Below are 70,855 nucleotides of genomic sequence, written 5' to 3' on the forward strand. Positions count from 1 at the left end.
GAGTCCTTAGGACTTCAATTTAACCAAGAATAGAAGGAAAAACAGAAAAGCCACATGCAAAGGAGGATTCTTGAACAGAATCATAGATTGAAGTCTAACAGAAATAGGGGTAGAAATTGATCGGTGATAACGGTTGAAACTATCGTTATTTTATACTTAATTTTCATACTAAAAACACCCTTTATGACTTAGAAACTGGCTTGAAATCATGATTTTGCTTAAGTTATGAGAATAAAAGAGTTGAAGTTGGAATTATGGATTTTTATGCTTGGTTTTCCTTGTTTTAACAAGAATTTAGATGATTTGGAAGAAGAGTTGAGGTATCAAGGAGTTGGAATTCAGAAAGAACTGGAAAAGCATCAAAAAGAGGCATCGTAGGACGCTTAAGTGCCCTCTTTAGTGGGCCTCAACGCCAAAGTCTCATACTGGTACCTGGCTGCCTTTTTTCTGATGCCCTCAGCGTAGCAGTCTTGCACTCATGTTTAGGCGCCTGGGCACCCTTCTAGGGGTGCTGAGTGTTGATGTCTCGTAGTCGCGCTTGGGCGCCCTAAGTTGGGGCGCTAAGCACCGGAGACTTGGCTTGGGTTGTGGTTTTTGCTATTTGTTCGAGCTATTTAATGATATGGATGACCTAGAGAGGGTATCTTTTGATAGAAAGAGGCATAGAAACACTCCTTTTCATTCCTTGGAGGCAAATTTGGATGCGAAAGCTCCTATTTTCAACTTTTAGGGTTTTACCTTTCATTCTTTTCCTTTATTCATCTAGTTTCACCATGTCTATGGTGAACTGAATTCTATTTGTTGTTGGGGAAACGATGTAATCCTTTGAAACTCTCGTGTTTTGAATTGATTTATATTATAAATGCTTCTTTCATTAATTGTTAGGGCTTTTCCTCTATACTCTATGCATTTCTTTGTTTAATTCATTCATGGCATGATTATTGATTTCGTTGATATGGACACATATAGGAAAATCTAGATCTGGGGAAATTCTCCCAAAAGCAGTATTGCGTAGACATAGGGATATGCGTTTTGGTTGCCTTAAACTCCTGTTCTTCAGAATTAATTATTAGGGATTTTAGGAATTGTATGAACTCGTAATTAAGGATAGGCTTTCTTCACCGAGACATCGAGTTTTAAATATTTTAGAGAGTGGCATTAACATTAATGAAGAAGACAAATTCATAAATATATGAGAGTGGATAGGAGGAATCGAAACCCCCAACAACATAATCATTCCATAATTTACCTACCATTCACCTGTGCATCTTTTCCTGTCAATTAATCAAAACTTGCATTCATGTTTACTTTCTGCATTATAAACCCAATGATTTTTTTTCAAGTCTTAATTAATGAAGAAATCACATGATTGTTTAGGTCGTGAGTCTCTAGGGAAAACGATACTTGGTCATACCATTTATATTACTTGATACGATTCGGTACACTTGTCAGAGTCTTAACATGTTTTTGGCGCCATTGTCGAGGACTCTTGGTTTAACTATTCTATTTGTGTGATTATTGATTAGCTTTGACTTGATTTTTTTTGTTTCAATTTTTATTTTCTTTTTCTTTTTCTTTTGTGCTAATAAGTGCTTTCTAGGTTTTGTTTTCTTGTGTTTGGAAGGTACAGTTCGCACTAGAAGCAAGAAAAATTTGAAACCTCTTCTTGAAAGATTGAGTGAAACTAGAAGGAAAAGGAGAAACAAAACATCTAGAGAATTATTTCCTCCTCTAGAGACACTTTTACAACCTTCACCGCAAGAATCTGACTAGAGCACTGAAGAGATGATTGGAGAGAATAATGGTAGACGCACTATGGCAGATTGCACAACAATTGTTGGCCCTCACCACTTTAATAGTATTAGTAGTCTGAGGATCAATTCTACAAATATGGAAGTCAAACCGATGTTGATACAATTAGTAAAGAGCAATCAATTCAATGGACTGTCTCATGAAAGTCCATATGAGCATCTGATCACATTCAACGAGATTTGCAACACTGTGAAGATCAATGGTGTGTCGGATGACGCTATAAAGCTTAGCTTGTTTCCTTTGGGAGGCAATGCTAAGTTATGGTTGAATTCTTTTCCGGAGGATAGTTTTAGTGAATGGGAAGCCTTGGTTGTAAAGTTCCTGAATAAGTACTTCCCACGATCAAAAATCAACAAAGGTAAGCAAGAAATTTCTTCTTTCAAGCAGGGCATGAAAGAAACTTTAGGTCAAGTGTGAGATAGATACAAGAGCTTGCTGAGGAAGACACCCACACATGGCTTTGACGAAGCAACGATAGTCATTCTTTTCCTTGGAGGACTTGGCTCACAAACCAAATTGATGTTAGATGCCTCGGGTGGAGGTAATATCAAGTGCAAGACTCTAGAGGAAGCCTATGAACTGATTGACAACATGGCTACTAATGATAATGAGATGCACAGCGAAAGAGGAGCTCCACCTTAACAGAATGGAGTCTTAGTGTTACAATCTCATGATGTCTTGCTTATGTAGAATAAAATTATCACTCAACAATTGGAGAATTTGAGAGAGAAACTCTTTCTATACCCATAAGAGATACAAAACATGTCACAGTTGCAGTGGCAGCAGCAACCCACTTCATCTGGGAAGACCACAAAGCTTGAGGAAACTTTCCAGCAATTCATGAAAAGGGCATCTGTTATTATAGAAATATGGAGGCTGCATTTAAAAGTACGGAGATGCAAGTTGGGTAATTGGTCAAAAAGATGGAGGTTTTTGGGAGGAATGCCAAAGGTAATTTTAGGGAAGAGTGTAAGACCATTGTTACTAGAATTGGCAAGGTTTTCGAAGAGAGAAAAATAGAGAGAAAGGAGAAAGAAAATTTGAGTGAAGAAGAAGATGTTTAGCTGAAAAAGAGAAGGGAAGAAGAAAGAGAAAGAATTGAGGGAGAAAAAAGAAAGAAGAGGGAGACGAGAGAAAAAAATAAAGAAATTTTGAAAAACCCCTTCCTTATCCAAAGACTTATTCAAGGAAGGAGAAAGAAAAATAGTTTGAGCGATTCATGGAAATTTTTAAGAAACTAGAGATCAACATACCTTTCTCTGAAGCATTGCAACAAATGCCTTCATATGCGAAGTTTTTGAAGGAGCTCCTCACAAAGAAAAGAAAATACATTGAAAAGGAGACCATTGAAGTGTAAGGAAATTGTAGTGCAATCGTACGAAAATTATTGCCTCCTAATTTTAAAGATCCAAGAAGGTTCACCATTACTTGTACCATAAAAGAGTTAGCAGTTGGAAGAGCATTGATTGATTTAGGAGCTAGCATTAATCTAATGCCGCTTTCTATGTACAAAAAGATTGAGGGTTTGGAACTCAAGCCTACCAGAATGACACTCCAATTGGCAGACAAGTCTCGTAAATACCTTATGGGGTGGTTGAAGATAAGCTTGTGAAAGTGGATAAATTTCTATTTTCAGTGGATTTTGTTATAATGGAGATAGAGGAGGATTGAGATGTGCCTCTCATTCTTGAGAGATCACTTATTAAGACTGCAAGAGTCTTAATTGATGTGTAAAATGGCAAGCTTAAAGTAAGAGTGCAAGATGAAGAAGTGAATTTTGACGTGTTTGAAGCCATGTCACATCCTAAGGATGATAAAGCATGTTTCCATTTTGATACACTTGGTGAAGTTTGTATGGTGCAAGAGAAAATGGTACGTTGTCCTTCAACTTTAGAGAAAATGCTCATTAATGCATGTGAAGATTTGAATGAAGAGGAAGAAGAATTAATTGATGAGTGCTTGATGGACTTGGAGTTGTTAAAGGAACTCCTATTGCATGAGGCGAGTTTTGAGAAGATTGATACCAAGGAGGAAGTCAAGGAAAAGAAACAGGAATCGAAGATTTTACCATCACATTTAAAGTATGTTTTCTTAGAAGAAGGTGGTAAGAAACCAATCATCATTAGTAATTTTTTATCTTCTGTAGAAGAAGAAAAGTTGGTAGAAGTATTGAAAGGCAACAAAGGAGCTATTGGATGGTCAATTTCAGATCTCAAATGTATAAGCCCAACTTATTGCATGCATAAAATATTTATGGAGGATGACTATAAACCAGTTGCTCAACCATAGAGAAGGTTAAATATTGTGATGAAGGAGGAGGTTAAAAAAGAAGTTTTGAAGCTCCTAGAGGTTGGCATTATATATCCTATCTCTGACAGTGCATGGGTAAGTCTAGTACAGGTAGTGCCCAAGAAAGGTGGGATGACAGTAATCTATAATGAGAAAAATGAGCTTATTCCTACTAGGACACTTATTGGGTGGCGAATGTGCATTGATTATAGAAAGTTGAATAAGGCCACCAGGAAGGATCACTTTCCCCTTCCTCTTATGGATCAGATGCTGGAAAAATTGGCAGGACAAGCTTTTTATTGCTTTCTGGATGGATATTCCGGATACAATCAAATTGTGGTAGATCCAAAATACTAGGAAAAGACATCATTTACATGTCCATTTAGTGTATTTGCTTACAGAAAAATGCCATTCAGGTTATATAATGCTCCAGCTACATTTCAGAGGTTATGCAGGAAATCTTTGCAGATCTCATAGAAAAATGCATTTAAGTCGTCATGGTTGTTTATTCAGTGTTTGGAGATTATTTTCATGTGTGCTTGGCTACCCTGGATATTGTGCTTAAGAGATGTCTCCAAACAAATCTTGTGCTTAATTGGCAAAATTCCATTTTATGGTAATGGAAGAAATTGTTTTGGGATTTCTGCCAGGGGGATTGAAGTTGATAAAGCAAAAGTGGAGGTCATTGAAAAACTTCCACCACCGAAAAATGTGAAAGGAATTAGAATTTTTTTGGGCCATGCTAGGTTTTATCGAAGATTCATTAAATACTTCTCAAAGATTGTTAAACCTTTAAGTAATCTTCTTGTTAAAGATGAGCCTTTTCTTATGAGTGATGAATGTCTAAAGGCGTTTAACATCTTGAAGGGTAAATTGGTTTCAGCTCCAGTGATTGTAGCTCCTGATTGGAATCAAAACTTTGAACTGATGTGTGATACCAGTGATTATGTTATAGGTGAAGTGCTTGGATAGAGAAGAGAGAAGGTGTTTCACACTATTTATTATGCTAACAAAGTTTTGAATGAAGCTCAATTGAATTATGCCACTACTGAGAATGAATTTCTGGCTATAGTTTATGCCTTGGAGAAATTTAGATCGTAACTTATTGAGTCTAAAGTGATCATTTACACGGATCATGTGGTTATAAAGTATCTTTTAACAAAGCCAGACTCCAAACCAAGCTTGATTCGATAAGTGTTATTGCTGCAAGAATTTGATGTGGATATTCGTGACAAAAAAGGGAGTGAAAATTTGATTGTTGATCACTTATCTTGGTTTGTTAATGGTGAGGTTACAAGTAAGGAAAAAGAAATTTGGAAGTCTTTCTCAGATGAGACACTCTTGTATATTCAACAAAGGCCATGGTTTGCTGATATGGCTAATTTTAAAATTGCAGGAGTAATCCTAGAAGATTTTAATTGGCAACAAAGGAAAAAGTTTTTACATGATGCAAAACAGTTTATTTGGGATGATCCTTAATTGTTTAAAATTGGAGTAGGTAATCTTCTGAGACGTTGTGTGATAAATGAAGAAGCGGAAGGAATTCTCTAGCATTGTCATGATTCACCTTATGGGGTCATTTTAATGGAGACGAAACAGTTGCAAAAGTTCTCCAGTCAGGATTTTATTGGCCTACCTTGCTTAAAGATGCTCATAATCATGCCAGGAATTGTGATAAATGTCAAAGGACTGGGACTATCTCAAGACGTCATGAGATGCCATTACAAGGCATTTTAGAAGTTGAGATGTTTTATTGTTGGGGCATAGATTTTGTTGGGCCTTTTCCACCATCTTTTAATAATGAATATATATTGGTGGGAGTGGATTATGTGAGTAAATGGGTAGAAGCCATGGCTTGTCCCAAGAATGATGCTAGTACTTTCATTAAGTTTTTGAAAAGGGAAATTTTCTCCCGGTTTGGAACTCCTCGGGTACTTATTAGCGATGGAGGATCGCATTTTCGCAACTCTCAACTTGCGAAGGTACTCAAGCATTATGGTGTGAGACATAAGGTGGCTGCACCTTATCATCCGCAGACAAATGAGCAAGCTGAGGTGTCTAACAAGGAAATAAAGAGGATTTTGGAGAGAACAGTTACTTCATCTAGGAAGGATTGGTCTCAAAATTTGGATGATGCTCTTTGGACATATAGGACGACAATGAAAACAATAATAGGGTTATCTCCTTTTTAGTTAGTTTATGGGAAAGCTTGTCATTTGTCAATGGAGATGGAGCATAAAACTCTATGGGCCCTAAAATTCTTGAATTTTGATCCCTTTAATACTAATAATAAACGAAGAAGGCAGATCCTGAAGCTTGAAGAGATGTAGTTGCATGCATATGATTCTTCCGGAAATTATAAAGAAAAGGTAAAATTTTATCATGACAGGAAGCTGGTGAAGAAGGTTGTCAATCCAGGACAGCAAGTGTTACTATTCAATTCACGCTTGAAGCTTTTTCCCAGGAAATTGAAGTCAAAGTGGTCAGGGCCATTCATAGTGAAGAATGTTCGTCCACATGGAGCAATTGAGTTAATGAATCCAGTCACTAGTGATCCGCAAAGAAGTTGGATGGAAAATGGTCAAAGTCTCAAGCATTATTTAGGAGGAGAAGTTGAGCGCTTTTCCACAGTTATGAAGTTGGTTGATCCATGAGTTTATTTGTTCAAGCTAGTGATGTTAAAGAAGCGCTTATTGGGAGGCAACCCAGTTTTCTGAACTTGTTCTTTTGATACTTTATTTGCTTCTCTTTTTAGAATAGATTATGATGTACTTGGTTTCAAACTTTTATCTGATGTGATGGTTTGATGATGATTTGTTGCGTGATGAGTATTACTTGATGATGCTTTGATATTGATTGATGTTGAGATGGTGCATAAGATGTTGATATACAGGTGGTTGTTCACAAGCTGTGTGAACAGATGCATGATATTATGATTTTGATTATGATACTGAGCAGGGTGTGTATCTGAAATGTTTGGAACTTCGAATTAGCCTATATGAGAGGTTTGAACTTCAGAGTTTTTGTTTGAATGATTGTTATTCCTTTGGAAACATGAATGATTTTGCTCAGGTTTCTATGATTGAATTACTTACTTGCTTGTGTCAGATGATCAAGGTCATCTATTGTTGTTATCCCGCTTTAGCCAATGCATGGCTTTAGCCCAATGAAAGAGAGCACAATGTGTTCTACCCTTTGAACCTTGAGCCTTAAACAGGATATGAAAACTCGTTTTGAAAATCTTTACCTTGAGTTAAATTGAGAATAATTGTGTGGTATTAATAAAGGTTCAAGTTTGGGGTTACTGGGAAAGTTGAAAAATAATAATGAGCATTGAGCTAAGTGTTGAGCAAATATGAAAAAGGAAAGAAAGAAAAAAAAATAAAAGCTCAATGTAAAGGGAAACTGGGAATAAGTAAGAATGGTTTTGGAAGATAGAAAGTGTTGAATGATGAAATTAGGAAAGGCTCTCTTAACTCAAGGATTTTGTAATCTGAAAAACTAATTTTCTTCTTAGCCCAGCCACGTTACAAGCCATGAAAAGACCTTGTGATGATACTTGCTTGTGAGTATGTTTGATTGTGGTCAAATGAAAGGCAATTTTGTTTTATGTGACCTTGAATAGTAGAGTGAAGGAGTTACCTCTAGTTACTTCTATATACACCTGTGTGATTGAGTGAAATACTTTGTCTGGGGAGGAGTAGTTCCATGAATACATGATTACATCTATGCTTGGTTAATTGATCATTCATAAGGATACCATCTGTTAGATATTATGTGATTATGTGAGCACCACAATGAGTTATTTGAATCAAGGCATTTATACATCTTGACTAATATTCTTTATGATGAGCTGATTTGAGTAATTACTTGTCTTGAAGGAAAGATTTATGGAATGTGTTGAACCATTGTATGGATTGTTTGAAAGCTGAGTTACATCTTGTTTGCTTGAGGACAAACAAAATTCTAAGTTTTGGGTTGTGATAGCGGTTGAAAATACCGTTATTTTATACTTAATTTTGATACTAAAAACACCCTTTATGACTTAGAAACTGGCTTGAATCATGATTTTGCTTAACTTATGAGAATAAGAGAATTGATGGTGGAATTATGGATTCTATGCTTTGTTTTCCTTGTTTTAACAAGAATTTAAATGATTTGGAAGAAGATTTGAAGTATCAAGGAGTTGGAACTCAGAAAGAGCTGGAAAAGCATCGGAAAGAGGAATTGTAGGACGCTTGAGCGCCCTCTTTGGAGGGCCTCAACGCCAAAGTCTCACACTGGCGCCTGACTGCCCTTTTTCTGAGGCCCTCAGTCCAACAGTCTCGCACTCATGCTTGTGCGCCTTTCCAGTACCGCTAAGTGCCACTTTTGTACCGTAGGTGACGCCTGGGCGCCCTTCCAGGGGCGCTGAGCACTGATGTCTCGCAGTCGCGCCTGGGCGCCCTAAGTTGGGGTGCGGAGCGCCAGCGACTTGGCTTGGGCTGTGTTTTTTGTTATTTCTTCAAGCTATTTAATGATTTGGAGGACCTAGAGAGGGTATCTTTTGACAGAAAGAGGTGTAGATCCTTTTAACCCCTTGGAGGTGGATGTGGATGCAGAAGCTCCTATCTTCAACTTTTAGGGTTTTATCTTTCATTCTTTTCCCGTATTCATCTAGTTTCACCATGTTTATGGTCAACTAAATTTTATTTGTTGTTGGGAAAACAATGTAATCATTTGAAACTCTCATGTAATGAATTGATTTATATCATAAATGCTTTTTTCATTAATTGTTAGGGTTTTTCCTCTATATTTTATGCATTGCTTTGTTTAACTCATTCATCGCATGATTATTGATTTCGTTGATATGGACACATATAGGAGAATCTAGATCTAGGAAAATTCTCCCAAAAACATTATTTCCTAGACATAGGGATATGAGTTTTGGTTGCCTTAAAATCCTGTTCTTCAAAATTAATTATTAGGGATGCTAGGAATTGAATGAACTCGTAATTAAAGATAGACTTTCTTCACTGAGACATTAGGTTTTAAGTACTTTAAAGAGTGGTATTAACATTAATGAAGAAGACGAATTCAAAAATAAATGAGAGTGAATAGGAGGAATCGAAACTCCCAACAACATAATCATTCCATAATTTACCAACCATTCACCTGTGCATTTTTTCCTGTCAATTGATCAAAACTTGCATTCATGTTTACTTTTTGCATTATAAACCCAATGATTTTGTTTTCAAGTCTTAATTAATCAAGAAATAACATGACTATTTAGGCCGTGAGTCTCTAGGGAAAACGATACTTGGTCTTACCATTTATATTACTTGATACGATTCAGTACACTTGTCGAAGTCTTAACAATCGGCTAGAAATGTAAACCTCGTCGCCATGATCTATTAGACACCTCCTAATCATCAAAGAGATAACTTAGGAGTCAGAACTCTTAGAGAGAAGATAGAAAACTCTAGAAAAGTGGTTTTAAAGAGATTGTAGGTTTTAAAATAATGAAACTCATTTATAACAAAACTATTTATAACTAAATCATTTAATACTAAAATAATCGAGTCTCAGTATTTTTAAACTATCATCACTTCTAAAATACCATTTTCTAGGGTTTTACATTCTCCCCAACAAGAAAACTTTTCGTCCTCAAGAATTCACTTATTGGATTGGAGGAACAACCTATTATCCTCTCTTTCTCTATCACAACCACCTATTTGACAAGGATACTACTCCCCAACAACTTTACTGACATGAAAAACCTTGCCTCTATGCTAAAATGCTCAAGTTCTCAATAACGTAAATTGGTCTAACCACTACTCTCAACACAAATTCTCAACCTCTAAACCTTAGCTTTTAAGGATCTTTCTTGCACATAACCAACCACCTATTTCTTTGACCTATTATTCATTGTCTCTTGTGATTTTCCTCTAAAACTTCTAATAACCTTGACTTTTGAGCAACCATTGACTTATCTTCTATGACTTTCTATTAATTCCTTTTAAAAAGCACTATATAACTAATTTGATCACTATAACTTCTGTTTTAACTACCACCTAGTATGCTCTTGATCACCTTTAACCACACCTATTCCGAGAACTTCGCATTGCTTTACTGATCTCCACTCTTGAGTAACATAGTCTCCAACTATTTTATGCCATTACCAAAGTAAAACACTCTTTCATTGCAGCAAAAAAAACCAATTTGAGCACTCTATCTTCACTTCATTAATTTACTGACCTAAACCATAAGCATTTCTTGACCCACTATTCTGTAGTCATACTTAGATTTGTATATTCTCGACTTGAGATCACTAGGTCGATCAATATCAAGCCAACTTATGATACATCGCAAACTAGGATTGTCCAAACTGCCCTTTCTCAACCATTTTGAGAAACCCACTAGTTATAGTATATCAACTATACTAATGAAACCTCTTTACAACTTCACTTTAGACCCCAATCTTTATACTCTTCAACCAACTCTTACTTAATCCTTATCAAACCAAGAATTTGAATCTCCTCTTTGTACAAACCATATGTTAACACTTCCTTACCTCAAGATTGAGACTACAACTCGAAACCATAGCTCAATTTATCTCCTTCATCCCCTGGCCCACTTTTTATGTTCCATCTCCATTAATACTTCCTCACTTTAAGGTGGACACTACAACTTGAAACCATAGGCAAACTTTTTCTTCTCTATCTCTTACTTATTTCCTTCATGCATAAACTCACTTTTGAGTTTTAAAGATCACTAAACATTCTCAACTTATTCTTAGATAATGACATCACTACCCAAATCACCAACACCTGATAAGAAAGCTCTTCATGGATACCTCTTACTGGTAAGAACATGCCCACCATCATATGTTGCGCTACTTTAATCCTCGTACTTCCTTACTCACCAGTTTACTGAAAAGAACACTTCCTTCATGATAACTGTAACCAGAACACGATCACCCTTGAAGAACCTTCTTCAAAACTTCTATGACCTTGCAAAAACCTGATAACTCTTCTCTTCCACAATAACATTGTCATTTCATTCCCTCAACATTGTTTCTACTCCACAAAAACATACATGCCCAAACCCCCTCCTGACTGCCAAAACTTATACTAGACTATTTCAACCTACCCTCTTATTCCCTTTTGAGATTCTTCAAACTTGTAGTTCTCCCTATGATTACACTAGGTCCAAACCACTATTCTTCCAATCAATCCACCATATATCTCTTGCACTCCTCGTGCTAAACAAGAAATATCCCATTATGAACTATTAACATTGGTTCTGCTTTAAACACCAATGTAATAGTGAACACCACCACTCTAATGTGAAAGTTTTAGTACCTGCTTGAGAACACGAACCAAAAACCCTTACACCAAAAGACTTATTCTTCTCTTCTACACTTATCCTCATTAAATTTTTCTGATTCTCATAATCTTTTGTCTTTACTTTTCAACTTGATCCACTTTTGATGTATAACCACTGAATATTCTTCTTGAAACACGACACTTCCCTTGAAGACCATAAACCACCCGAAAACTCTTTTAAGACTAACAAACCATTCTTGCAATCACATCCTAAACTCAAAAAAGGAACAACACCATTTATCCTTCACTTGCATCATCCTTTGTTTAACCCTTATTTGATGCACTACCACTGTTTTCTTTTCCTTAAAACGAGGAACACTTCCAAAAGACCAAAAACTACTAGAACAAAGCTGGAAAACGATCAAGCCTCTTACAAGGTTATACTTCTATCTTATTAAGAAACTATCTCATATATTCTTCAAACCTGAACCCTTTGATCACTTCAAGATGTGCCACACAACTTAACAATCTTCATGTAAACACTGTCACAGCAAACATTACCCACTTCACTCAAAACCTTCTTCAACAACTACCCTTTTCAACTCAAAATTTTCAATAACACAAACCCTTCCTTTAAACCATTGAATCTTAGAATACCTTTAGCCTGCAACATCAATTCTCTGATCATATAGATAATCACTTCAGCAACTTATATTGCAAACATCCACTTTTTTTTTTTTTTTTCGAAACCGTTCTTCTCATTTCCTCATTGATTGTGCTCTTAATTCTCTAGTCTTACCTTTCCTTTCAAAATGGACGTTCTGATGTGCTTCTTTCTTCGATACTTGAAATCTTTAACCTCAGTCCAAGGTCAAAGCTTACGTCTATGTGAACCACTAATCTTGAAACATCCCTCGAAACTTGACTCTGATGCATCCCCTTGTTGAGAATATCTAACCATCTTCTTCTAATTATTACTCAGCTTAAAACCCTTACAATACTTCAAATCTCCTCAAAGACTTCATCTTCTCTCATCTTGGAAATTTTGCCTTCTATTAACCTCTCCTTAAATCTGCTTTATGTCCTACACAACTGCTTTTGAAACTCTTCTTCTTCTACTTCCTTTCTAGATATTGATTCCCCTTGGTCCACTTTAGAATTCATATTCCTTTCTTAACTTAAGCTTCAAACCTTCCACCATTTTCCTTCTTCAGACCTCAAACATCACTGATATACAAAACTATGTTACCTTTTCAACCATTACTACTCAATTTCTCACCAACACCTCCCTTTTTCTAACCTCTAACGGTACTGATACACAAAACCAATTAATTTATCAAACCTTGCCACATCAATGCTTACTCAAACTCCTTTTGGTAACTTGTGATTTCTACTCCTCTAACTATGTTCTTGAAACGAAATTGACACTTTTAAGCCCTCGTATCTGAATCCGTTCCTTGAAACTCAAAAGTTATGATATTCTAACTCTCTCTCTCTCTCTTTTTTTGAGACAAGAATTTGTCTCAAAGACTTTAACCAATTCTAATGAAAGTATGCAAGTCAAGTTATCCTTGAATTTGCATTCATTTACCACTATAGAGCAAAATACACTACCACAAAGGCAAGAACAAGACAATAATCACTGTGGACAACAAAACTAGAATCACAACCCTTTCTTTTCCTTAAACCTTCAGACTTAAGAAAGGAAAATCATCACTGATAAAATCATGGGTGTGCATCCTCACTACTCTTATTAAGACGTTTTCTATTCTCAATACTTCTTGTTAGATACACAACTCTATTATATAGACTTGGAGAACATGGTAAACCATACCATTTAGGCTCAACTTTTCGCAGGAAAGGCGCGATAAACCCACAACTCACAAGTCATCTTAAGGATAAAATGCTCTGATACCATTAATGTAAACTTTTAATAGTAAAATACTACTAAACTGAATATTACATATGTGATAATGGAACTAGTATAAGGAAACAAACATACGAAAGACAAGATCTACACCTATAGAATCATCTGACTTCCCAATTGTTTCACCCTCACCTCTCATTAGAGCAACTCTAAAGAATGTCTCCCTAAACTCACACCATTAAAGTGATCATCACAAAAGAGAAAACACAGACAAAGACAGATAATACAAAAGTAAGGGTAAGCTAGAATACAAAACATGTCATATATCATTTATAACCTATCATCTTTAAATCAAATATGTAGCATTCACCAATCCAAACACCTTAATATGCAAAAGACCTAAATCAATTGTCTGGACTAAGAATGAATGACGAGCTATGGCGGGTTGTACACTTGTGGTGACCTCTACTACTTTGCAAAGTCATTGCCAATGTGTTTCACCCTACCACCCTCACAAGGTTAGTCTGTTACCGCGTCATGGGCCTCCAAGAAGCACCTAAACTAAGAATGAAAGATCATTCGAGTGTTAGGATAACTCCCAATATTGAGCTCCCTACATTCATTCTATATATACTTCAAACCACACCGAAGGAGTCCCTCTGTGGAACCCATTTTACTAAACGTGAAACCATTTGAATCCATATGAAACCATATACATATAACCTTTCACTTTTACATTACATACAAAAATATATAACACTGATTATACTTCAAAGGACCATAAACAACCCAACAAGTCATCAAAAATCACATAAAACCATTCCGTATACATTAATAAACAAGGACAGTCCAAGAAGAACCAAGGCATGTACAACCAGTGAGTTTTTCATCGCCTAGCTCCATAGAGTTTAAGAACTCAGCAAACTCAAGTTCAAGTTCTAATCCTAAATCAGTACAAGCATCTTCAAAATCAGCCATATTAACTTTCACATCATCAAAAACTGCATATCTATCATCATGAGCATCTAATTCATCATCAAGGAGTTCATTTAAATCTGTGCAATCATCAAAAACACTAGATGCAGGCACATGAACTCTATCAATGGAAAATGCTGAATTTATAATATTAGACTGATTAAAGCAAGGACTAAAATCAACAACTTCTAAAGACACATCAAACACAGGAAAATCAATTTCAGGCTCACATACATCAGTATCAAAATCCATTTCATAGTACTGAAGCACCAAAACATGGTTGGCAACTTCCCTCATTTTTTTCAAGTATTCTTTAGGCTTTCTGAAATCAATTTGTACTTCAATAAGTTCAATTTTTAAATCAGAATTCAAATCAACAGTACAACCAATTTCAGATTAAGGTTCAATACTCTTATCACCATCATAATACACATTTTCACTTAATTGAGCACTAGCAGTAGTAAACTCAAATATAGGGACAACAACAAAACTATTACAACCATGAATCACAGTCAACTCCCTAAAACCAACAACTAGCTTTTCAAAATCAGCATCAGTGTAATTATGGTCATAAGGTTCACATACACATTCAAAAATATAAACAGATGCATTCATACAATCATCACTCGTCAAAGAATTGGAATTATCATCGTCAAAACTAAAAGCAGAATGTGAATCAATGAGAGCAGGATTAGAGTATACAGTTACAAAGGTGGTTGGACACTTAATCTCTTAAAACTCTGCGACAGCAGCTACCGTCAGTGGTGCTTCATTAATATCAGCTCCTTTCTCCTCTTCAGCTTTCCATGTCAGCTTGTTGACAACAGCTACTAACTGAGCCACTTGAGTGGTCAGTCCTTGAAGTTCAGACGATGGATTTCTCTGTTGTAATTGGTCACTGATAACGGTCTAAAAACCGTTATTTTCATACTTAAATTTGATATTAAAACACATCCTTTATGGCTTAGAACGAGCTTTAAATCAAGTAAAACACTTAGTTGTGTCTTGTGAGAGTCAAAAGTTGGTTTTAGAGATATTATGCTTGTTTTACATTCTTTTGCAGGGTTTTAAGGTGAATTGAAGATGGAAGTGAAGTAAGGTGGACTTAGACCCATGAAAGAAGGAGAAAAATGATGAAAAGAAGGGTCAAGTGAGCCGCTGAGCGCCAGAATGGACCGTTGAGCGCTCAGAGCGATTAGAGGGAAACCGCTCAGCGACAAAACTAACTGTTGAGTGGTCAAAGCGGCAAGAGGGAAACCGCTGAGCGGTGAACTTAGGCGCCTAGGCAGTTTTCTGTTTTTATTAGCTAGATTCTGTAATTCTTATTTATTTTATATGCTTGATTTATCAATTATTGGGTTCTTCACCTTTGCTTAATGCTTTTATCGTTTAACTCATTCGGTAAATGTTGTTTGTCTATATTGATACGGGGACGTACAATAATGTCATGAACTGATGTTGAATTCCTTGATTATGTTAATACTGCCTAGGGATAAGGGTAGGACAATCAATTGTGTTTTGCTTCAGTTTATCATGCATTATTAATTGCTAGGGGAGGCTAGGGATAGCAAGCCGGTAATTAGTAATAGGCTCTTTTCACCAAGGGATTGGGTTAAGGGTAGACCAAGAAAGTTTGCATGACAATATGATAAATAAGATAATTAAATAAGAAGAGTAGATATATGAGGGTGGATAAGATGAAATTGTAAACCCCAACAACTCCATTCATCCATAGTTTCTTTAAGCCAACTGAATCATTGCATTTGCATGTTTACTTTTGTTCTTTGCATACACACTTCAAACTAATTCTTTTCTCAAGTTTTATGCGATTAGTTTACATGAAAAGTAAGGCCTACGAGTCCTTTGGGAAAATGATACTTGGACTTACCCATTTTATATTACTTGATAACGATCTGGTACACTTGTCAGGGACTTAATAGTCACATAATTGATCCTGCCATGGCTGCACTAATTGGAATTCATCCAACTCTTGTTCAGCATACTAGTGCCAATATGAATGTGGTTGTCATGGCTGTTCTGACTGGAAATTCTCCTGTTTTAGTTCAACATATTGGTCCTAGTATAAGTGTGGCAGTTGCTGCTGCATAGGCGAGGATTGTTGCTCACCATATGGTTGAAAACAAGGAGGTGTTTGCTGCAAAGAATGCTCACTAAAAGGCTCACTGAACAAGTTAAATTGTGGTGGTTGAGCATTATAAGGGAAAAGGTGATTACCATATGCAGAGAAGTGATCCATGCTTAGCAAATGCACACTAGAAGAACACTAAACAGACCCCTAGGACCTCTATTGCAAAACTTAAGCTAAGATCTATGAATAGAAAAGAAAAATTGTACAAACTACATGGATGCAAAGACTAACAATACACTTCTAAACTTAATTCGCTGAGTTCTCGACAATGGAGTCATTTGTTGAAAGGCTTTTTGGTCGCACAAAAAGTCAACAAATCCTAGTCTCCACTAATGTAGTATAGGACAACCACAGGATCAATCCGCAGACTCGGTAAAAATTAGGTTTAGAAAATGTAAAGTTCGATCTTGTATTTATTTACTAATTATTTACTTACTAAATACTAAAGAGGTAGGGACATTTAAAATGAATGAAACTAAAATAAAGAATTAAAAGTAGTCTAAACTAAAATCTATTTAAAAGAATAAAGAAATTGAAATGTAATAAAAGAAAGGTTTAATACCTATTTTGGTCCCTCCTTTGGGAGGGTTTGTTCAAAGTGGTCCCTCCTTTTTAAAAAAGTTCACTTAAGTCCTACGTTTTGCAAAAAATGTTCAAAATGGTCATTTTCGCTAACGGCGTTAAGTTCATTAACGGCAGACGTGCCAGGTGTCTAACATCTGCTGATTTGGCATTGTTAATTGTTTTAAAATATATATTTAATGCTGAGGTGGAAATGTTTATAATTAAGGTTGGATTAGTGTAGGATTTAGGTGTAATTTTTAGTTTGTGATTAAGTTAACCATATGTTACAGTGATTCATGGTTATGGTTCCCAAGTTTAAAAGCAATGGTTAGGGTTTGTGGTCATTTGCTGCAGAGTTTTGGAAAGTCTAAAGGTTAGGGTTTAGAGTGTTGAATGGCTTCTTCACAAAGNGGTTGTTCTTGTTCNAAGACAACGGCCAAAGGAGNTTCGCATTCATCACAGGGTGCTGTTTCGAGGGGTGGTGGGATAACCCCCACTTGCTACTGTGGTGATTTTGCCATACTGAAAGTTGCGAAAACTGCAAGGAATGCTGGGAGGCAATTTTGGGCATGTCGTCATTATAAGGTTTTCGTAATAGCAAAGTGACTTTTATGTTTAATTGATTTCTTATGTTGACAGTTTTTTTTGTTTTTTGTGAGTAATAGGGTGCATTTACAAGTGAGATGTCATGTAACTTTTTCAAGTGGTTTGGTGAAGAGAACGGTGATGATAGAGATGGTACAAATGTGAGGCAAAGCAACAAGAGGACCACTGATATGGAAAGTGCTGTGAAAGACTTGCAGAGAAAGATGAAGTTAGTAGTTGGAGTTGGGGTTGTTGTTATTGTGCTTAACATCATAATATTGGGGTTGTTTTTAGGTTGATGTTAATGTCCAATTTATGTTGTGTTCATGTATTTTGAGTTCATGTTGTAATGTTTTAAGTGCCCTTAGGTTGATGTTAGGTGGGCAATCTGGAAGCAATGTTGTCTTTGTGTATTATGTGTTGCTACTGTAATATAACTTGAACCATCTGGGTTAGTTAAATTAAATTCGTAATAGTCCTCAGTTTCGTTATAAGTTGTGCAATTTGGTCCTTACTTTTGTTTAAAAATGTTCATTTTGGTCCCCCTTTTACTTAAAAATTGTGCATAATGGTCCCTTAAATTCAACATAATTCCAATGCCTGGTAAGGAAACCTAATCGTAAAAGAACATTCAAACAATAGTTTTACACAGAATATTCAGTACATCCAGTGAAACATTAATAGATTCAAAGAAAGATCCAGTGAAACAATAACACCAAATTCATACAAAACATGTCCAAATTCAAATACCTTGGTGATAAAATGTCTAACTTCAAATAAACATACATAAAACCTTAGCTACAAAACATGTCCTACACACTCTCANTACACTGTCCTATGCAACTTTTCTTCTAATTGTTAACTTGTTCCTTGGTACTGGTGGAGTTGGTTCTGTCATGGAATCTTGTGTTGGTACTGGAGGCTGAGTTGGTTGGTCACTTGGTGGTTCTTGTGGCTGGGTAGGTTGGTCACTTGGTGGTTCTTGTGGCTGGGTAGGTTGCTCAGTTGGTGGTTCTTGTGGCTGGGTAGGTTGCTCAGTTGTTGGTTCTGTTGGCTCTATGATGGGTGGACGTAGAGGACAAATTTTTTTGTTGTGCCCCACTTGACGACAGATGCTACATTTCTTTCTATGCCCACCAACAGTCATCTGGGTCCCATCCTTGGTTAGCTCCCATGGGTCCAATCTTCTTTTCTTCTTTGGCCTTCCAGGCATCTTCCTCTTTACTGGTGGCATTATATCAGGGAAGCTTGTTTTCTCCCATATGAGGTGGCCATTCACTGGATAAATGATGAATGCATATGTCTCCTCGTAGGTGGACTTCAAGAAGCAGGCTGGTATAAAATTGTCTGGGTCTAAATTTATGTAGTGCATGGCTGCTACTGCATGGCAACATGGGATGCCACTTATCATCCACTTCCTGCAGCTACATTCATGAGTATCCAAGTCCACAACAAACTTGTTCCCAACAGCTGAAACATTTCTAACCTCAAAAATTCTTCTTGCAGACCAGCTAAAATGTATAAACATAAATAACAATGTTCAAAATGTCGATATAAACTTAAATAAGACAGAAATAGGTTATTACCTTGGAATCCAATTTCTAGATAGTTGACATTCCTTTGATAGTCTCTTCTTGATCTTTGGACAAACATTGAAATCCATACCTGCCACCTTCGTTCTGTTGGTGGCCCATCTTTTCATCAAATACAATCGGATATCTTCCAGCAATGTCACTATTGGTTTTCCTCTAGCAGGAATAAGGACACTATTGAAACCTTCACTGATGTTGTTATCTAGACTATCACAACTAGCTTGAGCTGTGAATCTAGATCTTGACCAATACCTGCACCAAAAGAAGGAATTTATTACATTGAACTATGCATCATGAACTGCAGCAGAAGAACGAATTGAATATATGTGGTATTTATCATACGTACCTTGGGGAAATAGCTATAAGGTATTTATAAGCATCCTCATTCACTGCTCTCATTTTCAGCATTTCTCTCTCCCAAGCCTGGGGGTAAGTGCTTGTTGCAGCACTCCACATCAAATTCTTCAAAATTTGACCACTAAATTGCTTCCTGAAGTTAGCATAAAGATGTCTGATGCAGAATCTTTGTTCTGCCTTAGGCAAAAGCTCATCAACAGCATGTACCAACCCCTGACAACACCAATATTTAATACCAAAATACATAAAGCATAAAGTAAAGAAAAAAAAACAGAAATAGTAAGTAGTGCATGTACCTTTTGTTGGTCAGACATCCACGTGCATGCTCGGCATATGTCATACCCACCAAGGTCTTCAATCAATAATTTCAAAAACCAACTCCAACTATCTTTATTTTCAACTTCAACTACTGCATATGCTATTGGAAGCATTTGGTCATTTGGGTCCCTACCCACTGCTGTAAGCAACTCTCCCTTATATAGACCTTTTCAAGAAACATTCATCCAAAAAGGTGATTGGCCTACAACTTACAAAACTTTTCTTACATGCGTTCAGACACACGTAAATTCTTTCAAAGATGGCCTCACCATTATCACTGTTGACCTTAATCTTAACAGTTGACCCTGGGTTACTCCTCAACAACTCATGCCCGTAGTCGTGAAGCCTTCTAAATTGCTCTTTAAAATCTCCTTCACGTTCATTTGTAGCCATTAACTTGGCCCTTCTTGCTTTTGAAATTGATACCTTGGTGTTCCATTTTCTTAGTGCTTTATTACGTATATCTTGTACCTTAATAGTAGGATTATCATGCAACACCTTATCTACTTCATTACTCAACCACTTACTATTCATCATTTTAATGTTTAGTTGTCTGCTGCAACAATGGGTATCAAGAACCTTCCTTAACTGCCAAACCTTTTTTGATGGCAAATATCCTAAGTAAGCAACCCATTGGCACTTTTTTTGAGCACCCATGCATCTCACCCGAACCCTACGCTTATCATTCTTTACAAACTTAAGATCCCTCCCAGCATGAATAGCATAGTTTCTTATAGCTTCCTTAAAATCCTCCTTATCATTAAAAATGGTACCCACTTCCCATTTGTAATCTAACATGGACTTTTTCTTTCCAAATGTAGGAAAAGGACATCTACTTGGTTTGTCTTGAATCTCATCCTCCTCACTATCACTATTTCCTGGAGTTAACAACTCTTCTGCCTCAGAATCATCATCAGACAACCCCCTTCCAACCATGTAATCTTCAGCATCCTCCTCACTATTGTTTTCCAATTGAACTTCATCCACTTCCACTTCATCCACTTCCACTTCATCCACTTCCACTTCTTCCTCACTGCTGTTTTCTTCTTCCTCCACTTCCTCACCTGCATCCACCTCCACTTCTTCCTCAACTGCCTCCACCTCCACTTCCTCAACTGCCACTTCCTCAACTGCCTCCACCTCCACTTCCTCAACTGTCTCTTCCTCCACCTGCACTTCCTCCACCTCCACTTCAGCATGTGTGTCCAACTTATCACCAACTTCCTCCACCACGCACTGGTTCTCAACCTCCTCATTTTCCTCTGCATCAGCCTCAAACCCAATACCATCACCACTCTCTGCACGCCCTTGGCAGAGGTAAAGAATTTCATTCTCAGTTTCCACAAAGTCTGGTTCGCTAACTTTATGCACAATATATAAATCCACTTTCCCCAAAGATTTAGCTATTTCCATCATATTCATAGCTCCCCTATCGTCATAAAGGCCATGTAAAATATTGTCAATGCTATAAACTAACTCCTGTACTTCCATATAACCCATTTCTTTAATGGTAGCAACCACTCCAAAATAACTCCATGTGTCAGGGTCAATGTCCCAAGAAGATATCTGTCCACCTAAATACTTAAAGGGAAACACATCCTTTATCAGGGTCCCACCGTAGTGGACCACTACCTTAAACCTATCCTCACTCATCCCAAACCCTGCACATGGAAAACGGGGACCACTTTCAAAAATGGACAGCAATGGGACCAATTTAACACCAAAAGGGGGACCAATTTAAACACACACAGTAGACCAACTTCAACAACCAACACGACATCAATACCAACAAAGAAAACGACAACGAAACTGACAAATAAACACACACTTCGACTCATTACAAAACAAATGAACCAAGTAAGAAGACTAACCTCACGACGAACCTCCCTTCACGAACCTCCCTTCACGAACCACAAACTTTCACCAACAACGAACCCAAATTCGATCTTCTGCACTTCGCATTCAATCGCGCTCACGAACCATGAACGCTAACCTCACCTCAGTTTCAATCACGAACCTCCCAATCCCAATCCAATTCGAATTACCCCAATTCGAATTACCCTAACCTAATTACCCCAAACACTTCTGACCCTAATGCTATATTATTTTACTCTAATTATTTTAATTTCCACCTCAGCATTAAATATATATTTTAAAACAATTAACAATGCCAAATCAGCAGATGTTAGACACCTGGCATGTCTGCCGTTAATGAACTTAACGCCGTTAGCGAAAAGGACCATTTTGAACATTTTTTACAAAACGTAGGACTTAAGTGAACTTTTTTAAAAAAGAGGGACCACTTTGAACAAACCCTCCCAAAGGAGGGACCAAAATAGGTATTAAACCATAATAACAGTATCAAAACAGAAATAAAACCTACTTACTATAACTTCCTACAACTGAAACATAACAGATATGATACACTCTAAGAGAACTCAAATGAAAAAAATAAGAAAAGAAAATCTTTGAAAGAGAAGTGTAAAATAGAAGCATAACCTTAAGTCTAAAAAAAATTATTAACAATCAAGAAATATCCCTAAACTAAGCATCAAATCTGAATTAAATTGTAAAACATAAAACTTAAAATGAATCATCAAATCCTACTCTAACCAAAAGTAACCAAGAATGATCATGTTAATATTCTCAACTGAAACTGAAATTAAATGCACAAATTGGGGTGGTAGCGGATGAGAATGGGTGATGAAGGTCTTTAGTGAGGATAAAGAAGAGGGTGCAGTTGTGAGAGATGATTATTGGATGTTCTTTTTTTGTTTCTGTATGAAAATGGCTTTTTGGAGGTTTTGATAGTTGGAAGATGGATTTTTGTTATCTGGATCGGTGGAGTGAACGGTTTCTGTTAAGCAATGGGTTTGGAAAAAAAGGGGTTTTCCCTTCTGTTTGGGTTCCACCTCTGAAGACGAAGGAGAGGGTATTTTTTGAATGTTTGTCTCATGGCCGTGGTGATGAGATATTAGAGGTGAGGGAAAATCAGTCCTTAGGCTTGAGTCCAGAGCTCTCCTTTTTCTCTTTTCTTTCACAAATTGAATTTTCTTTTCCCGTTCCTGCACCTTGCGTGAGGAGGCTAAAGTCTGAGGGTTGCCCCTAACACTCCATTGCTTCCTGCTCCAGCCATCCCTGTCTGCTTGTCTCCATCCCTTTTTCTTCTTAAGGCGACTAGCTAAAGCAATTTAGGCGAGAAACCACTGAGCTAAAGATTTCTACCAAAAAATGAGTGATACATCTTGATAGAAAAATATTTGATTTACAATAAGGTTGATAGTATTGGAAACAGAGAGGAACGACAAATGCAATAGTTGTTTATAACGTTTGTCTTTTGTTTTGTTTTCTTTTTTTTCTTCATAAGTTTCGATTTTTTTCTTTCTTTTTTTTTAAAAAAAGACTAAATAAAAACAGTGAATTAAACTAATATCAAAATATTAATATAAAACGAAATAATATATATAGTAAAATATAAAATAATAAGATAAAATGAAGTAATAATAAAGTAAAACAAAATACAATAAATACGAAAGAAAAGAAAAAATATAATATAATAAAGTAAACTGAAAAACTAAAATAATAAAATAATTAAAATAAAAATAAAATAAAATAAAATAAGACAAAATAAAAAAAAAAAGTTTATTATTTAGTTAATACAGACGAAATTGAATATTAACACACGTAATCAAACTCAATTTTACAACCACAAATCATATTAATTTCCAACAATTAGTAAACATTATACTATTAAAAGAACAATCCAATTCTAAAAAATATTTAACTGATTATTTGAAATGTAAAGAATTTCTAGACGAATCTACGAAATACCAAATTGAAAGCAGACAAAGTTTTTAAGACTTCAATTTAACTAAGGGAAAAGGTAAAAGCCGCATGCAAAAGGACACATTTTATGTTTTACATTGTTTTTAAGTCTTTACGTCTTGCATTAGAAAGATATTGAAGATAAATTCAGAGCGACCATCCTATTTACTCTTTATGTCATGCAACTATAAAAAATGCAAGTACAAAAGTAATCCTAGATCATTACGTACGCATCTACAATGCATTGAATTTTTGATCCACACTATAATATAATCCACGCTTTAAACGTATGCATGAAAAATACTTTAAAATTTCAATTATTGAAACCACAAGTTGTATAGTATATATAGTTTTCTTTTTTTAACCTAAAGAAGATTTATTAAATCTAAAGAGATGTATGTGTTACCTAACAATTCATATAGCACACACCCAACTGCTCTCACCCAATTCTATAAATACATAAAATTTGAAAGGAGAAACTTACTCTAAACTATCTCAACTTTTATTGTGTGCATCCAAATAGGAAAATGAAATATATCAAAGTCTAACAACACGTCTATGATTAAATCATACCATATAAATAAAATTTATAATATTGGATTTTTCTGTACCAACTTGTTATATTATTCCTATAGGAATCTTGTATTGTCAGATTTTGAAATGTAGAAATTATCGAACTAAGAGGGTACTATGTGCATCATATTGACTAGGGAAGCTAAAATACAAATCTCTCTCACCAACCGATGGCACTAAGCTTCAAAAAGGAGAGTGAGGAACCAAGAATGCAAAATGAAAATGGCAAAGACACACCAAATGGTGGTTGAAGGGAGTTTATGGGGAATCAGAAACACCTTTTGTTCTTCTGTGATCATCTTAGCCACTCTTATAGTTGCCACTACCATCTATCTAAGAAAGGATAGGGGACACTTGTTTATAGAAATAAGTCCTCCTACTGATTCTTCATCATCACAATGCAACTTGTTCTCGGGTAAGTGGGTTTTTGATAATGAATCTTATCCATTATACAAAGAGAAGCAGTGCAGCTTCATGTCAGAAGAAGTGGCTTGCGAGACATTTGGAAGGAAGGACCTTAGTTACCAGAATTGGAGATGGCAACCTCACCATTGTGATCTTCCAAGGTGTGTAATTCTAAGATAATTATTACGTGTTTATGATCTTTAAACAATCTTTAGGTCACATACATAGCAGAAGAAAAAATACAATTTCATTATGTATCACAGTTTATATATGCCTGGGATATGGTATATATGACTAATGAAGTTTGGCTATAGTTTTTGAGGCATGTGGAATGTGGTTGTTTCCATGTTAATAAGGTTCAATGCCACAGCATTACTTGAAAGGCTAAGGAACAAGAGGCTTGTGTTTGTGGGGGATTCACTCATCAGAGGCCAATGGGTTTCCATGGTCTGTCTTGTTGACTCTATACTTCCCAAAACCCTCAAGTCCATGCACTCCACTGCTAATGCTTCACTCAACATTTTCAAGGCCAAAGTAAGTCCTTATTAAACATAGGACTCGTACATAACCTATTTTTGTCTATGTTGCTGACACGTATGTTTCATTAATATGTTTAATGAAGGAATACAATGCAAGTATTGAGCATTATTGGTCCCCATTACTAGTAGAATCAAACTCAGATGACCCAGTAAACCATAGGGTACCAGAACGCACAGTGAGAGTAAACGCCATAGAAAAGCATGCCAAGTACTGGACTGATGCAGACTTTCTGGTTTTTAACACTTATCTGTGGTGGAGAAGACCACTTATGAATGTTCTGTAAGTGCAGCAGTTAACCTAACCATCATTCCTTTCATCAACTTGAATGTCAACTGCTCCAATTTCAATTCCAACACAACATAACGTGATTTTACTGTATTCATCACTAAATCAAGCTTGCATGCATCCAACTTCGGAAATTGATTTTGATTGTGACAAATTTACAAGCAGGTGGGGGTCGTTTGGAGACCCAGATGGTGTCTACAAAAAGGTTAAAATGTTGAGAGTCTATGAAATGGCCCTTAGGACCTGGTCTGATTGGTTGGAAGTGCATGTCAATCGTAAGAAGACCCAATTGTTTTTCGTTAGCATGTCACCTATTCATACAAGGTACCTCAGGTTACAATATTTCTTGAGTCAAAGTAAAAACCACTCATGATCAAGCTAGCATCACTGTGCCACTAATTTTTTCTAGATATAAACAATCATTAACCAAACATATAAGCAAGATATATCGTAGAAAACCTTAAAACTTGACTTCTATATACTCCAAAATTTTACTATCATTCAGACATCTTCAAAGGATGAGCTTAAAGTAAACAAGTATAAGTTGAGTTAATATCCTCTACTTAACAGTAAGAAACTTCTTATTAATAACCCTAACAAAAAACTGAAGTTGTACAATCACCTTTGAAATTAAAAAAAAAAAAAAAATTCCTTTATTAAGTTTGACCAGAAAGTTACTCTTCACCAGCTCTTGTGAACATCCCCTTACCTACAAACGCCAAATATGCATATAAGTGCAGTGCATAACTGTAAATTACTTTTGTAATTGAAAAAAATAATGCAGGGCTGAGGAATGGGGAGCAGATAATGGTAACAATTGTTACAACGAAACAGATATGATTACAGAAGAGGGGTATTGGGGGCAGGATTCTGATCCTAAAATGATGCAGGTGGTGGAGAATGTGGTTGATGATTTGAAAGCAAGAGGTTTGAGTGTTCAAATATTGAACATCACACAGCTCTCAGAATACAGGAAAGAAGGACACCCATCTATCTACAGGAAGCAGTGGTATCCTCTAACCAAAGAGCAAATTGCAAACCCAAAAAGTTATGCAGATTGCATACATTGGTGCCTCCCTGGAGTTCCTGATGTGTGGAATGAACTCCTTTATGCCTATATTTTCCATCAATAACATACAGTTACAGGATAACACGTATGTGTTGGAATTTTAGTGAAAGTAAAATTATATTTATTGTTCGATCAATAAAAATCAAATTTTGTATATACAACAATATTGAGGATTATAAACACTAAAAAAAATGCATTTTTGATTTTGTACTTTCTATTTAACTTGGACTTAATCTTTATCCTTCCGGTCAAATTCACATCACTTCTCTTGCATGACACACCAAAAGCGTAATTACAAAAATCACCTAATTAATTTTAACTCAGTATTGTATAGATTTTTTTTAATTGTCATCTGATCATTCGGTACTAAGTTTAAAAAAAATAACTTTTAATCATCAGATAGCAGGTTGATACGTTGTTTCTTCTAACACCACTAACTCAAATTACGGACAAGAAAGGGATAATGGACAGATAGTAAGAGAAAGGAATGGGTGCAAACATCATAGATCAATGTCCTGAAAATAAAAATAAATACGACCTAAAAAGCAATTAGCATTACTAAGAAACACAATGCTTAAAGTTTGAACTTTGAAAGAAATTTCGGACATTTTTTTGAAGTCTATTCTGAAAGGAAGAACGTCCAAATGCACTGTTTAGGCATAGCATATGACATGAAACAACCTAAGCAGTTTCTGTTGCCGGTTGGGTCACCCCAAACTTCACCAACAGCTTAGTTAGGTTTTCGGGGGAGCAAACTTGATACTTGACTTTTCCTGAGGGTGAGAGCAAAACCTCTGCAAGTTCAAGCTTTTCAGAGGTAAGACTTGTGCTGTCCATGGTTTTACTCAGTACCTTCAGTGCAAGTTGAACTGCTTCTTCCCTTGTGATATCATCCTTGTAGTCCTGTTTCAGAATTGACTGGGCAGCCTGATTGTTGGCACCAATAGCTGCAGCTTTCCAACCACCATAATTTCCACTGGGATCACTAGTGTAAAGCTGAAAGCCAAAATTCTTGTCCCAACCTGCAAAGAGGAAAGATACTCCAAATGGTCGAAGACCACCGAATTGTGTGTAACCTTGCTTGGTATCACAGAGAGATTGAACCAGCTGCTCAACAGGCATTGGCTCTTGGTAAGCGTATGCATAACGTTGTGCCTGGACCCTAGCAGTATTGATTAGGATGTTGGCATCAGACATAATTCCAGCAACGGCACATGCAACGTGATCATCAATCTTGTACATTTTCTCAGTGGAAGTTGAGGTTTGCAGCAGCTTAGATGTGACTTTCTTTTCGCCAACCAGAACAACCCCATCTTTAGACAATATCCCTATTGCAGTACCAGCATTCCCAATTGCTTCCATTGCATACTCTACCTGGTAAAGTCGTCCTTCCGGGGAGAAGATTGTTGTACGACTATCATATCTTCGAGACATGTTGATCTGAATTTTTAGTTCAGAACAAAGAAAATGAGAACAGAGAAATGAATAAAGTATAGCTTTGGTAAAAGAAAATACATGAGAAAAGGCACTCCTATTGAGCAAAAAGATAACCATTTAAGCAATTGTTATATTAATACCTTGTCATGAATAAATTAAATGACCACTTCAAATAATACCTCTATCTTCAAATAATACCTCTATCATCATGCATTTTTTTTGTCAATGGTTAATTTTTTAAATCCTCCCATGAATTAATTGTTAGCACTTATCTCTACATAGATTGCATGCTCAATAGAACAAACATCAAAATAACAACTTGAGAAAACTAGAGTACTATACCACTTTTATGAGGTTGTATCACAGTTAAACTCCACTTTCTGAGATATGGGCATATTCTCTACATAGGAAGGAAGTCCAAATGCCCAACAAAACAAAGTACAAAACTAGTAATCATGGACTTCGAAACATTCTTACCTATAGTGTTCTTAATATTTTCAACTCCAAGAAAGTATAAGATATAAGTCTGCTATTTGTGGTCAGAGAATATCAAGCTTGCATAGAAAATTAAGAAAAGTGAAAGCATGATGTAACAACATCGAGACCATACTTAGGTTCTCATATAAAGCCAAGTATGTTCTGAAGACATGATGATAGGGTGTGGACTGTTACAAAGGTTTATTGGAGAAGAAATAAGGGAAATAGTAATAAAGATATTTGAGTTTGTTACACGTAGTTAGGAGTCAGTTACCATGTTAACAAAAAAAAAAAAGGAGAGCAAAGTTGGAGAGGATAGGAAATATATTGTTGGGAGGATTCTAGTTCCTCGAATAACAGAGCAATTACTTCCTGTCATATCTTACATTTTGGAATGAAACACTGTCATTTTTCTTTCTTCTAGAAATTCATTCTTTTTTTATAATTTCTAATCCAGTTTTTGTAAACTTGTATCAATGCTCTTTTCAGGCTTTGCGGGTATTACTTATGGTGAACTCAATAATGATAGAGTCACAATTTGAGGCCCTAGAGAGGACCATGGCAAATAGAGTTCAATTACCAAATGTATTTGGGTCAAAATTGGATGCAAGGCTGACCAAGACCAATGCGCAATACAGGAAATTTTAAAAGGTTAGCACATTCAGAACTGCAAGAGAAGATTAAAAACTGGTAGTTTTCTGGTCTTGATGCAAAATATAATTTAACTCATGTTTGTAACAACAAGCAACTCAATGTAACAACAAGCAACTCAATGTCCCGGTCATGTTAGAGGAAAAGGAGTAGGAGGAAGGTTCACATACAGAGGTTGTAATTACTGAAGAGCAGCAATAAATAACTCATCATACCTGCTCAATATAATGGGCTAACAAATCTCAGATATTTGACAGGGTAGGAACACGTATTGGTTCAGAAGGTGGTGATATTATGTGATTGTGGAGCAACTCACAGCTATACTTCCACGAAACTGGGGACCAAACTCCAGTTACCAGTAGTGGAGTGGATACAATCAATATTCATTTGAAGTTGGTGACAGCCATAAAATTGTGTGCAGAGGCAAGTATAAAGGGTTGTCAACAGAGTTACAAGAGTTGACAGTACAACAAAAAAAATTTCTTATTTAGTTTGGGCAGAACTGATGTTGTTCTGGGGTATGGAGTGGCTAGAAAGTTTGGGAGATATCAATGCAAATTTTGATACTCTAACAACCTTCAAATTAAAAAATTAATGAAGAAAAGAAGTTATTGAAAGGTAAACTGAATTGGTCAAGACTGCTTGTTCTTTAAAAACAGTTAGAGGGGTCTTGCAAGAAAAAGGGACGGGACAGGGGTACATTCTGGAATGGAAGCAAATATTAGATAGAACAACAAAGAAAACCAAGATTTAAGAGCGGATACAGATGGTCATTTATGAATATTCAAATGTTTTTCAAGCTAGAAGTAAACATCTATCTCCTCATAGGAAGCAAGATCATGTAATTTTACTAAAACCAGATTCTCAAATTTCAAGTAATAGACCATATAAATATCCCCACTACCAGAAGACAGATTGAAAGACGACCATAAATTCACAGAAAAGATAAACTCTCGTACCAATAGCTCCAAACAAACAACTGTGACATTCTGAAGCATCAATCAATGGTTGGGGCTTTAACTCTTCTATTTAAAAAGTAAGCAAATTACATTTTAAAAATCACATTAATTAAACAAACACATGCTAAGAAAAATGAGAGAATAAACCTCAGAGGACATGTGCTACTAACATAGAAACTCAGAAAAGGTCAGCAATCCAAAAATCACTTTAAAGATTTTACAGCCCAGACAGTAGATAAAGGGACAGCAAACACAAATCTTTCTTCCACAAAATCAATCACACAATAAACTCAAGTCTCATACTTATAAACCGGATCGTAACATGAATTCCATCAAACTTTATAACAAACAGATCCAATCTCTAAAATTGCCCTAAAAAATTTGGGGCAGAAATATTAGTCCTAGAAAATGTAAGAAGTTCACACTAGTGTAAGGAGCAACCACATATGTTTAACCATATTAACCCTCATACACTGAACAAATTAGTTCCTGAGAAAGACCAGCGTGACTCAAACTAGTGGAATCTCAGGAACTGGAATAGGGTTTTTGCCTTCTTGGTGGAACAAAATTGAGGATTTCCTAATGAATAAATCATCATCCATATTCGACAAATCAAGTATCCAACTCTTAGCCGAGACCCATAAAAAAGTGCAAATATGATTTCATCTACCGAATCGTATTTTTATTTCGAAGCGCACAGATTTTCCAGAATGCTAAGAATCTACTCTAACTTTTGTCAACGTTTTAGAAGGTGAAGTTTTTAAATACCCGGTTATTAGCATGGGGAAATACGATTCAGAAACCACAGGAACAGTGATATGGTAACACAATCAAAAATTTTAAATAAATAAACTTTCACTACATTTTAGAGAGAATGCGGGGAGATGAAAATTGCAGGATATAGAGGAAAGATAAGCAAATACAAAAAAAAAATTACCAGAAATGGTGAAGGCGAAGACGATGATCGGAGAACGGAGAGAAAGAGAGAGGGAGAGAGGAGAGAGAAGGTATTAGCGCAGTGAGTGTTACTGAAGCTGAAAAGAGAACGAGAGAGAAATCAAAAATTAGTAATTTTATAGATAATTATTTTGTATATTATGATAATAATTAAATATATAAAATTATATTTAGAATTTGTATTAAAGAAATATATTAGAACATAGAAAACAAATTTTAAGTTCTTAATCGGCTTCTTTTCGTAAACTTCATTTAATGCTTATAATTATCTTAGGTTTAATTACTTTCATATTTCGGGTTGGGGTTTTTCAAATAATTTTTTTTTAATTGAGTTTTTAAAAGTATAAAATTGAAACAATTAGTTTAGTGTCCTTAAATTGGATTAAAAGATTAACTTTCTCATTAGTTTAACATGAAATATTTTAATTATGAAGTATAAAGAGAGGGTATTATGTGGAATTTGAATATACGAAATATTTAAAAATTAAGGTTTGGTGATGGAAATTCAAACGTGACATTTGCAAAGGCTATAAAATTAAAAGATGAACAATTAGGGAATTAGGGTTTGTTCTTGTTGGACTAAAATTGACAAGCAGTGGAGACGTAAGATGTAAGAATGTCTGTGGGTCATTCGTGTTCCTCTTCCACTTGTATTGAGTGTCGAAAACAATATTTTTTGTTAGTTCTCGTGAAGATGGAGGGTGAAACAGGAACGATGCATCACTAATTTGTCATTGTAGAGAGAAGTCTTTGTTAATGACTGTGAAAACCAGTAAGAATCGAGGGAAACAATTCTAAGGTTGATCTAAGTATAAGATTGGAAGTGAAAATATTGGACGCAACTACTTCAGATGGTGTAGTGATGGTGGATTTGACGAAAGTGTTAGCTGTGAGAAGTTGGAAGCAAAGGATGAGAGGTTGGTGAAGAGTGAAGAAAATGAGAGTGATAAAAAGATGATAGTTCATGTGGAGAAAGTTGTGATGGGTCTTCAAACATGGACGAAATTGTTCCTAAATGTTGTTAGTGTTCTATGTGTAATGGGTATTATTGTAGTTGCAATATTCATGGGAAGGACATGATATGTTGTTCTAGGTGTAATGTAAGCAAGTGAAATGTATTATTGTTGAACGTAATTAAGATATGTTATGTATTGTATTAATTGCATATGTTTAATGAAAGATTTGAAAATAATAAAGATCAAATGGTTTGTCTGATTTAGTATATTGTGGTTCTGTTTTTTGAAGAAGAAGTGGAAGCAATTTACTTTGCTTTTGTTTACCTAATTCATATTTAATAGAAGACCAAATAACATATGACAATGAAATTCCTTGATAAACTATGAAGTGAAAGTAAAATTGGAACTAATTGTTATAAACCACAACAATTAAATGGAGGAACCAATTATTAATTTTGTGCCATCAAAAAATAGAGAAGCCACCTTTTAAATTAAAGTATCATAGTTATTTTTTATCATCACAATAAAATTTTGATAATAAAAATATAAAATTAAAATAATTTGTCATAAATCTATACTATTATTTGAAACTTTCTTTTTTAGTATTCAATTTTTTTAAAGTAACATGTTCTCTAAAATCAATTTTACTACTTTTACTAATATTTTTAAAATTTAATCATTTTTTTAATTTGATATTTTCCTTTAAATTTAACCATTTTCTTAAACTCCACAAATGCACCTACGCTTGGTTGTGGGTTCGAGTCCCACGATGGGCGCCAAAATTTTTATGCTTCAAATTGATGGGGGTACCTATCAAAGGTACTTCGATGCAATTGACCTAGGGATCAAAGAAAAGTCTTAAATTCATAATAAATATGATCACTTACCTCTTATCTTTGTCCTGTATTTATAGTTTTTGGAATGAACCTAAGATTAGTGGAACCTTAATCACGACCCAATCTCAGTCCATTACACTAATTGATACTTCTTACTCTTAACTTCGGTTCTTAGCGTCTCTTAAAAAACATTTTGCTATTGGGACCACTCATTTGATCTCTACTCATGCTTGACCAAATGACTTTCGTCTCTGTCTTGTCAAAATTTGGAGGTTAAAGCAAGTAAGGTCAACCGTTCCTCTTTTGTTCTAGAATCATCCAACCACATGGTACAAAAAACAATTATTTATAATAAAATTATAAAATTTAATTATATTTATTATTATCATAAAAAAAAATATTTTACTAGTAATTTATAACCCCCAAATTATAATATTTTATAATATTTGAAATACAAAGCACATTAACTTTTTTTTTCTCATATAAAGTTTAATGTTAAATTTAGGAATAAATATAACTTATCATTATTATTTTAATTTCAAGTTGAGTGACATTGTTAGTATTAAACACCACTTTTGATGTATTAGAATTATAGAAAGAAAAACTATTTAAATTATTATTAACTTCAATTCTTAATTAATGTAAAATTATTGGGTGTATCAAACCAACTATAAACATTAATTTCCTTAAATTTATTTTAAAGATAGTTAAATATAGAAATAAACAAATTTATTAAAATTAATATAGAGCTTAAAGGTAAAGTACTTTAAATAAAGGGTTAAATATGTTTTTCGTCTCCCAACTATTGGTCGTTTTTGTGTTTAGTCCCTCTTTCAAACTATAGTACAATTTAGTCCTTCAACTTTAGAAAACTATAGTATTAGTCCTTTTTACCAAATTTTTTTAACTTTATTTGCGGTTTAAAACGCGTTTCTCAGTTAACATTGAAGCAAATATGTGTCAAAATGTGTAAACAATCCAAATGCTATAATGTAACGTGCTTGAAACATCAAATAAAGTTTAAAAAATTTGGTAAAAAAGACTAAAATCATAGTTTTCTAAAGTTGAAGGACTAAATTGTACTATACTTTGAAAGAGGGACTAAACACAAAAACGGCCAATAGTTGGGGGACGAAAAACATATTTAACCCTTAAATAAATAAAACCGAGTTTAATTGGATTAACACATATATTTTAGCCCTTTAAATTGACATATTAAATGGATTAAATAAAACAAATTGATAGATTAAAATTTCCATGTTAAAAGTGGACTTTAAGTTTAATTCAATCTCACAAAACCAACTTGTAGAGTGAAGTTTGCATTCACTTATATACATTGACTTATATACACTGAATTGACTTTATCTCTAATCGATGTGAGACTTCCAACCTTCTAACCCAACTTTTTCCATTTTGGACCAATCACTCTAATTCATTTTGTCACCTTTATGTAATGTTAAAGAAAATATTAAAATAGAGTAAAATTAGTGTGATATTCCTTTTAATAACAAAACAGTAAAGAAAAGAGGAAGAATTTTTGCACAGTAAGGTGGTTTAAAATGAAAAAATAATGTAAACATGGGTCAAATTTCAATTTTTAGATTTGAAAACTGATAATATAAAAAAGAAACGAAATAAAAAATTGCTTGAAAATTAAAAGTATATAACTTCATACAAGAAAATTTTACATTTTTTGAAAGTTAATAGAAATTAATGATTTTATAAAAAGAATCCTTTCTCCCTTACATTATCCAATAACTCTTATCAATGTCAATAAATTAGAAAAATATATAAATAAGTTTTTATCATATTAATAGAACGAGCTCTTGCCTTTTAAAAAAGAAAACAAAACATACAAAGGGCCAAAAGTATTAAAGGTTGTGTTTTGGTAGACATTTTATAGGAACGGGAAACTAACCTGGCTGGCATGGCTTTATCGCTTTTCGATGCCTGGATTATCTGGATAGCCTGCTTTTCTTCAGTCTAGACCGTTCGCTTCTTTTTGGCCGCTCGATGTTCCTTTTGATGGAGGGGAAGGTACCTGCAAAAGGTACTCCGACGCTCAAGTTAGGAGCGGTTTGATGAACCTCGGTTCACACTTGAGTATTTAGTGATTTTATGATCACTGTAGACTATTTCTGAATGTGATTGGAGAGTGATTGGAAGGTACCTGGCTTGTGGCCCTGACTCAATATTTATAATTTGTCTCATGGACCTTGAACTGATATAAGCCCAATAAAATATAAGCAGAATAAAATATAAACAAACTTACCTCAAAATAGATATTCTTGATTATTTTTGTTTAATGTTTCAATAGATCCCTATTTTCGCCTAGAATCTCAAATAGGTCCCTTTCTTTTTTGGCGTCTCAATTAAGTCCTTATTTTCTTAAAATTGAATCAAATAGGATCTTTCCGTCAAATTGAGATGACACCGTTAAGAAGAGTATCTTGACCGTGTAGTTTTTTATTACGTGGCATTGAAAATGTGACTGAATTGTATTTTTTTAATTTTTGAATTAAAAAATGAAGTATACTCTGTATATTTCATTTTTTAATTCAAAAATTAAAAAAATACATCAGTCACGTTTTTAATACCACGTAATAAAAAAACTACACTGTCAACATATCCTTTTTAACGGTGTCATCTCAATTTCACGGAAAGGCCATATTTGATTCAATTTTAAGAAAATAAGGACTTAATTGAGACGCCAAAAAAGAAAGGGACCTATTTGAAATTCTGGACGAAAATAGGGACCTATTGAGACATTAAACCTGATTATTTTATATCTTTAATAAAATATATCGTAACCGCTCGGCCCTGATATCATATTGTACATTATGCCCCCAAGTCCGAGTTAATCGTTAAGCTTTAGCCATGATTAACTATAGGACTTATGAGTTTGAAGGAGACTTTTCTCGTAGTATTGAGGAGCTTGCTTTTCATGTCGTTGTATCTTATTTGGGTCGGACGGTTGAGTATATGTGATTCGGTCATTGTCAGCTTTTCGGTTGACGAGAGGGATTTACCTCTCGGTTTTTTCTTCAACGAGAGGGATTTACCTCTCGGTCTTTGTTTTCAACCTTTTGGTTGACGAGAGGGATNGAGGGATTTACCTCTCGGTCTTTGTTTTCAACCTTTTGGTTGACGAGAGGGATTTACCTCTCGGTTTTTTCTTCAACGAGAGGGATTTACCTCTCAGTCGAGAGGGATTTACCAATCGGTCTTTATCTTCAACTTTCTGGTTGACGAGAGGGATTTACCTCTCGGTTTGTTCTTCAACGAGAGGGATTTACCTCTCGGTCGAGAGGGATTTACCTCTCAGTCTTTATCTTCAACTTTTTGGTTGACGAGAGGGATTTACCTCTCGGTTTTTTCTTCAACGAGAGGGATTTACCTCTCGGCCGAGAGGTATTTACCTCTTGGTCTTTGCCTTCAACTTTCTAGTTGACGAGAGGGATTTACCTCTCGGTTTTTTCTTCAACGAGAGTGATTTACCTCTCAGTCGAGAGTGATTTACCTCTCAGTCGAAAGGGATTTACCTCTCAGTCGAGAGGGATTTACCTCTCAGTCGAGAGGGATTTACCTCTCGGTCTTTGCCTTCAACTTTCTAGTTGACGAGAGGGATTTACCTCTCGGTCTTTTCTTCAACGAGAGGGATTTACCTCTCGGCCGAGAGGGATTTACCTCTCAATCGAGAGGGCTTTACCTCTCGGTCTTTGCCTTCAACTTTTTAGATGACGAGAGGGATGTACCTCTCGGTTTTTTCTTCAACGGGAGGGATTTACCTCTCAGCCGAGAGGGATTTACCTTTTTGGCCTTCAACATGAACCGAAAGGGACTTACCTCTTTGGCCTTCAATTGGAACCAAGAGAGATTTACCTCTTCGACCTTCAAAAGGAACCGAGAGGGATTTACCTCTTCGGCCTTCAACATAAACTTTTGACGAGAGGGATTTACCTCTCGGTCTTCTACATTAACCTTTGGCGAGAGGGATTTATAACTCGGTCTTCAGCATCAACGATAAGGATTTACCTCTCGACCGAGGGGGATTTATCACTCAATCTTTAACTTTAGATTCTTTTTAGGGGTCTGTCTTTGATTTGTAGTCCATGGGAGACTGTGTTTGATTTATAGTCTTGTGACCTGCAAGATATATAATATAAAAAATATAGGCAAGACCGTTCAGTCTTTGGTTGAATGTTTGAAGAATCCATATTAGAATGTTTCATGGTTGGAAAGTAATTGCTTTATAGCCTTGTGATCTGAATTCAAACCTGCATTTAAATGCATATATAATAATATAGTATGTGGTAATCTTTAAATGCATCTCGATGCGTATATATTATGGAAGACAATCTCCACAATGTTGCAGCTTTCTTGATTTTATATACTACCTTAGAAATTGCATATCATATTAACTCATTCTAATATTCCCAGGTTGGGTTTCGTTTACCCTTCTTTATGCATGTGGGTATCATAGCCACTTTTCATCTAAATAGATATCTATGGGTAAAATGAAAGTAGATAATTGATATCCACATATCTTTCTGATTATTTTAATCACACCAAAAATAATTCGGTTACAAAAATTAATAACTATATTTATAGTTATATATTATATTATATAACTAATAAATAACATATAAGATGAATGTTAATATATTTTGATTCGCACCAAAATTAGTAACATATTATATTATATATAACATATAATGTATGACAAATCTTTCGTTATAATAATGTAATATAATATATATTTTTAATATATCATATATCATATAATATTTTATGGATATTATGTATATTTTTAATAACTATATAAAATAGTTGTTATAATATCTATTATCAATTTCAAAAATACTTATCTTGTTGATGACGCCTCATGTAGAGATGATGATTCACGTAGTATAGTTTTCACTTTGATAAAAGTTTCTGGTGTTGATCCGAATAGTGATGTCGAGACCGAACGCTCGTCTTTGTTTCTTGTGGTTTCTGATAATCTTTATGGTGCTTTGTTGTTCCTCCATGCTCCTTGTGGTCACCATTTGGGTTTGCCGCTCGGCCCCACAGTGGGCACCAAAATGTTTCGGTAGATATTTTATGGGATCGGGAAACTAACCTGGCTGACATGGCTTTATCGCTTTTCGATGTCTGGATTATCTGAATAGCCTGCTTTCCTTCAGTCTGGACCGCTCGCTTCTCTTTGGCTGCTCGATGTTCCTTTTAATGGAGGGGGAGGTACTTGCAAAAGGTAGTCCGACGCAGAGCAGTTTATTGAACCTCGGTTCACAATTGAGTATTTAGTGATTTTATGATCACTGTAGACTATTTCTGAATGTGATTGGAGAGTGATTGGAAGGTACCCGGTCCTGACTCAATATTTATAATTTGTCTCATGAACCTTGAACTGATATAAGTCCAATAAAATATAAACAGAATAAAATATAAACAAACTTACCTCAAAATAGATATTCTTGATTGTTTTATATCTTTAATAAAATATATCGTAATTGCTCAACCCTGATATCATACGGTAGAGGTTGTTTATCACTATAAAAAAAAAGAGTTTGAGAAAAAAAAAAGTTTTTGGAGACCTCACATAGAAATTTTGTGAAGTGAGTTATAAATAAGTTTTCAAACGCTATTATAAGATTTAAAGAATATATGAGATGTAAAGAATATATTATTTAAGATCTTTTCGATCTTATTATCATAAATACTCTAAAAAGTCACTCATAAAGTTACCATTACCAAAAAGGATAATTGAAAAAGTTTAAAAGCTAATAAAAACTAAAACGTTGATTCATTCTATTAAAAAACAATAGGTTGCAAGTCCAATCACTTCATCAATAACAGCCAAATATCGAGTTAACACCCATTAATATGTTCAAAACCTATTTGATACAAACATTAAGTGATGTAAATGATTGATTCAAAGCATGTTGAAGCACTTTTCCCAGAACTAATTGTTGTCTTGAATCCAACAGAAGTAACATCTTCCTCACCACTTTTGAGAAACAATGTAAGTCTCCATTCAAACTTCATGTTTTTGATAGTCTTGCACTGAACAAGAAGATCCAACATGAACTCTTGACATGTTACTTGACCTTGTTGAATAATCATCTACAAACAAAAGGTACTTTTTTACCATTCATATGTATATTATCACTTGTACAAGCAAATGAAAACATAGTTGATTCACCAAGTCCAAAATCAAATCCATGCATGTAAGACTTGTAAAATAATTCAACTTAACAAAAAACAAAACTACAAAATAAACTCCAAAATGTTGAAACACATGTACTTAATAAATACACATCAAGTTTGTAAGTTATTTGAATATAGTTTTCACTTTAACGACATTTTGTTTAAAAATGAACTTTAGGTCTAATTTAAAATTATAAAACTAACTTGATAACATTTTGTTAAGAGGTGAACTTTAAGTCTAACTCAGCCTATAAAACCAACTTGTAAAGTAATATTTGTATTCACTTATATACTATAAATTCATCTTCTCTCTGATCGATATGAGATCCCCTAGTACCTTTCATGTTAGATATATATATCTAGAACATGAAACCTAAATATTAATGAATGGTCAACATGATAACAAACAATAAATATTATTATAATAGACTCTAACTCATGACTTATCATGTTAAAAAGTAGACTTTAAGCGTAACTCAGTTACAAAAACTAGTTTTGCAAGGTTAAATTGGTTTAAAATTTACTTCTTAACGCATTTACAATTAGCATCAAACACTTCTTATATATATAATTACCTCTTATTCGTCAAGCATAAAAAGCATTTCGTATCATATTTAGCTCCCTGATGACTTCCATCATGTCCAACCTTTCTCCTGGTAACTCCACTGAGCAAGCTAGACCAATCTTAAATAATGAAAGCAAACACATTTTGGTATTAAGATGCAAATTATCTGCAATCTCAGATATGTTGTGCTGTTCTGATGCTGTAATTGTAGGAGATACATTTTCCACTGAAACAAGAGTTGCATCAACAATCTCCAACAAGTTATTTGGAAATGAAATTTTAGCATAGTTATGGAGGTTGTGTCCATCTTTGAACATTTCTTCTGTCGGTCGTCTCCCAGTTAACATCTCCAGAATTAGAATACCAAAGCTGTACATGTCACCTTTTGTTGACACCTGAAAACTTGCTCCATTCTCTGAAATATTTGAGAAACCATCAATAGTTTCAGAACCAGTTTCGCAGAGTCAATCTAAGAGGAAAATATATACATCAGATGAAAACATACCTGGGGGACAATAACCTATAGTCCCTTTTATTCCACTTGTACTAAGGTTGTCAAAGTTGTTGATTGTTGAGAGAAGTCTTGCTAAGCCAAAATCACTAACATGAGCAACCATGTCATCATCAAGAAGAATATTACTTGGCTTTAAATCACAGTGAATAATAGGTTCCTCACACTCATGGTGAAGATAGTGTAGTGCAGAAGCAACACCAACCACAATTTCTAATCTTGTCTCAAGGTTCAAAGTTCTTGTTTGTTCTTCTCTTCCATTTTGTGGATGCAACCATTCCTCTAAGCTTCCGTTTGGCATATACTCAAACACTAAAGCTTTAAAATCATTTCCATTGTAATCCACACTAGAGCAACATGTAACAACCTTCACTAGGTTCCTGTGCCGAACATGTCTTAATGCTTTACATTCAGCCATAAAACTTTTCTTAGCCCCTTTTTTTTGGAGGTTTAGAACCTTTATAGCAACAAATCCTTCCATCGGATCAAGAATTCCTTTATATACAGACCCGTGACTTCCTGTTCCTATCAAGTTCCAAGATGAGAACCCATCAGTTGCATGGAGTAGGTTCTGGTATGATACCTTAGGAAGTTGATCAATTGTTGAATTGGTAGATGACTTTTTGTGTCTTTTCCTTATCAAAAACATACCAAGGATACAGGATAGTGTAGAAAGAAAAAAAACCACACAGGATATCGCCACTACTAACTTGAGATTATGGTGTATTCTTCTTGTCTTAGCTTCTAAAGGGCAAGGTGGAAGCTTTAGTTCAGATATCCCACCACAAAGCTTGCTATTTCCAGCCACTAAAATTGAACTAGCATTTTGAAAGACACCATTTGTTGGCACCTTACCCTCCAACATGTTGAAAGAAGCATTGAAGTATTCCAGAAAAGAAAGGTTTTGTAGTGTTTCTGGAATTGATCCAGACAAGTTGTTTCTAGAAAGGTCTACTTCTCTAAGACCTTTTAAGGATGCCAATGAAGGAGGCATGCTTCCATGGAAGGAGTTACCCTTTAAATAAAGGTACTCCAAGGTTATGCATTCTCCAATTGTTTCAGGAATGACACCAGAGATATAATTTTCAGACACATCCAGAATGTCAATATTTTTTAGCATGCCCACTTCTGCTGATAGACTGCCACTTAATGAGTTATATGATAGGTCCAGTGCAGTAGATAAAGAGGGAATTCCAAATAGTTGTGATGGTATAGCTCCAGTGAGACTATTGTTTGAAAGATGTAGAAATTGTAAATGTTGGCAATTTCCAATGGTTGAAGGAATATTTCCAACAAACATATTGGATGACAGTTCTAGGTAATACAACTGACTCAGATTGCCTATGGAAGGAGGGATCTCTCCAAACAATTTGTTTACTCCCAAACTTAATAATTGCATCTTTTGAAGCTTACCAAAACTAGTTGGAATGATGCCAGTTAGGCTATTTTTCTCCAAAGCCAAGGTAATTAAGTTAACAAGATTTCCTAATTCCATAGGAATTTCTCCAAAAATGTTATTGCCACCAGCAATTAGTTGGGTGAGTTTGGTGGTGAGATTGCTCACATGCCTAGGAAAAGGCCCTCCAAAATTGTTGTACCCTATATCTAATATATCTAGCTGACTACAATTGATCAAAGACTTCAAAAATTGCAAGTCATTAGATGAATTGTTACCCAGATTATTTAAACTTAGCTGCAGAGTTGAAATATCCTTCCACTTCCCTAGACTTGGAACTTGTCCTACCAATTGGTTGTCACCAATATCCAATATTTGCATCCCTGATGCATTAGTGATGGAAGCTGGGATTGAACCTGAGAATTGATTCCCACTCACTGTAAACTCTTCAAGATTAGGTAGGGTGAGGAACATGTTGTCTGGAAAAGAGCCATTAAATTGATTGTTTGTGAGTGAGAAGATATAGAGAGATGACAAATTGTACAAGGAAAGTGGAATGCTGTGAGATAGTTTATTATTTGACAAGCCCAATATTCTCAAATTTCTCAGGAGGCCTATTTCTTCTGGAATGAATCCCTGCAGTGTATTTGAACTCAAAGAAAGTCGAGTGAGGGAAGATAAATTTCCAATGGAAGGTGGGATTTGTCCAGTTAGATTGTTCCCCCGAATTCTCAACTGTTTAAGATTGCCAAAGGATTCAATCTTTCTTGGTATTTCACCAGTGAAAAGATTGCTATCTAAACTTAAGTATCTCAGTTCAGAGCAATTTGCCAAGCTGATAGGAAACTCTCCCCCTAAGATGTTATTGGTGAAATATAGTACACGTATTCTGAACAAACGCCCCAATTCTTGTGGAATTTCACCATAGAAGTGATTGTCCTCGAGGAAGAGCTTTCTCAAAAACGAAAGGTTACCAATGTATGGTGATATGAAACCATGCAAGTGACATCCTGTTAGATTTAGCTCTGTAACTCTTTGGTGTCGTGGACTGCATGTGACTCCGTTCCACTTGCAAAAGTGGCTTGTACTATTCCAAGAGTTGAACACTTCATTAGGGTCAAGATCTATTGATTCTTTGAATTTGAGCAGTGCTGATTGATCGGTCTCATTTCCAAATGCATAGGTAGTTACTATATTTTGAGACCAAAAGTTTGAACAGCAGAGAAGAAACCAGACAATGCATTTGAACCAAGCAACACTTGACATCATTAAAGGAAGCAACTGATAACCAGAATTATGGAAATTAGAGTCCAGCTCATGATATTGTTATGATTGTGATTTGTAAATAACCCCAGTTTACATAAGAGTTGGCATACTATACTACCTTATTTGAATAATGTTTGTTCTAACACTCCGACATCAGTAGAACTTCTTGCTATAATTTTCCCTGCAAGAGATCATGCAAGCTGAACTAAATACATAAATGATAGTTATATATGACAAATACAATAAGGTAAACTTGAGATTGAGATTTTTCTGTAAATAATTGCCACAAAAATTAGAGTACTAATTCACGACTAATACGTTCAAGATGACAACAAATCCTGAATATATAACTGCATACTTTGGGAATGAAACATACATGACCAACCTACATTAGTCACTTTGAAGTTTGTGTTGTACTGCAGTTTCATTACATTTCTTGATATTCTGAGAACCTGTGGGAAAATACAGTATATATGCAGACACAATTGGGGTTGTCTTGTGGTTGCAGACACTCCAAAAACCTTAAAAGTTGTTGCAGAAATTGCCGTAGCAGACTGTTTTTTAAAACATTGCCTCCTTCATTATCACTATTGACTCAATGTGAGACTCTAGAAGAAACATCAATGAGACCGTATAGCACACTGCAACATGAAAAAAGTCTACAATGAGATAGTTGGAATGATGTGATAGAATTCATATCGTGGAAGTTTGGTATTCTCGTCAAATTTACGGCAAACTTGCCATTGGTGGGAAATTTTGGCATTGGTGTGAAAACTTAACTTTCCAATCACCTGGTCCATGATTTGTGACATTTTTTTCCGATCGATTGTAATGAGATGGAAAACTTATTAACCAGTTTGGAATATGGAAAAACACAATTTAACAAAAGTTTCATACACACCAAGAGGACAACCATACTTTAGTGTGAACATAGATAGAGTTATTTTCATAAAGAAAATTTGATCTGGTCTTATAGAATATGAACGTAAGAATCTAAATCCTGCTAAAGATGTAGAGGGAAGGAAGATGAAAAAAAAACAATTGGCTTGGTTGAACAATCGGTTGATCATAGTGTATTTCATTTCATCACGTATCTCAATAACTAATGCTTATGCTCTTTGGAGGAAGAAGCTAGAGGATATGTATTAAGACATAAGGATGCAGAAGTTAAGTTAAAGTCGCTCAAAGTGTGTGGAAATAAATTGGTAAAAATTACATAACACTTTCAAGCTAAAATCACTAAATTTCTAAAAGATCTGTCCTATACTCCTTTAATTACTTATAACTCCCTTTCCCGTATGGGTCACTCAAAACCTACTCCTACACCCCTCTTAATCTATTTATTTTCACCATTATCTTCCACTTACAAAGTATATCCAACATGAGTGTGACACATGACAGTCTCTCGTTGGGTAGCCAACAAGTCTAAAGCTTGGTAAGAAAATTCAAAATTTGGTCAAAGAGAGAAAGCAAGAAGGGCTAAAATGCAAATATTGATATCTTTATATTTCTTTGCAATTTTGGACGGTGTGATTTTGTTACAAGGGAGACAAAAATTTATTTGTTAATAATTTATTTGATATTTGAAATAATTTATTTATTTATTTATATCAAATTATTAATAAAAAATATTATTTGCTAAATCATTTTAAAAGTTTGGAGTTTTTAAAATCTCTGTGAAGGAAAGTATTTAAAAACATTATTCGTGGAGATTTTATTAACAAAACTCATACTAACAACAACCCTTGAAGATATAGTAATAAAAAAGCCAAATTCAAAATGCAATCCAAGTCCAAGTTTTATACGAAGAAATATAGGTGTTTAGGTTGAATTGGGGTCTGAGGTTGATCGTCTTCAATCCTAGTCTCTTCTACCTACGATATGACCTTACTATGTTAATCCGTTCGTCTAGTGTTTTAGTTGTCCTCTCGACTGGTGGTGGTCCTCCAAAAAATACTCTGACGCTCAAGTCAGAAATAATGCCTTTTTCGTATTCTGATAGTAATTGGGAATAAAATGCTTTTACCTGAACATTAATATTATATTTATTGGCCTCATAATTGTCGAGCCCATTAATTATATTAATTATTCATTAATATAGTATATTTGTACAATATAATCAGTCAATCACTCATAAATACCATATATTTGCCTTTGATACGATTATTAAATATATTAACTAGTGATTAATGACATCTATCTTACCTGACTCGTGATCACAGGATTACCAGTCAGTGTGGATGGCACTCCCCTCGAACGGTCAGCTAACCGAGTATAGTACAATAGGGAAAGTAGAAAAGGAGGCATTACAACTATCATCCACCGCATCTCTCACCTTCTTTCCACTCTTTTCTTACTTGTTCTTTCATTCATTATATATTTCACCCCATCCATGGACGACTAAGCTTCTAGGGTTGGTTCCACTATAATTTCATTATGGATTCCGAAGTTAGATTAAAATAATGTCTTTATTCTTTTTATTATTGTTTTGGGATATCACTTATCATGTTTTTTACATCTGAATTACGTAAAAAAAGTAATAGTTTTTTATATCATAGCTAATTAGCGATGTGTTTTAATCTATATATGTACGTTGATAATGTAAGTCTAATGGTTTTTAACGTTAATTTATACTTTGATTAAAATTAGGAACTTCCATGTGGTTGAATGAGTTTTTGCAACCAATGATTAAGCATAATAAAATTTAATTGAGAATGTACTTTTGTTAAATTTATTATGAATAATCTAAAAAGCTCTTGTTTTTAATTGAGAATCTACATTTATTAATATTTTCTAATTTGTTTGTTTAACGCATATACACTTAATTTAGTTTGTGTTTTTTAGCCTTTAGTTATTTTTAAATTGCTGGCAAATTTTATGCTTTTGTTTTAATTAAGAATTTCTTTGGAGAATTTTGAAATTAGTTGGAGAATACTCTAACTAGGAAAAACTTGATTTTTAAGTTGTTTGTTGTTATGCATTTGTTTTTCTTGGGAGTGAACCTAGCAACATCTTAACTTATTCTTTCTTGAAATCTTTCTCTAAAGTAAGAACAAGACGAAGAAATGAGAGTCAAAAACAGAGGAACACTTTCAAGTAGACTGCATAATGCATGACTCAAGCAAACCCAGGTGAAATTTATCAATTTGACCTGAAAGTTGAATGGAACTTTCATAAGCTACAAAAAAGTTTGTAATCTGGATGTTCTATTGAGTGAGCATATTTTCTTATCCTTCACCTGACCTAGACCCATATATAATGGCTCATAGAACCATCAAACAGTTAACCACATCCAATAATACCATCATAAACACCAAGATAGAATATCCAAATGAGAAGTGTAAGCTTAAAACTGACCTATTAAACAACTTGCTAAAAACTCAATGGTTATCCAGATAAACATATGTTGTGTGAAAACTTTAGATCTCCCAAAATTGCATTACAAAACTAGAAAATGAAAGCTTTCCTTTTACTCTTCAAGGAGCATTTTCAACAAGAATCATTAATTGGAAAATAGAAAGACTTTTCCTTAAGAAATATTTCCTTGCATCCCGAGTGGCTACCATTCGTAGAGAGATTCTTAGAATTAAGCAATGAGATAATGAAACCCTTAATGAGTAGAGAGAGATCCAACAAACCTTGTGCATCTTATCCTCAACATCAAATACAAGAACTTTTCATCATACATCTTATCATTCAATACTTTTATGAAGAATTGAATTCGTCATACAGATAATGGGAAAATGCTGTAAGTAGAGGATCTTTCCTAAACAAATTGCCATGAGATACTAAAAAGCTTATAGAATGAAAGACATTAAATAGCCACCAATTTGAAACTGAAAAACAAGAAAATGAAGGAATTAGACAAATAAATCTTGAATACTTTTAGAAAGGTGGAGGTAAATATCCCTTTACTAAATGTTGTAAGACAAAATCCAAAATACGCTAAGTTTTTTAAAGAACTTTACACAAATAAAGGGTGTGTTAGGGATAATGAGGTTATTAACTTAGGAAAAAATGTGTCAAACTTGATTAAGAGACCTATTGAAATACCACAAAAATCTAAGGATCCAAGTATTTTTTTTGTTCCTTGTGTGATTGGAAGTACTAAGTTTGACAATGCTATGTTAGATTTAGGAGTTTTTATAAATGTAATTCCTTTATCAATTTTTACTTTTCTTTCTCTTGGACCTCTTAAGACTAAAGGTATGGTCATTTAACTAGTCAACTGTAATCATGTGTGCTTGAGGACGTGTTTATCCGTGTGGACAAGTTATTTTTCTTTTTGTTGATTTCTACATCCTGTCCATGAAGGATGATGAAGAAATGAGTTCGACCACTATTATTTTGGGAAAATCGTTCATGATTACAACACGTACCAAGATAGATGTGCATGCAAGATCATTGATTATGGAGATAGAAGATGAGAAGGTGTTGCTTAATGTATTGGAAGTCATGAAGCACCTGATTAAAGACCATTTTATGTTTTGTATTGATTTATTAAGTGATGTAGTAAATGATTTTTATTCTAGTTTCTTAGATGTTTTTTCTACATTTTCTTCATCTTTAGATTTTTCTTTTTTGAAAATGTATACTTAGCTGATGGAGGTTGTTAAGAAAGAAGTCAATAAGTTGCTATAGTCAGGTATTATATATCTTATTTATGACAACACTTGAGTGAATCTTATGTATGTAGTTCCTAAGAAATCTAGGATCATCATTGTTAAAATAGAATGACTCAATTTCTCACATCAAGAGGGGGGGGGGGGGTCAATTGGTGAAATGTAAAAACAAAATCTTTTTCACAAAAGTTGATGCATTTAAACTTTTCTTGAATTGCAAGGTAAAAGATTTTCAATGCAACGGAAACTTAATCGAATAAGTACAAAAAGCAATCGATTATAAAAGAGAGTAGGGATCAAAACTGCCATCCATTTAGAGTGTGCTGCACCCCCATCTTATGTAGAGCAGATTTGCTAATCAAGCTTGTTTTGCTGTATGACTCGCTTGACTCACAAACACAGTCAACTCCAAAATGAATTAGAACCTTAGAGATGAATACACAGTAGGGCAACATTGTTGTTTCAAGTCATGTTACTTTCACCATATTATCTAAGACTGCTGCAGGCTAGTCCACCTGAATGTTCTCTTTAATAGCTTTGAGCAAATACAAATCCTCAATAGTTGCTTGAGCATATTGCTTCCTCTAGGCATCAGTATCCAAGAGATAGCAAAAACAACCAGTTGATCATCCTTCTTCATCCCACTTGTTTATTAATGTGAGTAGTCCCTTATTTCCTCAGGATTTCTCAAGCTATCCTGATAAACAGAGAACTTGTGAAAACCATCAATGCCTAGGTGACATCTTTCTCCACTTAATTTTAACCCAGCTATATTTTTTCAGACTTCATTTGTAAGTTTGATGTCAATCCCTTTGATACTGGAGCATAAAGTTCCTTCACTTATTTGGAGATTGCAGTAGAAAACTTTCACTAGTTTCGGATATTAAGGGTAAGCCATTTCAACAAATTTCTTCAGACCCTAGCATTTCAGCTAGTTTTGAAACTAAAATCCTTCACTCCTGAAGAAGCTGAGCTTCAAGAATTTATGTGTAGCCAGTTCTCTCATCTTCCAAAAATGGAGAAATTTGGATTGAGCATCATCGTCACTAATCCAACCTTCTAACTGTGATGGTCTGCTCATGTTTTTGGTGCCCAAGGTTTTCACTCTTTTCCACTGAGATGAACTCGAAGCCATTGATATTCAGAGAAGAAAATAGTTCACAGAGTACCAAGAAAGGAATGATTTGAATGTCTACTGAGAAAGTGAGTGACAAGCTTCTCTGTTTTAGGGTTTAAACCCCTGTAATTAAAATTTGGAGGGAACATAAAACTTCGTTTTCACTCCAAAAAATACAACTTAATTGACTTAATCAAATTTTAAATTTTCAAATCAAAGAAAGCTCATAACATAGATTAATAATCGATTTCATTAAATCCAAAGTTGATTTCATGTTTAATAGTGTTTTCAAAAATAGAAAACACATACTCATAACATATTCAACTCAATTCTTAATATAATCGATTAAAAATCGAGCAACTTGATTTCCACGCAAAGCATTCACTCAAACAGACATACATCAAACATGCATATAACAATCAATTATACAAATAATTTTGGTGCATGATGCAAAAAGGATTGCAACAGTTACCACTTTTTGAATCTCAAGAACTTATGAATTCTTCATTGTAGTTCATTCTTGAGTTCAATATTGCTTCAGCTGCAGCTACTTTCCTGTAAAACAATTAAACAGTTTTGAAGTTGGTACCCATTTGAACTTGGGTCCTGTCTTGTCAATATCAGGAGGTTGTTCCTTAGGAATCCATTTGTATTTTCCTATGGGAACTCCAACCTTTCTATAATAACAATTTCTAACATTGTGTCCAATGACGTTGCAATAAAAACAAGCATTAGTAGCAGGTTTGCTCATATCAATAAATTTCTTTGAGTTTATCCTATTACTATTAGCCTTATAACCTATGCCTTGTCTGTTGATTCCTCTTCCAGAAGCTCTTAGCACAACATATAAATTTTCTTCTCCTTGTGTAAATTTTGCTAGTGTGCTAGTTAAGTAATCAATTTTTTAATATGTACTGGACAGTTATCACATTCTTTTTCAACAATTTTTATCTCAATGTTAACTGTCTTAGCAGATTCCAAGACTATATCCAACTCCTTTCTCAATTTTTCATTTTCCTCTACCAGATTATTAATTCTATAATCATAATCTTTTCTTTTAAAAGTTAATTAGTTTACCTTATACTGGAGTCGCATAACTTCTGCATGTATCTCCTGAAATGCATCTAACACATATCATACTTCACTTCTATTGTCTCGTTCTCGAATTCTTCACCATTATCATAATCAGTATGTGTAGAGCCTACCATAAAGCATATATTTGACTCCTCCTCAATGATGCAGTCCTCATCACTTGAAGATTCAGAGTTGTTGTTTTCCCAAGCAATGTATGCATTCTTTTGCTTTCTCCTCTTGTCTTGTGGAAACTCTTTGCTTGCTTTCTGTTTGATCTTCAAGTCTAGACATTCAGGATTGATATGTCCTTTTCTTCCACATTCATAACATTGAACAAAATTGTTTCTTGAATTCTTCCTTTGTCTTATAGGACCTGCATTATCAGTGGTAGAATTTCCATTTTTCATAAATCAATTAAACTTTCTAACCACCATGTTCATGATCTCTTTGTCCTACAATTATACTTCTGAATCAGTTTCTAGTTCAAGATTCTTTAAGGCTTTCTTGCTTGTATCCTTGAGGGCAATTAACTTTTTTTCCTCAATTTCTTCTTCCTCTTTTAGCCTTCCAAGTTCCAGTTCGTGTTCCTTGAGCTTTCTAATCAAAGTTGTCATATTCATGTTGGTTTAGTCTCTTGATTTTGATATGGCTGTAACTTTCGGCTACCAGCTTCTATTGAGGCTTTTCAGGATCTTGATGTTGATCTCCTCTTTGTTAAACACCTTCCCGAGAGTCGTGATATGATTTACTATGTGTGTAAATCTCTTTTGAACTTCATAAATCGTCTCACTAGCTTTCATCCTGAACAGTTCATACTCTTGTATAAGGGAGTTCTTCTCGGGTTCTTTTCACCTCCTTAGTTCCTTCATGCGTGAATTCAAGAACCTCCCACATTTCTTTGGCTGTTTTACATTGTGAAATCCTGAAAAATTCATCCATGGTTAGTGCAGACGCAATATGGTTTTCATCATACTACGCTCTATGGTTTTCATCTTGAGTCCACTTTGAAAAAATTTTCAAAACAAGGTTTCTACAGAAGACCTCACGTCAAAAATGTAAAACACCTCTATAACCCTCTAATCAAAATATAGGCAATACATAACTAGACCAACAACAAGAATCCCCTTTCTTGCTGTCTAAACCCTTTGAGACACTCTCAAAGTCAAGAACACACTCGTTCTTCTTCTTGTAATCAAAACAGGGAACCTCAAACCAATCTTCAAAAGATTGCAGAATCCGATCGCGCAATAACATCCAAATGTGAAGATTGTTCAGCCTTTGAAAACACAGCAGTCTTGCTCTTCAAGAAATCATAAGATGTTGATCACCACAGTCAATCTTGATTCTTGGAGCTTTTTCTCTCTTTCTGCAAGATCACAACTTTCTGCAAAAGATATGAAAATGTTAGAATCACAAAAGTTCTTACAGAATTCAAATCTGTGTTAATTTATAGAATAACACATCTCAGACGCATTTAAATCGACTTAGCTACTAATGTAATCGAATATAACAATTCTGTTATAACAGTTAGCAACTAACAAAACAATTAATTGAATGTGCAATTAATGCAGTCAACTATCATTTAATGCTTGGTCAACACAGTTAAAAATATTACAGTTAGACAGTTATGTCAAACATTAACAGATTTTCAAAACAATAACAAACTTAATCGAATACAGCACGCATGCAATCGATTATGCAACAATGATAAGCATAGTTTTGAAAAACCTTTTTTTTGAAAAATCTCACAGCACACTTGAAAATAGTTTGTGCAAAGACACGAGTTTTAATCGATTCACCCCAGAATGAAATTGACTTAAAACTGTTGTTTTACCACACATTTAAAGTTTAACATAAGTGCATGTGGTTTTCCTTTCCCATAAACATATGTCATGCAATCACATATAAAATCACATATGTAACACAATGATATGCAATGAACAACACAAACATGTTCTCAAATATGCTTTAAACAGATTTAAAGACATTTATTAAAAGCATATAGCATGTAAACATAGAACATGTAACACAGAATATACATCTATTATTAATTATGTGTTGTCATAATCAAAAACATATATTATTGAGATTGTGGGTTAAGCTAAACCTGTACTTCCCTTATCAACAATCTCAACAATCATGATCAAGAATGAGAAGGACGAGTTGATTCCTACTTATATTCAAAACAATTGGAGGGTCTATATTGATTATAGGAAATTGAACAAAGTCATTAGAAAGGATCATTTTCCTTAGCCATTCATGGACCAGGTGCTAGATCGATTGATAGGTAAGACCGCGTTTACTTGTCCTTTTGATACATATGCTTATAGAAATATGTCAGTTAGACTTTACAATGCTCTTGGAACATTTCAACGATGTATGTTAAGTACTTTTAAAAATTTGTTGGAACATTGTATTGAAGTTTTTATGGATGATTTTAGCGTGTATGGTTCATCTTTTGATAATAATTTAGCTAATCTTGAGAGATTTTTGGAGAGATGTGAGGAAACTAATCTTGTTTTGAATTTTGAAAAGTGTCATTTTATGGTAGAAAAATGTATAGTTTTAAGTCACGTTGTTTCTAAGAATGGTATATTTGTAGATCTTGTTAAAATTGATATTTTTTTTGAAATTACCATACCCCTCTTCTATACGAGAGGTTCAATCTTTTGAAAAAATGTCATTTTGTAGCACATTAAAAGTGATCAAGTCATAAGGAGGTGTATTTTAGACATTGAGATATTGAGTTTTGTTGATAGGGGGAACTATATCTAGCAAAACCCATCTCACATATATGCTTTTTTATGATGAACAAAAGAAATGTTTTATAGTTTCTTGCACAACAAATGGCCAAACAATTGCTTGATTATATTTGTATTTGTGCTTGAACTAATTGGTATATGCATTCATTGATTATAAATGAACCATATGTTGAAACATATTGCACATTACATATATGAAAGAAATAATCGATTAAATTGATTATATAATCTGTTATATTTCTTCAGATTTTACTACATGCTTAACAGAGACAAAATAACTATATTTTAACCAATTACGTTAGTTGTATAATCGATTAAAACACGAAGTTATGCCTACATGTGTTTGCTGAGTACATTGATGTGTTTTGAAAGGAAAATGATTTTGAAATTTGCTTAAGTATGGAACTTAACCGATTACATAAGTTTTATAATCGGTTAAAATGTTTATCTTGTGAAAATCATTTTCATTGAAAGCCATAAATGGCTATAACAGTCATATTTGTTTGTTGTTGGCTTGTATGATTTACATAATCGTTGCATGCGTCATTTAATCTGTTAAATCTAAAACAGGTGTAAAACTGTTAAAGGAAGAGGAAAAGCTTAATAAATTACATTAATAATGTAATCGATTAAACTGCATCTGGTTTGAAAAATTACATAAATAGACGTATTGTGCGCTGCTTCAATGCAATTCTATGAATTTACACTTTCATAACTAATTTTTTTGTTAAGTATTGTTTGTAGGAGCGTCCTAGACTTCTTGGAGAATCAAGATCATTCATCTAGAAGGAAATCATCAAGATTCTTGCAAGATATTGATCATATTTTGCACTTGAGGTGTACTCTTTGAGGATTGTGTTCCATGTTGCTGTGACTCCGGAAGAGAACTTGTGTGTTCTGCATTGAGAGTTGGGATTGCTCTCAAGGTGTACAAAAAGTTGGGATTGCTTTCTAGGTTATGAGATTGTGAGGTGATTCACATCTTGTACTGTAAGTGATATTGAGTTGGGAAATGAGAGTGCATTGAGAGGGGAGTTCTCTATATTTTTGCTGGTATAACTTTATCATTATAGGTTGCCTTCAACTAAGGTTGTTTAAAGAAGACTGGATGTAGGCTTGGCCGAACCAGTATAAATTCTTTATGTTTCTTTCTATCCTTCTCTTTGATTGTTGTTCATATATTTGTCACATTAATTTCAAGAAAACTTATAGATTTTAAAAACCTTTTGAAAGGAACAATTTTTTTAAAAGACTAACCAATTCACCCTTTTTTTGATTGTGATACAAACATCACTTTTTGTTGTACGAGTTTTGTCATTCATCACATTTTGATAGATAATAAGATATAGAAAGAATAAGTAGAAATATGTTGTATTGTAGATTATATTGACCTATCATTTTAAAATACAAAAAGAATATATGAAAAATTGTGAAGAATGTAAAAAAACATTTAGATCTATCACTTAAAATGCTTCACATTTAAGATTTTACCCCGAGCTATGCAATTGTACTATATTACCTATGTATTCTTAAAAAAACAATAAAATCAGATTTCAGAACACTGTGTGCAAGTATGGCTCGATTTTTTCGAATTAAACTATATATCTTATTTCAGTTATAACTATAATAAAAAAAATTATCATTCAATTTTATGTTGTATTTATCATATTATATCAATGTTATTAAAATAATAAATACTTTCAAATATGAAATAAATATTTTTGGAAGCTTAAATATTTTGAATTTCTTATTATGACCCTGTGTAGATTTTACAATTTTATTATAATCTTTTAGTGAAAAATATTTTTTTTTCTATTACAGAAATATTTGGATCCCATTTAGTCATTGAGTCACAACTTTTATATATCTGTTTTAAAAAAGAAAACAAATGGACTAAAGAGAATTGTAATTGATAATTTTAAAAATTAGAATACTTTTTTGTTTTTAATTTTATAGAAATCACTTTACATTGGATTTGCCATACAAAGGGTTTAAGCCTCGTAGGTCCAATTGCATACTTCTCACTCCTCTTGTTTATCATTTCGTTGAGTGGAAGCGGGTCTGCCGCAGCTCCACCGCCTCCTCCAGTCGCCGCCACCGTTCAGCGAAACGGAAAACGCCAAGAAAATATCCCCTGAAATAGACTCGGTTTCCTAGTTTGGGAATAATTTCATCACTGTTCGTTGCTTTCTATTTGTTAGAGGTTCGTTAACCCTGCAATTTCTCCTAATTTTTGTGCGATTTTATTTTTTGAGCTTTTTATTTGTGTGGAACTGAACTACACTATCAGGCTGGGTGATATCCTTCACCTCCTTTCAACATTGATATCGGAGTGAGGGTTACTGTTAAAGTTACCTGATTGAGATAATCACTGGAGATTCATGTGCTTCTCTTTTTCTTAAAATCACTTTTTGATTTCATTTATTGTTTATATTGTAATTGTAAAAAATGCGACTGCATTATTTATTTTTGTTTTATATTTTCAAATGATTGTATGAGTAAGGTTAAATTTTAAGAGTTTGTATGCGTGTACTAGTTGTTTTGGACTTTTTCACATAAACATTTATGCACTAGTTGTTTTCTCCCAATATATCTGTGACATTTGATGCCTTGGGAGTGTTCTTCAGGAGACACTGTTAGTTGGATTCTTGCAGTCACTTTGTTCCTTTATTTTTGTGATCCATAAAACAACATCAAAGCAAATTTCTTGAGAGAACTTATGAGTTATGACTGTCGGCTCTTTCTAATTTGTTTTTTTCTAAACTGTATTGTACCTCATGTAAACAACTTATTGCATGTATGGAAATTAGTTTAATCACATTTTATCGTCAATTATATAAACAACGTGTACACTAGTACATGTGAAATAAGCACACAGGGTCTGATGGGATAAACTTTTTATAAACACCTTTAAGTTAATAGGAGAGGGATTCTACAAATTTATATAGGTATGGACTAATTATAGTTTTTGAAGAAACTGGTCTCAGTTTTTTTCTTTTTATTTATTTTCTTTAAGTACTTACAGAGAAATTTATCTAAACAGACACTTGTTCCCTAAGTCCTTAAGTAAGGTGTTTATCAAAATGGACCCTAAAATAGATATAGTTATTTTCAAACAGAAAATAAAGCTAAAATAAGGTATTATTTCCGTAATTATAGGTAGATTTATAAAAATGAAATGGAAAACAATTTTGTCTGTAACAGCTTCTACAAATCATGTGTAGTTGGTCAGTCTTTTTCTTCTGTCTGGTGGTGTGCAAGGTCTTGTTCTTGCATAATACGTACTGAGTTTGCAATTTTGTGTACTGTGTCCTTCATCTGTCTTGTTGGTGGTGAGGACTAAAGGATCAAATTTGGCTGCTGGGAGCTATATTTGAGTACCGTCTATAGGGATTTAAATTTTGTGAGTTTTGGACGAACATTTGCTTGTGTACGTCCCTGGTTTCCAGCCCATGAAGTTCAAATGTGTTATTAATGTTATTCATTATAAAAATATTGAAGTGGTGTTTTGCAGGTTGGGAGGAGAAAATGAAGCAGGTGGTAGGAATGGTAGTTTCCAATAAGATGCAGAAATCTGTTGTGGTGGCAGTGGATAGACTATTCTACCACAAGGTGTATGACCGATATGTCAAGCGCACCTCCAAATTCATGGCTCATGATGAGAACAACCTCTGTAACATTGGTGACAAAGTTAGTAACATGAACTTATCCATCTAATTGGTTCATCACTTATATTGGACCTCTTATTCTCATCACTTAATTAGTGCACTTGTTTTACCCAAAAGCTACTACATCTATTGATTTTGCCCTGTTATTTAGGTTCGACTAAATCCTTCTAGGCCATTGAGCAAGCATAAGCATTGGGTTGTTGCTGAAATTCTTAAGAAGGCACGGATATATGTTCCACCCTCCACCCCAATGTTTAAAAATGTCAGATCCAGCTCTGAATCACCTGCTTCATAAATTGACTCAAGGTCTAAATGTATGAATTTAATTGACCTTCTGAATTCAGGATTGTTTGCTGTTAAGTATTTCTATTGTTCCCCATACTTTGGAAGGTTACACTGTTGTGGACATGTTTTTGGCATCACATGTTTCTACAGGTTCCCTGTTTACTTTTTATCCGTTTTGTACTATTCTTACTTTAATTATTTCTATAGACTATTATACCAAGCTTCTGATTCTTGCCATCCTTCAAATCTTTAGTCTATATAAATTCATGAGAGATGATTTTTAATAGAAACACACGAGAGATATATTTTTGATGAGTCATGAATGTGTTTAATTATGTAGTGGACACGGGCCTTTTCACCTTCTCTCCCCTTCCTCAACTCAAACGATAAAGAAAAATTTCTGACTTCTGAGTATAGTTGTTGTTTTTCTGTTTTCTCCTTGCTATGTTGGTAAATATCTGCATCATCCAATGGTAATATCATGCTGGCTTACAAAACATGTCAGTGGTAAACTGTTAAGGAAATCTATGAAACACAGATACCTTTAATTTGCTTTATATATCTGTAAATGATTTTAGTGCTCTGGATACTTTCACCCATACATATTTGTACTCCAAGTCTTTAAAAAAGTTGTGAAAATCCAATAAAACCTCAATGAGACATGAAAACATAGAAGCATTTGTCTCTTGGTTAGAGGTGTCTAACTGGCCCGATGGGCCATCTAAAATATTTGTATCAAGCTGGCTGGCCCCTTGGACCAAGCCTATTTTGACTGTACTCTTGGTATACAAAAATGGAAATGGTATTCTCAATAGATATTTTAATGAATGAGTGATAATGTGGGCAATATGAAGTCATTTATAATTTTTATTTTCTTTTTGGTATAGCCTAAGAAGATGCTATTTGTTTGCATTTGTAGTATTGAAATTATATATTTACTATGAATTTTAATGCATACCTATATTATATGTTTATCTTTGATGTTTTTTTTTTTATCTAATATAGTTTTAAAACAATAGTATGACCGTATTCGATATGTATCATATCAGTGCATATGAGGAAATAGTTACAAAAAGTGTCTGTGTGTATAGAGTACGCGGGAAGTTTTCCTCAAACTTATAAAATGCTCACTCATAAAATGACTTGGTCTATCTTTCATACGCCCAGCCACTCTTTTAGTTTGCATACTGCATATATGAATAGAAAATATTACCTACTTTACTGGACGAATTATGCCCTCTCTATTAAAAAACTTAGCCTTTTAGAAGGCATCCTTTCTTAATATTCTCTCCATTGGATTAAGGGCTCTCTTTCAAACTCTGCTCCTCATAGTAGAGGGTAGTAGAGGGAGTCTCTGATATTTTCCAACATTAACCATTCTGATTGATGAAATATTGGTGAAATTATCTTTTCTCCTTGAGACGGTAAGTAAGCACAAAGCCTTAGATTTCTCAAAAATGAACTTTTAATCCAGAAACTTGACAGAATTGCTATATAGTACATTTTTAGTCTTACTAAAAGAAAAAGAGAACAACATCATCACTGAAGTGAGAGATTCCAAGACCTAGCACAACATGAAAAGGTAGCCATTGTCAACTTTTTACTTGACTAAAAGGGCTCACTTTTTCATACGTAGAACAAAACACATGAGGATGGAGTTGGGTAAGATTACCTAGATTCAAGTAGGGTTAAATTGTATGGGTATGATTTAATTATTTTATGCAAGCGTTTAAAACTACAAAATAACAGATATTCTGTAGGTGGTTCAGATCGTAGGTAGAAGGCTGTCCAAGCTGTTGTTTTGTTGGAAAGATACTTGAGAATATATGGAAATCTGAGCCACAAATCGGTTCTAGCCTTAAACGGAACTTATTCCCTCCTTTACTTTGTATTTGGATATTATTGCTTTACTTTTGTGGCAGGATAAAGTTTAGCATGATATACTATAAGATTGGTTACCTAATAATTTGATGCTGTACATTCAGGCCGCTGTATTTTTTTTTTTTTTTTGTAGTAGTAGTTCCCGTATGGAAAAATGTGTTTTAGTTTGTGATCAAAACAGGAAATAGTTTCACATGATCTATTCACAAGTTTTATGGCCAGTTCTTTTGGCTAATAAATCAAGCCTTGCGTTGTGCTGTGTATTATGTATGCATCGACTTTCAAAGAAAAGTAAAAAAGCCTCGTGTTGAGATTGAAATGAACCACGGAATACGTTCATTCGTACTTATTCAACACACTTTATCATCCATTCCCCAATCCCCAATATTATGACGACTTTGATGTCCCATACGGCATCACTATGAATGCAATTTGTTAAGTAGTGAGTAATTTCTTTAATTTTTGGTATAATTAGGTGACACTTTTCAAGTAGCATAAATTTTGGAAATTAAGATAGTTCGATACCAAAGATTCAATGAAAACCATTTTTCCTTTTGTAGATAAGAAAACTGGTGAATTTCTTGTTCAGGATGGATTTAAAAAAAGAAAATCCCAAGGAGCAAAGGTGGTCATCAAATATAGGAATTGGGTTGGGGGCGGAATTGGAAAATGAAAAGTGAGAGGTCTGAAACCAACTTGAGTTACATATGCTAGGTGCACATGGTGCATTAATAACTCATGTACGCATCAAGTGGCACGTTGACCTTTACTCAACACATTTAGGCAAAGTTGTTTATAGCAATATATTATACATACCAAGACAATAAACCAGAGTCTTTTTTTGGCTCTGGATTTATTTCAGCAATAAGACTGCATCTATATCACTTGAGAGTTCACATGAATTTTCTTCGCATCAAAACACTTGATTTTAATTTTGGTTTCGTTCACGTTCGAATGAAAGGCGAGGCTCTCAGAGATGAATGAATGGAATACTCCAGAACTATTGGATTTGATGACAACAAATGTAACATTTTCTTGAGTTCATTTATTAAGGTGCGGGACCTATGTTCCTGATCTAATAACTGTTTGAGTTAATTGCTGGTTTTGTGTAGTTGGAAGCCATTTGGTACCAACTATTTCCCTTGACTATAAAGCAAAGCTTTTTATTAATTTATTTTCTTCCTTAAAAGTGTTAATTATTCTGTGTGTGCGAATATAAGCTGTCTTCTTCTGAAACAGGGGAAGATATCATTGGGCATGCATAAAGTTCTTCTATCTTTTGCCGATGCAAATCATTCCTGAAAGTATACGCACAAGAAATACTGAAAACAAATTGAATTATAGTTCGTGTGGCTATATGTTGTAGCTTCTAAGTTTCTTTTGCATGATTGAGAAGTAGATGCAATAATCACGTATAGTTTCATTCAAAGAATAAATAATCATGGCAAAATGGGCTTTTCGGTTGTACCCAATTAAGAGAAATTGAAAATAAATGTGACGTACAAAGAAATGTTTTAATCTTCAATGCTGGAGGTAACCCTGCCATTATGAATGTTTGAGTGGCGTTTGGTTGAAGTCCTTTAGTTTTGCCAATGCATCTATGATCCATCATTACTGGTAACATTTACTTTTTCCGTTTATAAAAGTAAAAACCTTAGAAATAAAACTTCGCTTAGTTGAAATAATTACTAACATTGTATTTGAATTTCAGTTGAGGTTAACTCAACTTCGCCACTTAAATGAAATTCAAAGACACTAAATTATTAAAATTGAAATATGAATCAGCAAGAAAAGTTGACTTTGTTGAAAGTTGAAATAGATAAACTGGTCATGGATTATAAGTATTCTATTATATTCAAGTGGTTGACAAAATCCATAAAAAAAAAGGAAGTCGACAAAGGAAACACAATAGAAACAAATAAGAACTTTGAAAGAATTAATGTTTCACATGCACCAAGTTTCGTGAGAATAAAAACTTGTCTTTCTTTGTTGTTATACAGTTTGAAAAGAAAAAAGCAGGGAGCTCACGATTTCAACTATAGCACAATGATGAAGTACATTTCAACAACATGAGGAAAATGGATGAAACAAGATTGTTCGTCCTCTCCCAAATAGCAATTGCTTCTCTTTCACTTCACTTCACTGTGTTCTTTCTTCTGTGATCTCATTCTCTATCTTTATGGCGGGAGTTGGACCCCACAAAATTAAAATCTCGTCCTCTTCTCCTATTTCTCTCATAAATACAATACAAGCTTTCTTTCTTAAGCCTCAGCAAAAAAAATACTTTCTTCTGCATTTCCACTCTCCAAAACTGTACTCTAAGCTCCGTACCATTTTCTTTCTCTTCTAGAACGGTGCCGTATAACGCATTCTAAATGACCGTTACACTCTTCATCTTTCTCCTCCTCTTCTTCCGCCCCGTCGTTGCTCTCTCCTCTGACGGCATCGCGCTTCTCACTCTAAAATCGGCGGTGGAGGCGTCCTCAGCTGCCGCCTTCTCCAACTGGAACGACGCCGACGCCACCCCTTGTCGGTGGTCCGGCATCACGTGCGCCAACATCTCCGGCCAGCTGGAGCCGCGCGTCGTCGGCGTCACGATCTCCGGCAAGGGCCTCCGTGGCTACCTCCCGTCGGAACTCGGCACGCTGCTCTACCTCCGCCGCCTCAACCTCCACACCAACGCCCTCCGCGGTGCCATCCCGGCGCAGCTATTCAACGCTACCGCGCTCCACAGTGTCTTCCTCCACGGTAACAACCTCTCCGGCACCCTCCCTCCCTCTGTCTGCACCCTCCCTCGCCTCGAAAACCTCGACCTCTCCGATAACGCCCTCTCCGGCGCAGTGCCCGACACGCTCCGAAATTGTTCCCAGCTCCAGCGGTTAATCCTAGCCCGCAACAAATTCTCCGGCTTTATTCCGGCGAGTCCATGGCCAGAGCTGAAAAACCTTGTCCAGCTCGACCTGTCATCGAACCTTCTGGAAGGTTCGATCCCGGACGAACTCGGGGAGCTTAAAACACTAACTGGAACCTTAAACCTTTCATTCAATCACTTATCTGGTAAAATTCCTAAATCTCTTGGGAATTTGCCTGTTACCGTGAGTTTCGATCTCCGGAACAATGATTTGAACGGTGAGATTCCCCAGACTGGGTCGTTTTCGAACCAGGGCCCCACTGCGTTTCTCAACAATCCGAACCTGTGTGGGTTTCCTTTGCAGAAACCATGCACAGGTTCAGCACCCAGCGAATTGGGGCGTGGTCCCAGTTCTCGTGGACCATCGGCGCACCGATCAGCGAAGGGGCTGAGCCCCGGTTTGATTATTTTGATCTCGGTGGCGGATGCGGCCGGGGTGGCCTTGATCGGGCTTGTGGTGGTGTATGTATATTGGAAGAGGAAGGGCAAGTCCAATGGGTGTAGTTGCACTCTGAAGAGGAAGTTTGGTGCGGAGAACGAGAAAGCTAGTTTGTGTTGTTTGTGTAATGGGATGAAGAGTGATGATTCTGAAGTGGAGGAGGTGGAGAAGGAAGAGGGGGAGGGTGGGAGAGGGGAAGGGGATTTGGTGGCCATTGATAAGGGTTTTAACTTTGAACTTGATGAGTTGTTGAGGGCTTCTGCATATGTGTTGGGGAAGAGTGGGTTAGGGATTGTGTATAAGGTGGTCCTGGGGAATGGGGTGCCTGTGGCTGTGAGGAGATTGGGGGAGGGTGGGGAACAGAGGTATAAGGAGTTTGCTGCTGAGGTTCAAGCCATTGGCAAAGTGAAGCATCCCAACATTGTGAAGTTGAGAGCATATTATTGGGCTCCTGATGAGAAGCTTTTGATCAGTGATTTCATCTCCAATGGCAATTTGGCCACTGCCCTTAGAGGTGAGTGAGTTCTTTCACATTCTATCCATGTTTTCATTTTTGCCCTTTGTTTTGTATCATTGATTTTCTTTGTTGCATTCAATGATTAGGGGCTTTGATGTTTGGGGATTATTCCCAGATACACAGACAAAAATGTGATGTCTAGTAAATAGAGTTGCATAATAATAGTAATAAAAAAATAATGATAGCCGATAATAATTGGGTGAATTTTGATATTCGGCAACTCAAAATATAGAAGCACGTTTTACTCAATTCCGTTTGATTATGTCAAATGAATTGTATTGTACCAAAAGAGTTTTTTGTTTTTTTTTTTAGAAAAAAAGAGTGAGAATTAATTAAGGCCTGACCATCTACCATTCCAACCTCACTGACACATTGGTTTCTTACAGAATTTGGTATTGTTGTTTTTCATTAATCCATATAATTTAATTAGCAATGAGTAAGTTTTTAGAAAATATTTAATATAGCACTATCACACTATCACTAATTGGACTAATGAAAATATATTAATCAAAAGTGCAACACTAGCTTACTGCATTCGCAATTCTAGGCACTATTCTTACCCATCGCAGTGTAATTTTTTTATCACTAAGGGTGGAATATTTCCACTACTTAGGACTAATGATTGAGTTATTATTCTAGAAGCTGATATATAAACCTGTGAATTTATTCCCGGGTTTTTTTACTCCGTTTTTTATTTTCACTGGTTAGAAGAGTCATTTAACTGTGCAAACGAGGTTCTGTCCGCATGTTATGTTCTGTGTTTTTCACTGATTAGATTAATTATTGTCCTTCTTAATTTAGCCAGAAAAAAAATGTCCTTTTTGGAAAGGATTGTTATCAATATAAATTTAACATGTTTTTGTTCAGAGAAGTGGTAATATTGAAATACGCTTTCAGGGAAACATGAAACTATTTGGGTTTGGAGTTCTTCATTTTTGAGTTGTTTTCATATTGTGTGTGTGTTCACTTTTTGCTAGGATACTAGAATTGTCGTTTCTGCTTTAGATTTGTGGGACAATGGGACCAAAGTGGTAGGTTAACTGGTCCAAATGTGCAAATATTAAATTTTAACTTGTCTCGGTACAAATAATGAAATGACATTATATTTAATTTATTTGAGGCATAAGTGTATGGCTAGATCAGCACTTTGGTTAGATGTTTATTTATTATTGCTAAGGGGCGTTAGATCCAAGAAAGTGTTTGGTGAGAGAACAGTACTAATGTTAATGACATCGCTTTGGGGACATCCGACGAGAAAGTAAGACATTCACCATGTGTCTGGGAAATGTGATGGCAGTGGCACTCATGTTGGGGACCATGAGCTTCTAGACCTTTAGCTCTCTTACTGCACATGGGCCACTTAACAAACCAAAACTTTAGGTGGAAAAATTGCTGTTTCACAGTATCAAGTCATTTCCCTAGTGCTGTGTGTGTTTGACTTCAGTTTTTTTTAGTTGTTTTTAACTGTTTTTAACTCCTTTTTATACGCATACTTCCAGTTTCTCAGTTATCACAAACTCCGCAGACCGTATTTCTTAAAGTAAGCTCTGTACAGAGCCTTGTGTTTGTAGAATTGTAGGCCAAAAAGAACTCAAGTTTGCGCCACTTTTGTGCCTTTACTTTCATGCAGCTAAAATTGTAGCGGAACTTCCGTGGTTTTTGACTCCCAGTAGAAGACGTAACTTTTCCTTGTTCCATTAATTTCTTTTTGGCTAAACTTTCTTACTTGATTACCCAGTCCCTTCCAGAGCTGTTTTCCTACTGTTTTCCAGTCTCTATTCTTCTAGGAAATTGTGAACACAGATTAACAATTTTTTGCTTAGAGAACAATGTATAATATGGGATATAGATAATCCAACCAATAATTCATAATTTTTTGTATTTGAAATTATTTTATAAATTTAGTAAGTTTTTAACTTAAGAGCGTCATGCAAACTTTCCACCTGAAAGTCAATTCTAATGGGTATATTTGAAATTATCTGGAAAAATATGTGAAATTGCTTTATGACCTTTCTCAAGAAAATATGTCAAGCTATATGAAGTTCGTATAAATTCCTTTTTGAATCAATACCATAAATTTATAACTGCAACAAAAAATAACATATAATCCGTTGCATTCTACACTAAATTTATAATCTTCCAAATACAAAATTTCAGCTAAAAGCAGTTCATATTTACTCTGACTTATTTATGCAGGAAGAAATGGTCAACCACCACCGAATTTTTCATGGTCAACCAGACTAAGGATCATCAAAGGAACAGCCAGGGGATTGGCCTATCTCCATGAATGCAGTCCTAGAAAATTTGTTCATGGTGACATCAAACCCTCTAACATCCTCCTTGATGCGGACTTTCAACCACACATTTCTGATTTTGGTCTTAACAGACTGATCAGCATCACAGGCAACAACCCATCCTCTGGTGGCTTTATGGGAGGAGCTCTTTCTTACTTGAAGCCATCACAAACAGAGCGAACTAACAACTACAAAGCTCCAGAAGCTCGAATTCCCGGTTGCAGACCCACCCAGAAATGGGATGTATATTCATTTGGAGTTGTATTACTTGAATTGCTAACTGGAAAGTCCCCGGATTCTTCTCTGGCAGCATCAACTTCCATGGAAGTCCCTGATTTGGTGAGGTGGGTCAGGAAAGGGTTTGAACAAGAAAGTCCATTGTCTGAAATGGTCGATCCGTCAATGCTCCATGAAGTGCAGGCCAAGAAAGAAGTACTAGCTGTGTTTCATGTAGCACTACAATGCACTGAGGGAGACCCTGAGATCAGGCCTAGGATGAAAACCGTCTCCGAAAATCTAGAAAGAATCGGATCATAAGGTTCTAACGTTTACCAGCTGAAATAGTGCACCTGAGACTGGAATTTCCGTGATACTCAATGAAGATGCATTGAAACCCCATAATGTATTTTTCTGTGGTAGCACTGGAAAAAATTTCTCTTGGGGGTATCAAGACAGTGCCACAAATGCATAGCTATCTTCAACTGCGCCCGCAGGCCCTTCTGTCTTTTCACGTTAAAGCAATTTTTTGACGGCTATCCCCATCACAGGTCTCTTTATTCTTTTTTCGGCAAATCAAGGCACGTCGTAGAAATATTTAAATTTTGTTCTGATCTCATTTTATCATGAGGCTGATCACAATAATTTCACAATATCATGCGTTATTTGTTTGGCAAGTTAAGATGCAATCTTGTGTATAATAAAATTAATTCAGATCTCTGTTATCGAATGACAACTCGGTTTCACATTCTTCTTCGGTGTTCTAAAGATTGACAGTACTCACAAGTTTGCAAATCAGTTCCCTTACCATTAGCCAATCTAAAGACTGTGCTGAAAAATAACGAACAGAGACTGAATTTTAATTTAGTTAACCTAATAATTTGTCTACATCAGGTACTAGAACAATCCTCGTATATGTATTAAAGTGGGAGTGTTTTTGATAGAAATTAATCAAGATTTACCAAGCCACCTTATATTTCTCCTTTATTTATGGATTTCTTTTGATTTAAGAGGTAGTCATATTTTTTTTTTTATTTAATGTATTTATGGAGCCTATATAAAAACATTTACAAACATTCTGTAATATAATAATAAATTATGAGTTAAGAAGTTATCTTTCTTATTGCATACTTCCGTGAGTGGAAACTTTGTTTGGTTATTATAATGTCTCATTGATATCAAAGTTGTATCTGGTTGCTATTGCGAGCCTAAAAGAGAGTGTGAATATACAAGTTATATATATAGAGAGAGAAAAAAAAGAAATATCATGAGCGGGGAACAAGAGAGTTCTCATAGCCAATAAATATATATATATATATATATATATATATATATATATATATATATATATATATATATATTACAAAGGGTGAGATATGACAATCAATTATAATGTTATAAAAGTATAAAACAATGAGGCACGAATTATGCGGATTGACATGTAGGCTTACCAGAAAAGTATAAAACAAATTGAATATTTTAATTCGTTAGCTCACATGGGCTAATGACGAGATGGTCGCATTTGGTTTGTATAGTCTACATTGATTTAAATCCTAAAATCCAGCAATATCAACATAACATATTGTAAGTAACTCACATATTCACGTTTCTTCTTCAGTCCTACCATCCATCTAAAAGTAACTTTCATTCCCATTTCAGTCACAAAATCATTTTTATTTTCAATCCACTTGTAGTTAAACTTTATAAATTATAAAATTATGAATATAACTTATTTTAAGAAATGGCTTGTAAACAATATTATTTATATTAATTTAATTAAATAAAAATATATTTTATAAAATTCTTATGTTGGTTGTGAGTTGGTCCATATATGCATGAAACAAATATTATGATGGACGAACCAAAAAACTTAATTTGCATTTTTTATGCGAGGTGAGTCGGATGAACACGTTTGTTTAAGCTAAATATAAGGTGAGTCAAAACTATATTGGTTGACCCACATTGTCATTCTTAATTATAGTAGAATCTATTTAAGATAGATAAGATAAAGGTTGTAATAGTTTCAATAATAAAGAAAGAGGTCATGCCTATTTAAGAGGAAGAGGATGTGATAATTTCATTTAATGGAGAACAATAATTTCAAAATATTTATTCGAGGAAGAAATGACAATAAATCTTAATTTTAAATTGTGGAAGAGGTGGAGGTAGATTCTATCAAGATAATAATTTTAATTGTAGAAAGTTTGACCACAAAGCAACAAATTATAGATTTTGAGAACAAGTTAACATTGCAGAAAACTAATTACAAGATATTTGTGAGAATTTGAACAATCCACAAAGTTTATTTTTGGCAAATAACAATTTTCTTAAGATGAAAATATTTAGTATTTATATATTGGTTGTAGTAATCATACGTGTGAAAAAAAAGGAAATTATTTTCTTTTATAGACGAATCGGTAAAGTCTATAGTAAAATTTGGCAGCAATATCGATATTTGATTTTGTGGAAAGGTAGAATCATAATTAAATTGTTGGATTGTATTCAAAATTTTATCTCTTGTGTTTTCTATGTTAGTCTTCATGACAACCTACTAAACATGGGGTAACTATCAAATAAAACCTATAACATGGATATTCACGAAGGATATTGCACATTAATTGATAAGAGTACAAGGTTTTTTGCTAAGGTAAAATTAACTCTAAAATGTTTATGTCCTTTGAAAATTCAACATGAAAAATATCCTTGTTTGGGATTTATCACAACAATAAATGATTATTGATTATGGCATATGTATTTTGGATGGCATATGTATTTTGGAGACTCTGAGTTGAATTTTTTTATCAAAGGAATGATATGTTTCTGTTTTACTTAATACATATATTTTCATTAATGTGATACTTGCCAATTAGGAAAGAAGCATAAAGACTCATTTCTCACAAGAAAGTAATGGAGAGCAAAGAAAGTATTGAAGATTGTATACTCATACTTATGCACAATTGAGATTTCAACTCATGGTGGCAGTAGAAAGACATGAGATTTCATTACCTTCGTTGATGATTTTAGTAGAAACACATGAGTATATTTGTTGAAGCAAAAGTGAGAAGCTTGAGAGTCTTCCTCTTGAAGGTATTTGTAGATTTAAGAACATATAGATGCCAAAAGTACATTGGTTGTGTAACTATCTTTTAGTAATGTGGAATCCATCATTAATTGATGACTATATATACTCCACAATAGAACAAAGTTGTTGAATGGAAGAATCAGACAACCACATATATGGTGAGATGTATGTTGAAGGATAAACATATGCTAAGTAAGAGAAGTTTTGGCAGAAGCAGTGGCTATATCTAGTGTGTATATATTGAATAGTTGTCCAACTAAAAGTGTTCATGATAACACATCTGAAGAAGCTTGGAGTAGAAGACCATCAATTCAACATCTAAATTTTTGGTTGTATATCTTATGTCCATGTAACAAATCAATTAAGAAAGAAACTTGATGATAAAAGAGAAAATTGTGTGTTCATTGGGTGTTGCATAAATTCAAAAGCATACAAACTATACACTCATCATTTTGGAAAAACACAAAATAGATGATTCAATATTAGCAAACAATAAATGATAGGCATATTAATAAATGATAGGCATAGATGTATGGATTGACCACTTACAACAACATTTAATCTTTTAAGTCAAACTTTACTAGACACATCATAATAGATGGGATTTTTTGCTCTTCATATGACAATTATGATTTAGAGTCAATAATCACAATTTTCCTCTATTCAAAATTATTGAAGAACCTCAGAACACTCTTCATCCTTAAAATAAATTTTTTTTAGCTCGAAACAACATTTGAATGTTAATCTTGGTAAAAGCTTTGTAAACACATATAGGTATCTCCTTTGATGTATTTTCACAATGTTGGCCTCCTTAGACTTAAAATTGTCTTCATTAGACAATTCTTATTTGTTGTCATTAGAGCGTATCTATTTATTAAGGCTTCTCGTTTATAGTCATTAGAGCATTTGTCTTCATTAAAACGTTTCTTCCTTATAAGCTTTTTATATGTAGACACAAGAGTGTTTGTCTTCATCAAAGTGCGTATTTCTTCATTAGACACCTCTTCTCTCTTAGACTCAACCTTAATGTGCACCTTCTCATTATCGTAGTTAATCCTATACTCACATTATTAAGCTTTTGGTTCATGAGCCATTTAAATTTCATTGAAAATGACATCCCAATTGATGATACATATCTTGAATCCCAACTTAAGACACTATAGGTGATATCTTTTTACACCTTTTAGACAATTGGAAAACATACATTCAACAACGCACATTCAATTTTGTTTGTCTTATGCGAGCATAAACAACATAACCAAAGATTTGTAAATTGTCAATGTTAGGGGAACGTCTTAATATAATTTCCTCAGAGTCTTCATATCAAACAATGTTAAAGGACATATGTTGATCATGTGGCTAGTACTAGTAGTAGTTCTAGTTCAAAACACCTTTTGAAACTCTAACACTTAACAACGTACATCTCATCCATTCCAGAATTATCCTATTTCATCTCTTTATCGGGTCATTTAATTAAGAACTCTTTGATATCTCATTAGGTCATTCTCCTTATAAAAGGTGTCAAAAAATATATGAAAAAAATTTAAGACTATTATTAATTCTCAAAGGCTTCATCTTTGGTTTTCTAAAAATAAACTGATAATTTTCTTAAGCAATAATCTATTATCAATTGGAAGTATCTAGCTCTAACATTACCTCTCACATTTAAACACATGGTCCTTTTAAGTTAGGAAACTTACATTCTTTCAAGAAATCTCAAACTTAATGGTTTCAACTTCAATTATCGTACCAAATTTATTATTGCCAAGTAGAATTAAACCTCTTTAATGTTTTATAAACTCCTAGAACTGTAGGCGTTAGGTGTCATATGGAATGAATTATTTCAGGCATGGGTTGAGATCCCTTACTCAAAGCACTCCAAGTTGTCCTGAAGACCGAATGGGCTCCTTAGTGGTCCTCCATCATTCAAGTTACGCTGCTCGCTCTCCCTTCTTCTTGTCGAAGTCGTGTGGGTGGGTACATGTCAAAGGCACTCCAATGCTCAAATCAGTAATATAACTGATCGGTTAGCACAACAAGTGATACATATAATGTGTATAATGATCCTAAAGTCATACCTAGAACTTTTATTTATACTAGTTGTGATGGGCCTTTACCTTTCGTTGGCCTAATGACGGCCTAATCACCTTAATGTGCTAGGATGGATGACTTGAAAGGACGACCTAGATGAACGACCTGGGAGAACAGCCTGGGTGAACGACCTAGAAAGACGATCTAGATGAATGGTCTGAAAGAACAATCTGGATAAATAGTCTGAATATTCAGCTTGAAAGGTGCTTGATCCCAAGACAGACGGTACAGTATACACCGATGTGATAGAATGTACAAACATTAAAGTCTATTATCTCCTCACAAACATCATTATTGCTTGACACCTTAAGAATATTTAATGATTTGTAATTGACTTCCATAAAATTGCTTCCGGAAGTAGACAGTTTATTATAACTAAATTATCTACTATTTCAAAGCAATTTGTCAAGGTTTTTAGCTTTCTAGTGTCTCCCTGAACAAAATATTTTTGAAACAATTTTTATTTTAATGAACATACACCTCTTCTTCTAGTACAAATCCTTTATTTTTTTATTCTTTCTACCTCCTTTGTTATCACTATATTTAGATTCTCAAAATTAATTTTATGTTGTGAGTAGACTTGATGTTGAGAGAAATTTAAAACTAAGATAGTTAAATAAAATTGATTCAAAGTACGTGACTAGTATTTTTCTTTTTAAATATCCATTTCGCATGTTAGAAATAATATATATATATATATATATATATATATATATATATATTATTTTTGAAAATAAATTACTTCATAGTTTTTAGAATTAAAGTATTAATTATTTCAATGCATCGATCTTTTAAAACTAATTGGTTAAAAATAGAAATGGAAGAATGTAGTACATCTGTACATGTTAAGTTGTACTACTGTACCTTTTTAAGTTGTACTACTAATGTTTTTAATTAACTTGTTTTATTCCTTTCAATTTTCTTTCACCTCTTTAGTTAATATTTTCTTTTTCAAAAGATAAAAATGAAATTGACTCAAAAATAAAACACACAAATTTACAAATACTTATAACATAATTAAGTATTTTTCAATTAAAATTTTAAATAATCTATAAATATATATATTTTATTAATTGATAATATTATCCCAGGACCATAATGCCCTCACTTGAGTCGCAACGGCGAGCTGACATCCTTGTCAATGTTTTGTTGGTTTGAGTTTT

At 34.5% G+C, this 70,855-nt stretch overlaps 9 protein-coding genes across 12 annotated transcripts; 5 read left to right on the plus strand and 4 right to left on the minus strand.

Annotated features, from left to right (window-relative positions):
• The first annotated feature begins 5,951 nt into the window (after positions 1-5,951).
• LOC106758216 lies at positions 5,952-6,755 on the plus strand. The gene is made up of 2 exons (XM_014641162.1): positions 5,952-6,217; positions 6,491-6,755. Exons 1-2 carry the CDS (start codon positions 5,952-5,954, stop codon positions 6,753-6,755), a joined length of 531 nt encoding a protein of 176 aa, XP_014496648.1.
• A 10,601-nt stretch (positions 6,756-17,356) lies between these two features.
• LOC106758217 lies at positions 17,357-17,847 on the plus strand. The gene is made up of 2 exons (XM_014641163.1): positions 17,357-17,548; positions 17,629-17,847. Exons 1-2 carry the CDS (start codon positions 17,357-17,359, stop codon positions 17,845-17,847), a joined length of 411 nt encoding a protein of 136 aa, XP_014496649.1.
• A 441-nt stretch (positions 17,848-18,288) lies between these two features.
• LOC111241469 lies at positions 18,289-19,811 on the minus strand. The gene is made up of 4 exons (XM_022779555.1): positions 19,794-19,811; positions 19,487-19,710; positions 19,135-19,392; positions 18,289-19,059 (listed from the first exon to the last, which is right to left on the minus strand). Exons 1-4 carry the CDS (start codon positions 19,809-19,811, stop codon positions 18,384-18,386), a joined length of 1,176 nt encoding a protein of 391 aa, XP_022635276.1. The 3' UTR covers positions 18,289-18,383.
• LOC111241449 lies at positions 19,313-21,805 on the minus strand. Its single transcript, XM_022779500.1, has 3 exons — positions 19,794-21,805; positions 19,487-19,710; positions 19,313-19,392 (listed from the first exon to the last, which is right to left on the minus strand). The coding sequence occupies exon 1, from the start codon at positions 21,466-21,468 to the stop codon at positions 19,972-19,974; it is 1,497 nt and encodes a 498-aa protein (XP_022635221.1). The 5' UTR covers positions 21,469-21,805; the 3' UTR covers positions 19,313-19,392; positions 19,487-19,710; positions 19,794-19,971.
• A 2,526-nt stretch (positions 21,806-24,331) lies between these two features.
• LOC106759013 (protein trichome birefringence-like 34) lies at positions 24,332-26,863 on the plus strand. 3 transcript variants are annotated; one of them, XM_014642025.2, is made up of 5 exons: positions 24,332-24,779; positions 24,975-25,152; positions 25,241-25,437; positions 25,609-25,767; positions 26,228-26,863. In XM_014642025.2, the coding sequence occupies exons 1-5, from the start codon at positions 24,430-24,432 to the stop codon at positions 26,574-26,576; spliced, it is 1,233 nt and encodes a 410-aa protein (XP_014497511.1). In that variant the 5' UTR covers positions 24,332-24,429; the 3' UTR covers positions 26,577-26,863. The 3 variants fall into 3 exon arrangements, with proteins under 3 accessions (XP_014497511.1, XP_022635278.1, XP_014497512.1); XM_014642026.2 differs by having other exon boundaries at positions 24,542-24,779; positions 24,989-25,152; XM_022779557.1 differs by lacking the exon at positions 25,609-25,767.
• A 152-nt stretch (positions 26,864-27,015) lies between these two features.
• On the minus strand, positions 27,016-31,117 carry LOC106758188 (proteasome subunit alpha type-4). Its single transcript, XM_014641135.2, has 2 exons — positions 30,974-31,117; positions 27,016-27,952 (listed from the first exon to the last, which is right to left on the minus strand). Exon 2 carries the CDS (start codon positions 27,944-27,946, stop codon positions 27,194-27,196), a length of 753 nt encoding a protein of 250 aa, XP_014496621.1. The 5' UTR covers positions 27,947-27,952; positions 30,974-31,117; the 3' UTR covers positions 27,016-27,193.
• An 8,426-nt stretch (positions 31,118-39,543) lies between these two features.
• LOC106758218 (probable LRR receptor-like serine/threonine-protein kinase At3g47570) lies at positions 39,544-43,187 on the minus strand. Its single transcript, XM_014641164.2, has 4 exons — positions 43,123-43,187; positions 42,852-42,914; positions 40,066-42,748; positions 39,544-39,975 (listed from the first exon to the last, which is right to left on the minus strand). Exons 3-4 carry the CDS (start codon positions 42,734-42,736, stop codon positions 39,581-39,583), a joined length of 3,066 nt encoding a protein of 1,021 aa, XP_014496650.1. The 5' UTR covers positions 42,737-42,748; positions 42,852-42,914; positions 43,123-43,187; the 3' UTR covers positions 39,544-39,580.
• An 11,111-nt stretch (positions 43,188-54,298) lies between these two features.
• LOC106758859 (30S ribosomal protein S17) lies at positions 54,299-56,481 on the plus strand. 2 transcript variants are annotated; one of them, XM_022779558.1, is made up of 3 exons: positions 54,299-54,511; positions 55,810-55,998; positions 56,128-56,481. In XM_022779558.1, the coding sequence occupies exons 2-3, from the start codon at positions 55,837-55,839 to the stop codon at positions 56,269-56,271; spliced, it is 306 nt and encodes a 101-aa protein (XP_022635279.1). In that variant the 5' UTR covers positions 54,299-54,511; positions 55,810-55,836; the 3' UTR covers positions 56,272-56,481. The 2 variants fall into 2 exon arrangements, with proteins under 2 accessions (XP_022635279.1, XP_014497344.1); XM_014641858.2 differs by having other exon boundaries at positions 54,300-54,511; positions 55,823-55,998.
• Positions 56,482-59,984: 3,503 nt separating this feature from the next.
• On the plus strand, positions 59,985-65,270 carry LOC106759604 (receptor protein kinase-like protein ZAR1). The gene is made up of 2 exons (XM_014642855.2): positions 59,985-62,006; positions 64,206-65,270. Exons 1-2 carry the CDS (start codon positions 60,518-60,520, stop codon positions 64,838-64,840), a joined length of 2,124 nt encoding a protein of 707 aa, XP_014498341.1. The 5' UTR covers positions 59,985-60,517; the 3' UTR covers positions 64,841-65,270.
• Positions 65,271-70,855: the final 5,585 nt, after the last annotated feature.

Source organism: Vigna radiata, chromosome 4, assembly GCF_000741045.1.
Source record: "Vigna radiata var. radiata cultivar VC1973A chromosome 4, Vradiata_ver6, whole genome shotgun sequence".
Classification (NCBI taxonomy): Eukaryota; Viridiplantae; Streptophyta; class Magnoliopsida; order Fabales; family Fabaceae; genus Vigna; species Vigna radiata.

What these genes read in the sequence shown, in the direction of transcription:
- LOC106758216 (XM_014641162.1), top strand. Translation starts at nt 5,952, where the DNA reads ATGGCTTGTCCCAAGAATGATGCTAGTACTTTCATTAAGTTTTTGAAA. An exon ending in ACTTCATCTAGGAAGGATTG is followed by an intron (nt 6,218 to 6,490) that starts GTCTCAAAATTT and finishes TTATCATGACAG; the next exon opens with GAAGCTGGTGAAGAAGGTTG.
- LOC111241469 (XM_022779555.1), bottom strand. An exon ending in CTTATAGCTATTTCCCCAAG is followed by an intron (nt 19,393 to 19,486) that starts GTACGTATGATA and finishes CTTTTGGTGCAG; the next exon opens with GTATTGGTCAAGATCTAGAT. An exon ending in TCTAGAAATTGGATTCCAAG is followed by an intron (nt 19,060 to 19,134) that starts GTAATAACCTAT and finishes TATACATTTTAG; the next exon opens with CTGGTCTGCAAGAAGAATTT.
- LOC111241449 (XM_022779500.1), bottom strand. Translation starts at nt 21,468, where the DNA reads ATGAGTGAGGATAGGTTTAAGGTAGTGGTCCACTACGGTGGGACCCTG.
- LOC106759013 (XM_014642025.2), top strand. Translation starts at nt 24,430, where the DNA reads ATGAAAATGGCAAAGACACACCAAATGGTGGTTGAAGGGAGTTTATGG. An exon ending in TCAACATTTTCAAGGCCAAA is followed by an intron (nt 25,153 to 25,240) that starts GTAAGTCCTTAT and finishes TGTTTAATGAAG; the next exon opens with GAATACAATGCAAGTATTGA. An exon ending in ATGTCACCTATTCATACAAG is followed by an intron (nt 25,768 to 26,227) that starts GTACCTCAGGTT and finishes AAAATAATGCAG; the next exon opens with GGCTGAGGAATGGGGAGCAG.
- LOC106758188 (XM_014641135.2), bottom strand. Translation starts at nt 27,946, where the DNA reads ATGTCTCGAAGATATGATAGTCGTACAACAATCTTCTCCCCGGAAGGA.
- LOC106758218 (XM_014641164.2), bottom strand. Translation starts at nt 42,736, where the DNA reads ATGATGTCAAGTGTTGCTTGGTTCAAATGCATTGTCTGGTTTCTTCTC. An exon ending in TATAGGTTATTGTCCCCCAG is followed by an intron (nt 39,976 to 40,065) that starts GTATGTTTTCAT and finishes CAAATATTTCAG; the next exon opens with AGAATGGAGCAAGTTTTCAG.
- LOC106758859 (XM_022779558.1), top strand. Translation starts at nt 55,837, where the DNA reads ATGAAGCAGGTGGTAGGAATGGTAGTTTCCAATAAGATGCAGAAATCT. An exon ending in TCTGTAACATTGGTGACAAA is followed by an intron (nt 55,999 to 56,127) that starts GTTAGTAACATG and finishes CCTGTTATTTAG; the next exon opens with GTTCGACTAAATCCTTCTAG.
- LOC106759604 (XM_014642855.2), top strand. Translation starts at nt 60,518, where the DNA reads ATGACCGTTACACTCTTCATCTTTCTCCTCCTCTTCTTCCGCCCCGTC. An exon ending in TTTGGCCACTGCCCTTAGAG is followed by an intron (nt 62,007 to 64,205) that starts GTGAGTGAGTTC and finishes TTATTTATGCAG; the next exon opens with GAAGAAATGGTCAACCACCA.